Below are 72,089 nucleotides of genomic sequence, written 5' to 3'. Positions count from 1 at the left end.
GTGTATGTAATTAAATTTCTTTTTTCTCTTTGAATTTGGATAAAATGATCAGAATAACATTCTTTATGCATTCTATGGAATTTCTGGCCATTCTGTTCTTTTACTAAAAAAGGACTTGTTTCGATTTCTTAAGACGTTTCTATAGCTAGATTGCGTGAAGAATTACCATGAGACATTTTAAGCTCTTTCTTTCATATTCTCTGCTTTTGGCCAATTTTTAAATGTGATTGTTTAGAACTTAGCCATCTTGAATAGTTTCTCTTAAAAGACAAGCAACTAAAAACAACGCCATGTTGACACTTGTTACCTCTTCATTAAGATGCACCCCCAGGCCAAAACACCTTTTCCGAAATATCCATCAATTGCTTCACAATAAGAAAAACGCGGGCTTTTTTATGTTTTTTAAGACGGTTCCCCTTTTGCAAGGTTCGTCTGAAATTCTGGCAACTTATTAGATGTCTGTACTTTTAGCAGTTTATACATACTGCTGGCACGGAAGTCTACAGAAGGGAAAGTTTGATTTTTCTATAGTTTCATTGTTTTCATTGTCATATATTTTCTCTTCTTTTTATGCAAGCGTCGCTCCATAAATTACAATTTTATTTTTTCCTTTGCCAGAATGTTTTTATTTCGCAAAAAAGTTTCTAAAAAAAGTTTCTCTTTTTCTTCACTTAAATGAGGCAGCCCTATTATTAGGATATGTATACTATGACTTTAAAAAAATTTTCAATTTTGAAATCAAGTTGATTCTTAAATTCTGTAAACAGAATTTATTTTTATATTGTATTTGGCTCATCTTTAGCCTTTCTTAGATATTTTTGTTTACAATTTTATATAATTGTTTGTACTATATGAATGAGAAGACATGTAGGGTAAAGAACTGAATTTTATGAGACTTTTAAAATAAATTCTGTAGCTGTTTAAAGTCTCAGGGAATTCAGTGGAACGAAACATGTTTTTCGTCACTCATTAATCAACTTGGTTTAAGGCTTCCTGTTTGAAGCGTTAAACAAAGTAGATTAAAAATTGTTATTTTTTATTTCTTGGTTTTAATATGTACACATTTCCCATTTTTTATATTTTTCCCTTCTTGAAATGAGCATTTTTTATTACAATTTTCTAATTTTCTTTAATTTTCGTTTGACCAATTTATAATGTAACACGAGAAAATAGGATTAACCTTCAAATATTTAATATGGTATTTTATTCATTTCCGTTCCGATTTTTTAGAATTTGATTTATATATGCACTCTTTTGGAGAACCTCGACGCACCAAAAATAACTTTTGCATTCGTGATGAAATTTGGTATGAAAAAACATCTTGATCGAACATACAAATGATCAAACTTTCAAGGCAAATGAACAGGAATTGCGATCATAGAGCGCATTTCGCAAAGTATGAAACAGTAACAGAGGCGGAACATTTTTTTTTTTGTTGCTGCCATTGTAATTCCGTAAAGAAGCAATAAAGATGCCATTACGACGATATCGAAGACCTTACAGACAGGTGAGGTGAGAGCAGGGTCCGGACACTCGGGCGGCTTTCACTGACTATTCGGGTATCGTCCGAATCCCGCAGACCCTTACAGACAACTAAACGACTTCGAACGTGGTCGCATTGTAGGGTTGCGTGAAGCTGGGTGGTCATACCGAGCAATAGGCCGCCACCTACCTGCAGCGTACAGACACTGCTGTGCAAAGATGTTGGCAGCTACAAGGAAATTGCCGACGAAATGAAAGCTCTGGAAGCACAAATGCGAGGCAAGATAGGATGATTGTTCGCCAGGCCCAAAAGGCTCCAACGGTATCATTGTCGACTATTCAACGCAGTACAGCCACGTCTATACATTCTGTGGTACCATCCACCATCTCACGGCGCTTGTCTGAGGCGGGGTTACGCTCATAGAGGCCTTTAAGACGTTTGCCTTTGACCCCACAATATTGGTGGAGTCGTCTGGAAAGATTTCGCAGCCGATCATCATGGCTGCCTTCGTATAATGTTCAGCGATGAATCCCGCTTCACTCTTTGAAGCAGCAGATGACTACTGTGTTCGCGTCTGGAGAGGACGGGACCAGTGGTCCCAATCAGCCTTTGGTTTACAAAGGCATACAGCCATAACCCCTGGTGTGATGGTGTGGGGCGCTATTTCTTATCACAGCAGGTCATCTTTAGTCATCCTCCATACATCTTTAATAGCTCAACGATATGTTGATACCATTCTGCGGCCGGTTTCATTACCCTTCATTTTCATTACCCTTCATTGCCGCCAGGGGCGGTTCGACCAACTACTAATTTGAACACTCAATGTGTGATTGTGAGCCGTGAACAGGTACTATAACCTTGATTTTTATCATTTCATTATCTGTGTATGAGCTATGCACACATTTAATTTCATCAAAAACAACCACTTCCTTCATGGTGCTTCGATTTTTTTTTTTTTTTTCAAAAGAGTGTATATATATAGAGAGAGAATTTGTATATATAGAATATATGTAGAATTTGGAAACATTTTATACTCGTTACGTTACATACTGACATATTTCAAAATTTGCAATTTTTAATATCATTTATAACTTGTTTAGAGGGATTGATTAATTTAGAATATTTCGAGGAAATAAGTGAAGTGGTGCAAAATTGTATAGAATTTAATAGACCGTATAAGGAAATCATGCCTTGTCCACTTCAGATTTTTTCTGAAAATATATATGCATTTGATCTTTCAGTGAAAAAACAGACTTACTACTTCATTTGAAATTCACTACTTCATTTGAATTGATGCTTAATGTTTCTAAAATGAAAAAAGAATCTTTTCAGTTAATCATTTTAGTAAACAAAGGACGAAACAGAATGACATACTTTAAAATATTTCGTCAGTAATAAACTTATTCTGAAGGCAACTTATAACAAACAGTAACAAAAAATTAATTTTGATAGTGGCCAATTTATAACTTTCACAAAGGCAAATACACCCTTTCACAAAGGATTATTTGGGTCATGCTATCCTGTAAACGAAATCCTCAAATTTTTTGCCTATCTAATTTTTGTAAGGGGGGGGAAAATTAATATTAAAATATTATATTTTTACCAAAGCAACTATAATAATTATATTTTTCGCATGATGTATAATTAAAACGACCAGAAAGGTTTTAAGGACAGTGGCTGAATATGTATTTTTACGTCAAACAACAAACAAGAGTTCACTTCTTACTAGATAAAAGCAAAGAAAGATAACCTCCTTCAAGCTTATTTTCTGAGCATAAGCACAGAGAACTTTCTCAAAATAAACGTAAGCATATGGGAGACGATCTTCGCTTAATACACTCGCCAAGTTATTAACTCGGATCATAATATCTAAGCCAAGATCGCCATAATACTCGGCATGGGGAAGCAACAAGAAATGCGCTTATTTCCGAGAAAGCTTCTCAGGGAAGGTTTGCGAAAAGTTTCCCCGGGTTTCTCCAAAACGAAGGAGGAATTCCCAAACAAAGAGAAATTTTGGACTTTCAGGTTTATTTCTCCAGCTTGCCCAACTGACCTTACTATCAATTGCAGCTTTAATCTTTTTATATTTATCTAACATAAAACTATCTGGACACTGGAAAAACCGAGTTGGTACTTCATTTATTGGGGATTACCGCAAGCAACAGAGAAAGATACAGAACGCCAGGAAAGAAGGAAAGGTATTAGCAATGGTATTACTGCCCTTTGGTTACTTCTATGTAGAATCATGCTATCTGAGTTCTTTAGACAAGATATTATCAAGTCGACAAGAACACAGTTCGTTGTTGTTTTCATAAAAAGTGTTTGGTATTTGATAAAAGAAGAGAAAACAAAGCATAAAGTGCGTAGCAGTAGTGCCCAATCTTTAACGTGAGGCGAGCAAATTTAGAATTTAAAAAACATTGGTAAAACATAATTATGCACTTTCAATGCTTCAGTTATAAAAGTATATAACACATAAGCTATAAAAATGTGTGGCATAATATAAAGTGTAATTATGTATTCTTTATATTACTGTATATAAAAAATTCAATAAGATGCAAATCAAATACAGAAAAAGCATATTTTAGTGGGAAACCTGCCACTGTACGTCTGCGGAGTCTAATGGATTTGGATACATGCGATATTATGGATAAATTATGCAGTCAATTGAGATGTTTGATTACTATCCTGTATCTGAACTTATATGTATTTTTACGTTTTACGAATCGATTTTAACGAATTCATTGCTGAAAACCATGTTCGCAATGGTAAGTTAAAACAGATTAAGCCTCCAAAAGTTTCTTTTAAAAGAGTGAATATTTTCTCTCATCTAAGAATATCCAAACGTTTGTAATATTCCTGTTTCTGATTGTTGATCAGACTGAAAATCAATTATTTCCATTTCTAGATCAGTAGAATTTTTATTTCATACCTTTGCAAATTCTTGGGATATTTCGGAAATATTAGTATCAACAGAAAGGAATGGAGCAATGGGATAAATTTTACGAAAACTAGAAAATATAATATCGAAATTATTTCTAAGTTCGGCGTAAAATGTTTCATTTTTTTATACTTCTCGTTATTATCCTGATGTACTTATTTTTTTTATGTATATCCTCCATATTTGCAAAGTGGGAAAAATTTAAGTTACATTCAAAAGCTATAACGGCAACAAAAGTTACATTCATTTTAAATTTAATTTTGATTTTAAATTCATTTATACTTCCTATTGACTCAGTCTTTTCTTTCCCCTGAGGTTTAATACTTAATTTATTCGTTTTGGTTGTTATATCTGTAAGAAAAGCTAAATCAAATAACCAGCTAAGATTATTAAGTTTAGAATTCTCCTTCCGAATTCTAAAAATTTTTTATCTTTGGAAGAAGCTCTAAAAGTCATTCTAGGGCTTTTCTCTTACTAAGCCATCTAGTTTTAGAATGTAACATTACAGTTCCATAGTAAGCATCAAGTTTATTATTCAGTACTTTGAACAGTGTACTCTGAAGTAGTGTCACGCAAATAGAATTTACAATTTTTAGAACAACGTTCATAACATGTTTATAATGTAAAACATTTTTACATAATGCCTACTGATATGCGATGCAGTAGTAGATAAAAGAGAAAGTTTGGAAAGTGAGCATCATTCTTACATAAAGTGATGACACTAACAGCAGAACTAATCACACTAATCATGATAGGAGCTCATGTTTTTTAAGGGAAAAATTAATGTCAGTTATATGGTTTTTAATAGCTTAGTATATGTCCATTCTGCGAGTATTGACTTTTACTGGTAAAACAGACAGTACATATTCCTTCACTGAGAAATCATTAAAGATCATCCTTATAAATGTATTTAAAATAGTAGATTCGCTTGAGTACATTGCATATTTGTCGATTCATCACATTGTAAACTTTAAAAAACCCATTTTATGTGAATCAGTTTTTTTCAGTCTTCTGACATTTTCAGACAGTGATGAAATTTCTGTATAACTAGACATCTTGTATTTTTGACATAATTTCATTCTCATTTTCAGCTCCTTGAAAGAAAATTTTCAATGCAACAAGCGTTGCTTCTTTAATTATGTTGTCTATTTCAATAGTTTCTTTTCTTGTGTGTGTGCATGTGTTTGTGTATTGAAAGTGTATGAGTAGCTTTTAATTTTCCAATCTTAGCAACCTTCATTTTATTTACAGACTTGGTAAACACTTTTTAGGTAAGGGATGTCCTTTTCAGTTCTTCAATTTACATTTTCTTAGATTGCTATTAGTATGATATTTTCTACGAAATGTTCTGAGATATCATTCTACATTAATTTTTTCCCTAACAGAATTTAACAAACAAATGCATTTGTCCTTAAAATTAATAAAAAAATATTTCGCTTCATTCATCTTTAAAATTATAATTGCAACTAATTTCTTTCTTTTCCTCTTGCTCATATGATGACATGATTACGGTAATTACAAAGTAATTAATACCTATTAAAACTAATGGTTAAGATACACAGAAGTAGCGAATATATTTTATACTTGTATGAAATCCCCAAATAAACTATTTGAAGGACAACTTCGAAAATTCGTTCTGTGTTACTGACGTGTGTTTCATGAGGGATACGGCAAAATGCTGAAGGTGGCCTTGTAAAATAATTAGATGTTGCGCGGAGAAGATACGCATAAGAACCAGCTAATGAAAACTCAGTATTCAGTTAAGTCAGAAGCAACACATGATTGGCTTAATTATCTTTCCGTGGCTCATATAAGTGTCATTGGTCATTTGTCTATTATTTACACTATCATTCTTCTGAATTATATTACTCTCTTCAGAAGTATTCATATTAAATTATAAAACTATTATTCATATTAAATTATAAAATTATTATTCATATTAAATTATAAAATTATAAAAGCGAATGGTCAAGACAGCTATAATTGTCGAACTGAATTACGAACCAATTATCACTTTAAATAACTGAAACTTGCGTAGCTGTTCATGAAGAGACACATTGAGAACTATAAGAATAGTGCTGATGCTCTCAATAAATGAGATTTAATTCAATTATTTGCAAATTAAAGTTGGTGAAAGTTAACTAAAAGATTGTTTCTTTAAAGCAGGAAGCTGAATAAGTAGATTGTAGACAGGTACTTGAATGTAACGCAGTTTGTAGAAAGAGTTTGCTTATGCAAGCTGCAGAAGTTTCAGTTCCAATTATTTTTATTTTAATGTAATATGTAGAGTCATTAGGTTATTTCGAAGCAGAAGTGAATAATGTGCAATGCCTTTGCCGGGACTTGAACCCGGACCCCTCGAATACGCGCCGAATGAGATATTGTTATATCACTAAGCCATGTTGGAAGGAAGGAGCAAATACCTTACACACAACCCTTTTTAAAGGGCGACTGAAGATTAGGGGAACCAGTCACAAATCCTTTTAGTTCGGAGGCCACTTTAGAGAAACTAGGATATTTTGATGCTGGAGACTTGAAAAGTGAGCAATGCCCTGTGCGATACTCGAACCTGGACCTCTCGAATACGTTCCGAGTGTGCTACCGTTACACCACAAAGGCATGCAGAAAGGAAGGACAAAATTCTTTATAAATAGACGTATTGGTTTATGAATAACAAATACATATTATAGCTAATTTTCATGTACTTGAGTAGTTAGTCATTAAATGCTTTAAGTTTTGTAAAGGCTATAATTCATCAGCAGTTTCCTAAGACTTGAGCAATTAAAGTTTAGGCTTGAAACTCATGAAATCGGAACTATTACAATACCAAAAATTCTTCTTCGGTCAAGCAAATAAAGAAATGAATATTAATACTTCCATGTTGCTCATAATTTCACATACATAACTGAAATGTTTAGGATCTTATTTTATGCGTAACATAAATTTGAGCTCAGCTCCTGCAATGTTTTGCTCTAAGAAATCAGCCAAGTAAAACATAAATTCTGTGAGAGTAACAATAAATTAATATCACGCCTTCTAGTATCTAATCGATTAAACGAAATATCGATCAAATTCGATTAAAGCCAAGCTCAGAGAATCCATTCTCCTCAAGTTAGGTTAGATATTTAATGATGGGAAAGCACACATGAGCTATCTAATAGCAGTAGCTACAAAGCATGCCCTAAATAACCCACAAACTTGCTGAAATAAGAAGGTTCTACAGAGTAGAGAATTTTCCAGCTCTAGTGAATTTGAAAATTCTATTTAATCCTAAAAGAAAAGAAGAAGGAAAATAACTACAGCGAAGCATAAGAGGAAAAATAAAGCCGCAAGAATCGAAGAAACGTATGCTGAAATCAAACAAGCTTTGTTATCTTTTAAATAATCAAATATCAGAAACTCTCTTAGAAATTTGCAATATTATTACAAATGCAAAATCCCTCTTTAACAGACTAAAATTGGATTTGCAGAGAAGATACTCTCGAAAATTTCGACAAACAAGATCTCAGTATTTATATATTTATTTAAAATACTTTATTTATTGATCCATAATGTATATTTATTTGTTTATATTAATGTTATTTGTAGGTAAGAGCATGAAGATTTTACACAGATAAATTTAACTTTCTTACCTAGTAGGGGATGCCTGTATTACTTGTATTTTTTACATTCGCAAAAGCAACCGCAATGAATACCGAATGTGTTATTTTTTGTCGAATCCCATCTAAGAGTATGGCAATGAATGCCAGAGCTATCTGCCTTAGAAAAATTGAAGACGTTCTGTAGGAAACTAAGTCATATTCATCTTGCATATAAGGAGAATCAGAAATAATCAAATTCATTCACGGGAATCGAACCAGGGATGAACTAACAGTGTTCAAATGGTTTTTAGCCAACGTAGCCGCTGCTGGGCGTGACTAAGGGAAAACAGCTGTGTGAAATATTTACAATACATTTAAGGAACGACACCCCCTCCAAAAAAAAAGGCAACAAGGCACATGGACAATTTGCAAAAAGGTTAAGACTTCTCAAGATTTCCAAATTAATTAAGCAAAAATTCATTTGGGTAACGTAAGTTAGAAAGGAAAACTGAGAAATGCAAGATTCTTTCAGAAGACGTTTGACATATTGGCTTTTTAAACCATACTCTAGAAATATCGTCTTATTCGGATGTGTAAGCTTCTAGAATTCAGTGGCTTTTCCTTACAGTTTTACAAAAAAATAATAGTACGAGGAGAAGAAAATCTTGAAAGATCAACGATAGCTTTTACCATAATTTAGCTGGAAACTTCCCAATGTTATTAGAATATGCTAACCACTACAGCTCAACCACTATACCCCAAAGTTGAGTGGGAAAAGTGTCCGTTCCTTATACCAGTAGTCGCGAATCGGCGGCCCTCTTGCTATCCCCGAAACAATTTTATGCTGCCTACGAATGCATCTGCCGTAAATTAATTAGAATAATTATAACACGAATTTAAAACGAAAACGTTTAAGATTTTAATCATTTGGACTTCAATATTACATTATTTTCATTGCCAAAAACAAACGAGAGTAATTCTCCTGAAAATCTAGAAACGAAGCTGATTAATTTACACTGCACTCTTTAAATCTTATTCAAAGGTTTAAAGATACAAATTCGATAAACTTTTATTAGTACTTGTCAAAAAGTAAATATCCTCAGTTAACAATAAGTCTAACCAAAAGAGCTAGATTTCCAATGAATATCTACAATTTGTGATGAAGATACTTTCTAGTAATTTTCTTACAAGATTACAAACTTCCTGAAAATCTAAATACCATGAGGTGTTGTAGCTGATAGGTGTAGTCAGAAGCAAATAAGTTTATAATTAGTTGCATACGAATATTATTTTTCTGTATGCGTCTTAAAAAGGACTAATTAAAGAAAGAGAATAGGTTCATTTACTTTCAAATTTTGTCCCTTTTAGGAAATTTCCATATGTTTCTTTTTAAAAGTAAGTTATTTAAAACAGAGTATTATTAAAAAATATTAAAAATTATTTTATTATTAAAAAGTTGTTATTAAAAGTAAGTTATTAAGTAGTTGCTCAATTTATATTATAATTCTTTGAATAAATATCAATCTGAAAACTTTAATATTTACTTGTCAGTACGTTTTAATTACAAATTGTGACCAACTGAAATTTCTTCCAGATTCCATCTCGTAGATTTCAGACAGAAAATAAGCATAAGTTAGAACATTTTTTGTGTTTTACTTTGTATGTATGTTTTGACAAATACGAGATAAAAAATTTCGGCTTAGTTAAAAAATTAAATTTAGTTAACAATCTGAGTTTGAGACCACTGACTTACATCACCCAACACCAACTTAAAACTCGACTGGGAGGATAATTGGCCAAATCAAAGTGAGTATAAATGATAGTGCATTCCGGTTTAATTCAGGGCCATAGTTCCGTCCTTAGGCACTTCTTTTTATTAGCTGGAATATTAAAAATGTCAGTTATACCCTCCCCAAGTATCGATGATTATTTGCCAATTTAAACAGCCAGTCTCATCAGTGTAATGGCCGGTCGACTGGAGTTTTAGTATCTCGGCTGTAGAGCCTTGTTGTTATATAGCTCCACCCGAGGTTTCATGGAGAAATCTTGCGGAGGAAGGGATCAGCTTATTTCCTTATCACTAACCTCCCCAGAGGGCTTTCGGCTCGACAGCGTATTAGGGGTCATTGTGCTGCAAAGATCACAAGTATCCATACTTTCTTCGAAATTTGAACGTAGGCTCGATATTATAGTAACCGGCTCACCTACCATCATGGTTTGGGTTGATATATTTGATTACGGCAAAGCACTTGAGGACTATCTGCCTAAGATGGTAGATGCTTTTGTGAAAGAATATGAAAGGGAAAGTGGTTTGTATCCATGTTACGTATGGGGAAAACCACGTAAACGCCCGTGTAGCCAGCCCGTTCACTTAGAATTGAATCCAGGTCGAACTACCAGCATTCAGCGACTCTACCACGAGAAGGCTTCTACCATTATGTCGAAAGGATTGTGAACTAGACATATTGATCACTAAACTACACACCAAATTGCACCGAAGTAATCCGTTTAGTTTAGGGATAAGCTTCGCAAGTCTAAGACCGTTAAACATTGTTCGACCTCTCGGCGAATGGGCTGGCTGCATGCCCGTTTTTGTTGTTTTCCCTTTCTGCAACATGAACCCTAAAAACGTCCTCCACGACAATATCCTTCTTATTACATAAAAAGCCCTCGAATGATTAGCATAATTGAATAAGAAAACACAAAAACTTTATAAAGTAATGAGATATATACAGCATTTGCAGGAAATGAAAGCGAAACTACACCGATAATATATATATGCTTTTATAAAAATTTGGGAAAAGTAAACATTAATCCAAATTATGAAATGTATAGCACATGAAAGTTTGATTTTTAAATGGTAACGGCGGTGTCTTATAACACGGCGTATAGACGATTAATAGTGGGAAGCAACTAATAGTGAAACCTATTTCAGTGAAAACTATCCGGATGAATAAACTTACCGAGTTCGAACAAAAGAAGTCTTAAATCCTTTTTACTCCTTGCACTTTCTTAAAAGAAATGAGGGACCTCAAGTTAAAAGATGTTAGCTCTTCCAAAGAGAGAACTATAAATTAAAGTAAGAAACACTGAACTCCCAGATGTGTAACCACTTTGTCATTTTCGGCAACATCCTCTGACTTTAACTTCTACTATTAGTTCCTTCCAATTCTACTCGTATTCACAAGTCTCTTAAGAACACTGTTAAGAGAAATACAAACTCTCACAGCCGCAGATTTTTACTGTCTCACGTCCCGTTTTCCTAATGCTCGTTTGTTTTTATTTTTCTTCTCTTGTAACCATTATGCTAAACAATCTTTTTCCCTGTTTTTTCTTTCTGTTCATTGCAACTAAACGGATTACTTTTCTGTTCGAAAACACCATATATTTTCTTCACCACAGAGCGACGACATATGTTCTCGGAAATGAAAATGCCATAAGGGAAAAGTGTATGAAATCTTAAAAGCTTTCCTTTTGGGGGGAGAGTCGGTGTCGTTGTTGTTTTTATTATTGCTTTGCCCTGACAAGTGTGGAATGTAATGGAACTTTTCTCCCGCATTTTTTTTTAACTTTTATTGGATGTATGTAAACTGTCTCAAAACTTTTCTTAATGCAGTCCTCGAAGGGGGGAGATAAAGCCTGACTGGCTTTGAAAGAAGAAAATATAATTTTCTCTTCTAAATATAAGGTTCAGAGCGGATCTTATGTGCCTTGAAGCTTTAAATTTTTATAGCGTATCATCATGAAAAACTCTGTATAGTTTTTGCTGAATGATGTACGACAAGTTAAGGATATTTAGAAATAATACCGAAGGCCATCAAAGTGCTAGTTTGCTTTTTGTTAATGGATTCGTGCCATGCTTAGGTACAAAAATGTGCTAAGTACTTTAGATAACTAACTAGTTAAAAATTAAAATTTATATAAAAGTATTTGAAAGAGAAATCTATTTCAGACAACATTAAAAACGCATAAGATTCTAGTAAATTGTAGGCAAGCTAGCAGATTTTAAACAAGTACGTTAGATATACTGTTAGATGTTAGTAGCCTAAATGTTTCTAAAAATTAGCAATTAGATTTATTACGAATGAAATTAATTAGATACATGATAACAAAAAGAAAGGATTACTAAGAAACATGAATGTTGTATCCAAATTGCTGAATTAGCAGTGTGTTTTGTATAATTTGAAAAGCAAAGCAAAGATCAGTTGCTGCATAGTCGACAGTAACTCTCGGAATAGAAAATTTGTCAGGGCGTACAGATGCTGCTGTGGCATAACGTAACGTAACGAGACGTGAAATTAGAACTCCTAGAATATAAAAATTTGAAATTTCAATATGTATGCAATAATTTCTGATGCAATTGACATAGGTAACTTCAGTTGTGAACTTCAGCTCACAACTGAAGTTTATATTATGTTCATTTCTTATTATTAGCAGAATCAAATCATCATAGATAAGTATTATCACTCCATTTTGCATATATTCATCTCAGTTTAATAGAGTAACTCGTGGGAAACAAGGAGGACTTGTTATCATGGAAGCGTAATTGTTTCTTAAGTGCGAACTCCATGGCGTCAGAAACATTTTATGAAAAATTATAATAATGCAATCATATACATTATTAATTACACCAATTACAAACATTATTTGAAAAAAAAGCAATTTTTATTAATTGCGATAATTCTACAAATGTTCACAGATATTATCAGTTAGCTACACTATGAACTAAAATAATTATTTTATTAATCAATGCAAATGTTTCGGTACCAAAGGTGCATAATATATGGCAGGAGTCTTGAGACTATGTGGACCTAACACGTCCATAAATCTACAGTTTTCTTTAACTCTTCCAATTCACAAAAAAGTAAATGTTAAGAAAACATTGAAAATATATTAAAATTTTACGCATTTTGAACGGAAACGGAAAATAAAATCTTTTTACCATTATATTTTTACTTATGAAAACGGATCTATTTCATTATATGAGATGTCTTGTTTTGCGGCTGTCAAGAAATCAACATTTCTTGAGTTATATTCAGAATTCAAAAATATGATCCTTATTGGCAAAATTCTCAGGAAAGGTCCCGATGAACAAGTCGAACGATCACTGATTTAAGGTGTTTGAAACATTCTTACATTTATATTTTTTACGAAACGATTTTCTTAAAAGTTATCGATTGGATATATTACAAATTAGAAGCATTTTAATTTATGACAATGAGATGTACTAATAAAGACTAAAATTATTGAGAAATATGTTAACCGATAAGTGCTTTCAACGGTTCAAATAAGATCATCGTTTTCGGGTGCAACTAATAGAAAGATGGTAACATATGATAGAAACATATGATCATTGCTTTTTTGACTGCTGAATCAGCTAAGCAAATTATAGTTTTAATCTGAAAGATGAAGATAATATGCTAAGTCGAACGGCAACACCTCTGCAGGCTAGTAATTCTGGATCTTAGGATTTTTGAAATGCCGGGGACTAAGCATCCTCCACTCTGTAAAATGTAAAAGTTTATGGTTTCAATTTATTCGTTACGTGCAAAGAATCGTGGATCAAGGATTACTGTAGCGGGAAAACATATTAGATCGGAATTGTATGTTAGGCTATGCAGATAGATAAATGAAGAAGTAAGAAATGCAAATGACGGGGGATGTCCTAAAACAGTGAAATGGCAAGGAACGTTAAGTAAGCTGGTGGAACAATGTCTCATTTGTTATTGTTAGTTAATCAAGTAGTTAATTGAAATGTTTTTTGCCGAGTCGGATATTTTTCTTTCGGGTAGTTTAGCAATTCGTTCGGAGGCCTGGAAAATAAATAAAAGACCTATGGTTCATAAATGGCAGCATTTGCTAGATAACATAACATATCCTGGCAGCATAAAAATACGCAACAAATGAAGAGAGAAGCAATAGACATTTACAAGGTTAAAATATGGCTATGAAAAAAGTCAGAAGTAATCTTACATACTAAGAAAGAAAGGCAAAATTTATGCTGTGTAGTTCCCTATAAAGGTTAGAATGTGTTGTGAATAATTCTTATAAATTTCCCATAGGGGTCAGAGAAGTAGGTTTGGTACGATTAAAAGATAAATACCGTATTACTTAAAATTTAAATACAGCAGGATTTTAGAAACCAGAAAATTGGATAAAATACAGCCGTCCTCGCATTTAAGTCCAGTAGAATTTTGAAACCGCAAAAATAATAAAAAATAAACTATTTTGTAATATGTACTAAAAATGAGGAGCATTGTTATTTACTGAAATAGATAATAATATTAAATATAATAAGCCACTTAATTTATTGAGAATCTTATTTGTATATAATATAATTTCCGACACTTTCAATTTCAGAACCTGAATTCTCATATTCACTATTGCACCAAAGTTTATCGTTTTCAGTGCCACATAAATCATTAGTAATGCAACATTAAAAAAACAAATCTGATGTGAACGTCAAATGAATTCCTTATACGACGTAATAAATAATACTTATTTTTTCTGCACTTCGTTTAAACTTACTGCCTTGAATTATTCTTGGTTATTGAAAAAGTTAAAAATGACATCAAAAACTGCAAATTTTGAAATTAAATATTCCAGTCAACTCTTGTGGTACGGCAGTCAAACGTATTATTTATTTTCATAACTTTTACAAAACTTTTGCAAATACAAATATAGGAACTGAGAGACTGCACTAAAAGCTAGATTTCGTTATTTGTCCAAAATCATTTTTTTAAAATTTGACATTACCCAAACATGAATATTTTCGTCATTTTAAGCACTATTGTTGTTGGAAGTACAGTGGTGGCCAAAATTGTGAACACTTTTGGAAATTTTTATGTTTTTGAAATTTGTATGCTTATAGAAAACTTTACGTTTCACAAAATGCAAACTTGTATATATCATTTTAAAGAGAATTTATTACTGAATTCAATACAGAACACAAAATTCAATTATTTGCAATACAAAAAAAAAAGTTAAACGATAACAGTTATGGATATACATTAGATAGTGATGTTTGCAGTGAGTTATCAGTACTTAGTAGGGTACCCTTTATTTTTGATTACAGCTTCATATCGACGTTTCATTGAGCTGACAAGAGTTTTAAGCTCTTCTTTCGTTATTACATGATGCCAGGAAACAATTATAGCCTCAATTAGTTCCCTTTTATTTGATGGGCGCCTCATTCGGACAAGAGTTTTCAAACGGTGCCACAAATTTTCGATAGGATTGAGGTAAGGACTGTTTCCTGGCCATGACAACAAATTAATGCTCTTTGTACGAAACCACTCTTTCGATATTTTGGCCGTGTGGCAAGGAGCAGAATCCTGCTGAAAAATAAACGAAGCATTGTTGGGAAAGAGATCTCTCATGGAAGGTAGAAGTTTTGGTTCTAGAATAGTGTCAATGTATTTTCTGGCATTCAGTGTTCCATCGATGACATGAAGGCGACCAATACCATCTGCTGACATGCATGACCAAATCATAACACTAACTGGGTTCTTCACAGTTGCTTGAATGCAGTCAGGATGTAGCTCTTTTCCTATTCTACGTCTTACAGATTTCCGCCCATCACTACCGAATTACGATATCTTAGTTTCATCACTCCATATAACTTGTAACCACTGATCATCTGTCCAATTAATGTGCTCGTTTGCCCACTGTAGTCTTTTTTTTTTTTTTTTTCGTTGCTGAATTTTAAGATAAGGCTTTTTTCGTGGAATTCTACCTCTCAGTCGAACATTTGTTAATCTTTTCCTGATTGTTCTTGAACTGACAGAAACACCAGCATCATTCAGATCACTTCTGATGGCCGCTGATGACATTTTTCTATCTTGGAGATATAGTCTTTTTATTCTTCTGTCATCAATAGATGTGGTGCACCTTTTTCCTTCTTTGTTTTTTATTGAATTTGTCTCTTGATATCGTAAACAAAACTTTCGGACTGCAGATGTAGTCACTGAACCACCCACCTGTCTTGCAATTTCAGCATGAGAAAGATCACTTTCTCGTAACACAATAATATTACATCTCTTTCTAGGTGTCCGATCTACTCTTTTATTTGATGTCATTGCTTCTTGACTAAATATTAAAAATTTTTACAAAAATTCCTACTTGTAATTGCAGTGTATAAGAAACAGGTCCTCCTTCTACAGAACAATGCAAAATAATGAATTGTTTCAAGTGTAAACATGATGTCAACTTCTACTGGCAGTTACTAACATTTGATTTTTGAAATTGGTTCTCAGAACAAGAACAGTGATTGGCCAGGAAAGCTAGACATTACAAACCACTTCATAACTGTGTTTTTTATTTATATTAAAGTACATATAAATACATATATATACTTTTTTGTATTGCAAATAATTGCATTTTGTGTTTTGTATTGAATTCAGTAATAAATTCTCTTTAAAATGATATATACAAGCTTGTATTTTGCGAAACGTAACATTTTCTATAAGCATACAAAGTTTAAAAACATAAAAATTTCCAAAAGTGTCCACAATGTTGGCCACCACTGTATATGACTGGCCAGCGATTGCGAAACTAAAGGCCGGTTAAGGGTTTCATATTATACATGCTTTATATACTGCCAATTGAAATAAAAATGGAAGTTCATAACTAGATGTTAAAGCTGTTTCATATACAAAATGTCAATATTCTACGGATAATCGTTTTTGAGTTATATGAAATACATACTTCCCTTATTTCGTACAAGGAAGTAAAAACGTTTTCGATGGGTTTTTTTTTCATGGATATGAAGGGAGGTTGGGAGAAAGAAGATGTTAAAATAGTTCCTTTGAGTTCAAGGCCCAAAAGGCTTAAATTCGATGCAATACGTTGAAAATGAGACTGAAAAGGAATTTAAAGGTGTGGTGTGGTGTATTTAATTATGGCAAAGCACACTAGGGCTATCTGCCTAAGGGGAGGGATGCCTTTCGTGGAGGACTTTCTAAGGGAAACTGGCTTGTATACACGTTACACATGGGGAAAACCACGGAAACGCCCATGCAGCCAGCCCGTTCGCGGGATTCGAACCTCGGACCGAACTACCAGTGTTCAGCGTCTTTACCGCTCGGCCGCTGGTGGGCCGAAAAGGAATTTAAAGACAGACAACATTTGGATTTTAATTCCTCCGAAATTTTTAATAGCGTCGTAAGTTTATTTTTTAATTTACTTTTACTACTTGAAAGATGTGAATGGTATCATAATCTAAAAAAATATTAGGTTTCAAATGGTTTAAAAAATTAATACGCTAGTAATGAAAAATAAAGAGTTTTTTTATTTAAAGGAGAACTAGAATAAAATGTTTTCCGATGTTTTAAAGGAAATTTATAAAATTAATTAACATAATGATTTACATTATATGTACAAACGTATAGGAAACAGTAACTATTTTACTATTTAAAATTTAGAAAACAGGAATTCTTCCGAAATCTTTCTGTAATATCTGTAGTCAAGAAGCTCGGTAAAAAATGGATTTTGCAATAAGAAGCTTCTTCTTAAACAAAATGTCTTAATTGTTAAATAAATGGTAAATTTATTAATCAGATGAAATTTTTGATTAAGGAAAAATGACGAAATTGCTGTTCAAAATAATATGTGATTTATATGACATTGCAGTAAATAATTGAAAAGGAAAAATAAAGTAATGAAAATATTATAGGAAAATTATAACATTATATGTAACAATTAGCATTTGTATGATAAAATTATTGCAAACATAGTATTGATCAAGTAAGGTTAGAAACATTGTAACCTACCAGTATTGATAATCATTGGAGATACGGTATATTGATTAATCAAATCAATGCATGTTATATATGATACTACAATAAATTATTAGAAAGGGTAAAAATAATGAAAAAATTATAGGAAAACTGATGATATTTTATGTAACAATTAATTCTCATGTCATAAAATTATTGTAAACATTGTGTCGACCAAGTTAGGTGGAGAACATAATAATATAACATTATAGATAATTGTTGGGGAAGATCGGCATATTGACCAATAAATTCAATACGCGCTGTTAAGGTATAATTGATAAATTAGTTTTCTTGAAATCTAGATCAACTGGTAATTTTTAATGGACTTTAAGCAAAGAATGTTGAGAATAAAACAAAATACTTTTAACCCCAAGTGAATTTTTTATGTCGTATATGAAATCTAGATTTTAAATTCTATATAGCCTTTACTTTGAAATTATTTCGTATAAAAAAGATAAATATGAAATTAAGAGTTTAAAAAACTTAAAAAAAAACTATAGCTTTCTTTCACAAACGAAAATCACTGATATCACGATATAGCAAATTTTGGTCTAATTGCTTTATAGGTCTTGAAAAAATACTTCACTTAAGATTTTCTATAAATATGAACACTTGCTGTTCTTATGGCCTATAGTACTGTGTATGTAGTGTATTATGATAACCCACACTGTTGAGTTCTACAAATAACTTTGCCTTTCGTAGTTCATTAGCAACTCACACGAATATTCTCCAGCAAGCCTGACAGTTTCTCAATAGTATTCTGGTCGATCTACGAAGCTGTTCTCTGAACCGAGCGTTTACTCTCACAGGAATCGACGAAGTTGTTCGCTTGACTATTCATCCTGGAAATGTAGACAAGGTTGTGGATCCATTCTCGTATCTGACAGTCCAGCCGGTTTAACGGAATAATAGTATCCAGATCAACACAGATCATTATTCAGATTGCTTAACTGATTCCGCAACCTACAGGCAGGAGTTGAGTTGATATGGAAATGGTAAAGTTGACATTGATATGTGCATGATTTTAAGGCACAATGGAGCCAACTTGAAAGATTCATTAATTCTTCGGAAAACTACTTGATTAAAAGTTCACATCTGGTAAACAAGAATAGCGCTTTCTAAAATGCGAGCATTTGAAGCCGCTTATTAATACAAGGACAAAAAAAAATGATTTTACAGTAAGGAGTAATAATGTTAATTCAGAATAAAGAAAATTGTCCTTAAAACATTTTGCACTAAACGTTATGCATGAAGAAAGGAACAGGTTAAATTCTGAAAGAAAAAGACTGAAAATTCTCAACATTTTGGGTAAGAGTATCTACAAGTAAAAGTAATATCTTTTATTAAATAACTAAACATGTATGTTATTACGTGTTTTACAAATAAATACAAGTATTAATAATAAAAATTGAAATGCAAAGTGATTTTAATTTTTATTACTTTCTACTGATTTATTTTTATATTTATTGCATTAATATAAACAGAGCAGTCATTATAAGTCACTTCATTTGCAATGTGAGGATTAGAAGTAAACAAAACTCTTAAACTGAGATAGAAAACATGGTACTGATTTTAGGTAATATCAAAAGAAAAATAGAAAAACTAAATAACATTAGTTTTGACTAGTAAGATATAGTTTTGCCATATTCAAGAACAGCTGTTCGTTTCAGTGTTAATTTATAATAACGTGTATTTTCATTTAATGCAATGACGTATGTTACGTATATACTATATTGTGTTTTACACAATATTGTTTACTTATCGAAATGTACATATTTACATATTCAGTATCAAATAATATTAAATCAATAACATTTCAAAATATATACAGTGATTGAAACAGCATAAGAATCTTAAATTAAATGAACAAAACTGTACAACAGGAAATTATGGTACTTACGTATTATCTCGTCGACTGTCCAAGTAGCGCGATTTAACGTCAGTTATGGATAAACGTATCCTTAAGAATTCCTTAGTAACGACTGGCGATTGGCAGCCGTTGTTGAAATTTCCGCCAAAGAATAATAATCAAGTACCAAAATAATTTATAGCTGAAGTAATGATCATACACTTTTAAAAAACCAAGGTTATTATTTTTCCCATTAAGTATACATTTTACACATTTAATAAGCATAAATTTTCTTAGCAAATTAACAACAATAGCCTAAATTCGTAGAAAACTAATAAGAAACATCACCTGCTATAAAAGAATAAGATAACGTTATGATGCGACCATTTGCTGAGCTTAGAATTATTATCCACTACGTATAAAATAAAATACACTCACTCTGTTTTCTCAGAGTTGCTGCTAACAACCAAAATAAACTGCTTACCTACAAAAGAGAAAAGTAATAATCAAAATCACTTTGCATGTAAAATTTACGGTTAAACAAAATGCAACTTAAAAAAAAAATATAAAAATCTGGATGTGACCACCTCATTACTTCCTTGTACGGAATATTAAATTATACGCATATTTTCTTGCATTTCATTTAAACTTATTGGATTTAATTAAATCTACTCCGGCGATAGCGCATAAACTTTTCACAGACGATTCGGTATTTCTCATTCAATTAATTCAGTTCTCACTTCGCTACAAGGTAAAAATACATAAAAATTCAAAATATCTATATTAAAAATTACGAAGTGTAAATCTTAAACACTTATTTCCTCGAAAAAATTCCAGAAAGGATTAAGCATGATTTAATTCGCAATAATAAATGAAGGCGTTATTTTTGTTGTTGCGAAGCTACGTTTCTCCAGATTGGCAACAAATCCACTACTCTGCTGTTTCAAATGTAAACAAGCAATGGCGGCCATCAAAAAAATTATTAAGCTTAGCGGCACTTAAACAACTTTAAAATTGTTGATAATTCTAAAAATATTGCATACATATTTACTAAGACATAAAAATCTTAACCGGAAGATTAAAAACAACATAATTCAGTCATTTTTAAAGCAAAAAATGTACAATTTACAAACATATAAGAGTAAAGAAACTGAGATCACTGAGCCGGGTAACAGAGTGGATATATATTTAAATATAATTATATACTACGTTTGGCGCAGCCGACTGCAACCAAAATACGAGGTGCACATGTACATGTTATAGTAGTCCTATAATGTACATGTTATAGTAGTCCTATATACAAAATTTCAACGTTCTAAGGCTACTCGTTTTTGAGTTATGCGAGATACGTACGTACATACGTTCGTACAGAATCCACGAAAAATTTTCTTCAGAATTCATTTCAAAGCAGTTTTATAATTTTTTTGGAGAAAAAGAGTCTTTTATTTTGTACTCACGTACAGATGTTACGCAGAAACATCGTTAAATTGCATTCGATAGCGATCAAAATGGATATTTTCGTTGAAATGTGCTGCCTGAAACATTTCGTGAATACAATACTTCGTACAAGGAAGTAAAATAGTATAGAATATTTAAGAATAAAAAAATTACTGAGAAACTGAATATTTAAGAATAATTACAAAACAACTGGCAAATTTATTTTGTAATTAATTAAGTAGATGTTTTACTTCCTACGAATCTAATAATCTGGACGCCAGTTTCCAATCTTTTAGACTTGAGAAAAAGATTTAAGCAATAATTTCAAAACACGTAGGCCAAAATAAATTAAAGCGCATATAAGAACAAGCAACAACTTCTAATTTTGTGCACAAAAGGAACTGGAATCATCTCATGACAAACATTAATTTGCAGTGTTTCTGCCCTAACAATAAACGGTAATTTGGAAATGTGTAGACCAAGAGTAACTTAAACCACACAAACAGCAAAAATTAGTATTCAATCTCGCAAGTTAAAATAACTTAAAATTAAGGATGGGATATTTGAATGTTCGAATCCCACTAATCTTGAAAAGATCCAGGATTCGAAAGCTCCGAACTTTTAACTAGTTTTAACCCTACGTCTTCTTCCATTGCACCAATCCCCTGGTGACGATGAGCGAAAGATGCAAATCGGTTAGTTTTTTTTTTTTTTTTTCTTCTTCTTCCATTTTTTGCCATCTCTTTCTTTGACGGTGCGCTTCTGGATTTTTGGTTTTTCTGTTTTTTTCGTATGTTTATTCCAAACTGAATATGAGATAAATTTTAAACTTACTATTTATTTTAATTTATTTTGCATTATATATATATATATATATATATATATATATATATATATATATATATATAACATTATTTTAATATTTTGTATTATATATATATATATATATATAATGCAAAATGAACTTGATTAAGCAGAACTTGTATTTTATACAAATTCTGCTTAAATTATTTACATGTTTAATATTTATCGATATTAACTTTATTCCCCCTCCCATAGTAGCCTGGATTTAAAATGATTTCGGTAAAACCAAGGAATCTGAACTCTTGTTCAAATACGTTTATCAAATTATTTAAGGTAATGAACTTCCAAATCCAAGAGTTTTATCTATATATATTCATTTGTACTTTTTAAATAAAGAAAGATGTATTTTAAAAAACCTCTTTCTTAAATTTGTTTTTTATTAAGCTTAGATTTAAAATTCTGCTTTAATTAAAAACTTCTAGTATTAAGCAAAAGTTCGTCTCCCCGCCGTCCTCTTTTCCATTGTTACTGTTTTTCTAATATAAGAAGATTCGGAATTAAAAAAGTTCGCGAGATATTCTGGAACTTTTTAGGATTGACATTCGCTCTCGAGAAAACTTAGGATTCATCTCCCTTCTGCTTAAACATGTAATAATAAGGGATACTTTGTTATATTGGATAGAGGCTCAGCACTCACCAGTAGTAGAATGGATAAGATTACTTAAGATCACCTGGACTCAGATCTCGGCAAAAGGACTTGTTGCATGGGCACTTTCGTGGGTTTTCTCCTGTATAATATTAATATGAGCCAGTTCTCTTAGAAAGTCTACTACGAAGGCATGTCTGTCTTTAGGAAGATAGCCCTATTGCATTTTGCAGCAATCTAATAAATTCAATCCATATGCTAATTTTGGACGGTAAATAACAGTTTAAAGGTAACATTGTAATGGAAACATAAGGAGTTCCTATGTAATCTGTGTATTAGTGGAAAGCAATAATAACCTAAACGCTTTAACGTCAATAAATTATGCTTTTTAAGGTACCTAATTCGCACACACACCAAATTAAATTCAACAGCGAATACAACTTTCGTTACTCTGTTGCTCAACAGAGAGAGAAATAGATTGTTACTTATTCCTTTTAAAAGTTATTCTATTCCAGTGTATTCTGCGCCTTTTCCGAGGAAAAAGAAAAATCTTAACTTGAATTCGTTTCTGCGCCGTAACTTTAAGTAGAAAGAAATTGCTTCTTATTTCTTTATTTCCGAATCTCAGTCGACTGTAGGAATGAGTACACTGGATCCTAGACTATAAGTAACGCTTCGTGCTATCGTATGCGAAGGAAACTAAATAAACTTTACTGCTGAATTCAGTCGTGTTTAGTTGTTCTATTAACTTTTAAATAAATTCGTGCTCAAAGAAGAATAAAAAAGAGACGAATGCTAAAAACGAAGGACTAAAAAAGAGAAAAAATCAAAGGTTTTGAAAATAAGGATAAGAAAATCTATTTATCATGCAACGAAAAGAGTAATTATTTTACTTTTTGTGATAACTTTTCTGTTAGCCATGTTTGCTTTTGCTTACATCATGTAACGCTAATTTAACCTGGTTAAAAACAACTGAGTTTTAACTGTACTGCTATAACTATTCTTAAACGTGTATTCATTTTATAAAAAAATAATGTGTGCAAATTTGAAACATTGAAAGATTCCTGTTTCCAATCCTGGCGATGGAACAAGTGGTTTTATGTATTTCCTTATTTGGAAAATAAAGCCTAATGTCTTTAGAATAGCGCCCAAATTAAAATATGGTGCACGATAATTTATCTAGTGTTAGATTCGGTTGGCTGATTCTCGTGCTTCTCTCCAGTCGTTTTTAAGTGAAGAGAGAATTTAAAGAATTACTGCATTCTCTACCATGTTCTTTCGTGTTTGTGGTAGCATTGGAAGATCCGTGGTTTGAATCTTGACAAAGTGTAATTGACTTTTTATATTGCCCGTTCTTTTTATATTCCCGAGGTTTAAAAAAAACACAATGATTTTATACACAATTACTTGTAAAACTTCAAGTTTCTGATCCACAATAACTTGCAACATTTCTCGCTTTGAAATTCACAATTGTCAAAATTAATTTCTATGACAAGATGCCTGGAATGAGACACCAATAGGCGTAAGTTGGAGTTAACCTCTGCTAACTTTTCAACCATCTTGAAACCTGCCGAACGATAAATGACAACATTGACCTCTCAACTTGCTTTCCCTAAAATACCGTCTGCTTACCTGTATGGCTGCTATCTACGTCTCTTACCGTCTATTAACTGCATAGAAGCTTTTATGCAACTAATCGTTTGCTTTGATCCAATGAAAACTACTGTTATGGATTCGAAAGCTCAACAAAGAATAGGAATGATGCTTTGCTGTTAAGCGGGAAAAACATCAAAATGTTTTCAAAGAAATCGTGATTGGAGATGAAATTTAATTCTTTGCATACTAACTCTGATATAAAACGCCAATCATCTTGTTGAATAGCAGAAGGCCACAGAACATCGGCCATCGAAATTTCGATTTCAGAAATCTTGAGTAAAACCAATGTTGCTGTCCTGATTTGATTGGAAAAAGATGATTCAAATGGAATTTCTCGTTGAGGGTAATGAATAGAATACTGGATAAAATTCAGGATGTCATGCCTGAAAGAGCTCATTTCAATTATTGGTTTTTGCTGCAAGACAATGCAAACAATTACAAAATTCCATTCTCGTCAAGCAATTTCTGGAAACGAAAATTGTGGCAGATTTGACCTACTCTAATTATTCAGTGCGATACCTGCAGTTTACTTTCCCTTCCCATAGTAAATTTTCCTTTTAAAGATCACTATTTTATTAACAGTGAAGACTTGATTGAGACACTGTAATCAGAAACTTAATTATTTTTAACTTAGTTATTTATCACTCTAAAAGACAAGTTCTACAAAGCAGCGAGACCTATATGAACGAGCGAAACAGTGTATATGTTACCGTGAAAGACCGAAATTGAAGAATGTCGACTTTCACCGAAGAATGTTAACATTCACCAAATACGTTGGTGAAAGATCGAATATTGCACTACATTCTTGTATATTCGGACCCTCACCGGTGTATGTCAACAATCACAGATATGCTCTGGTGTAAGTCGAAAAGAGAGGTCATAAAGTGCCATAATAGTTTAAGTTGTTGCAATAAATAAGATTTGAATCACATAATTTAGTAAGTTTTTTATTACTGTTATTTTATTTTCTCATTTATAATGTACTGTATAATTAAGTAAGTTTTTAACTTCTATTATTTTCCTTTCTCATTTTGAATGTATTGTGTGTTTTAGGTTCTCATGTTCTTAAGTTCTTATTTCAAGTTTCAAGTGCGTTTATTCACGGCTGAATTACGGAGAAGAAAATATAATATTGTTATATGTTCAACATTCACCATTAGTACATGGTGAATGTCGACATTGACCGGTGTAAGTCAGAAATAAGAGTATTTGGAAAATATTTCGGACATACACCAAGAGACTATGTGAATGTTGACATTCACCGGTGAAAGTCGACATTCTCCAGATTTCGGTCTTTCACCGTAACATATACACTTACAAATCGTATATTAAAGACTAAGAAGATGAAATAATTGTTTTCTTCTGATATGAACCAATGCGAAGATAGGACAGTGTTCAAGTTCCGCTGTGTGCTAGTAAACTTAAAATAATTATCTCAGCATCTCAAAAATACATAATTATATTATTAAATAAAATAAATAAAATATATTATTAAATAAAATAAATCGATAAAAAGAGGAAAAATATAAGTATTGTTACGGATTTGGTATTTGAATAGCTAATGTTAGTTGAATTATAAATAAAATGGTTTTATTTCCCGCGCAGTGCAGCGCGTGACGAATATTAAAAGAAAGCTAAGCCGGAAGATTAAAAATACAAGAGCGCGTCGTGCATTTAACATTTAATAAATAAATATCTCTTTTTGATTTCGAGAAAGTTCCAGAAAATCCGCGCGCGCGATTTAAAATTTTATAAAAGGAGGAAACCTCTCAATTCAGTTAGTTGTTAGTTAGTTTGTTGTTGTTTTAAGAGTTTGCTTAGAAAACTGCTCTTGTTGACTGTAGCTAATTCGCGGATTAGCTTTCTTTAGCTGTTTTGAATTAAGTTCTGTTGAACGTTTGAGTAGTTAAAAGATAAGTACTGTGATATATTGTAATACTGAACGAATATCTGAGAAAATTGAAGTATTATGTTTTATTTATTTGTTTTAAAAATAAATCTTATTCATTTTTCATCGGACTTGTGCATTCAATTCCAAACAAACCCGTACGCACGCAGCAGTATATTAGTTCTTAGGATCCTAAAATGATCGTTTTTATATATGATAAGAACCCTGATACACGACATTCCGCATTAACACTGGCTCCGCCCAGCTTATCTTTTTTCCCCTCCAATCCTTAATTTGTATCTTGCAATTGGCTAAATTAAAAAATAATAATTTTCTACATATATTTGTGTAGGAGCTTGTGGAGAATAAAAGACATTCCTTTTATGTGTTTTAATGGCATAACAGTTAGTGCACAAAACCGGCAGAGACCCTTCAGATCTGATAACTTTCTAGCTTTCACAAGCTTCCCAAAATTAAGAAATATTAAGGAAAAAATGTTTATAATTTTTACAAGATTAAAATTACTTAGCCCCGTAATATAGTCTTTTAACTCTGTCGATAAGGTGAGTCCCTAAAATTATAATTTTATGTAGAAGCCTTAAAAGTGCATTAAAACTACAGTTTTTATGAAACACCCTAAACTGTATTTTTCGGTAGAACATTTATAATTTTCAGAAAATAAATATTAAAAAGGCTTTAATAATACATCAATATTTCCAACATTTTCTGTAGGAAATCAAAAGAAAATTATTATTTCATTACAAAATTTTATTCATAAAAACAGATTTACTAGGTAATCATAACAAAATTAATTTAAATTATTATTTAATTAACAATTTTAGATTGTTATCTTTCACATAGTATGCAACAAGTCTTTCGGATTCTACTTGAAACTTAAAGGAGTTACCTGAAATCCCCAAATTCCGCGAAATATAGTTTGAAGACCACTGCTACATAGGTACTGTTAATGGTTTCCTAAAGCGAAGAATTTTAACAAAAATTAAGATAAAACTCCAGACTAATGAAGAATTTATTTATATATGAGTACCCACCGGCCATTGTTTGCAAATACACTACGATCTCCGAGAAAGAATCACCAAACCTTTTTGAGAGTAATATATTAGTAGCAAAAGAGTGCTTGGGAACAATAGTTGTTGTCCACTGCCAACTTTTTAATCTCTAAAAGCCTCCGGGGCACGAAGTACACTACCTCGTTTATCACGTACTCGGACGAGGAGCTTAACTCTTTTTTATTACCTAGTTAATGTTGGCAACACTGAGGAAAGTTGAGAAATATTTTGCCTCGAGGTAGTTAGACAGAAATCTGGACATTTTAAACAAGAAATACAATGGCTATAACAAAGAAACTGTTGGTCGTGCTCAAAACTTTGGTAGTTTGGAAAATCTATACAATTTTTAAAGTCAGAAAAGAGCCTTTTCTTTTCTCTTTTCATGTGTTTTCTGACTGAAAACTAATGCAAATCAATCGTTAAAGTTTAGCATGAAATATTTAAAATATTCAAAAAACTCTTAAGCATGTTATAAAATAACACCTGAATAATTTTAATTACCTTTTATAACACTTCACCTAATTGATCACTGTTAGTTTTCTCTTAACTCTTTTCTCTGAAATTCAAGATTGGAAGAAAATAACTTTACCACTCTTTAACCCTCTACATACATGTGCTCCACCCCTTGCCGAGTGTTAAGGTCACTGAATGCTGGTAGTTCCACCTGGTTTAGGTTCGATTCCATGTGAACGGGTGCTTACTTTTTTGGGGGGGGTTAACCTTTACCAAGAGAGTTTTCCTTAAATCATCCTCCGCCAAGGCATTTCTCATCTTAGGTAGATAACCCTCGTGGATTTTTCACGTTCAAATAACCTAATCTACATGCAGGATTTCTAACGCAATACATTTCTTAGCAACTTCATACAAATCCTATATTATTTATTAGAAATCAGCATCAACTAATAGAACATTATTTCATCCCGTGTTTAAGTTTTACTGAATTTCCAATATTTGATCTGTTTAATAATCTCTTTAATATGAGATTTAAAATTAAGGCAGATGATAGTCGGCAGATGCAAAATCTGGAAAATTGTTATTTCTTATTGTAATTATTGTTGCTGCTTACCCTCCATATCCGAATTATATTAAATCCAAGAATTCATCCTAGCCAAGAGCTAGATTTAGCACCTATCGTTGTCGAAGGCCTCAGGCATCTTTATTTATTTATTTATGTATTTATTTTAAACATATCATATTTATTATTATTGTTGTTATTATTATTATTTATTATTAGTCACATTATTATTTATAAATTATTATACTTTATTTATTATTATTATTATTTAAACTAATTGATATATTTATTACTTTATATTATCTTTGTTTATTAATATTTGTCAGGAACGACCATTCGGTCATTTAGCCGCCTGTTCGCCGTAAACGTATCAGGTTCTGCGTTCCTCCTTACTTGCTTTGGGAACATTAAATGTCCTGACTCGGAACAGGGAGCTTACTAAAGCTATGTTCAATAAATTTGGGAAGTAGACAATACGCATAGGAAGGGTATACGAAACCCTTTATTGTTCTCTCTTTACAATGATTTCCGGACTTCGGAATACAGAGATCAACCACTTGTGGTCTGAACGTAAGAATATAAAAATATTAACTAAACTCTAACTAAACTTAACTTTGGATTAATCAAACAAGTGCCTACTCCAAGATTGGCCGTATATTAGCAAAAAGCCGTATGTAGTACAGAGAATTGCTAACACTACGATACGTTTAAAATTATCAAGAGGATTAAACCTCTGGCCTTGAAGGTAACCAGCAACCGAGTAAAACTACTATGGCAAGCGGCATGCTTCTAATAGCTCCTTCCTCTCTCTTGCTTGGCAAAAAGCCACAACTTAAGTACTTAGCGTTCGCAAGACAAATTTGCATAAATAAGTTAAAGCTTTTAATTCTGGCCGGAAGTAGAAAATAAGAAGTGATAGTAAAGATTTAAAAGAAAATGAACGTTAGTAAAACAAAAGATCCTTACATACTTCCCGCCATAGTTAATTAGTTTGAAACTGAGGTCTAAAACGACCTTGTTGAAAACTTTTAGCTCTAGAATCTAACGCGAGGCCAATCTTTTACAAACATTTCTCACTAGAAACTAGAAATTTAAAAAAAAAATCGTTTTTTACATTATCAACTCCATGGACAATTACTTTTCATCTGTACTGCATCTAAACAGGAGTTCTTAGTTGAAGTCTGGTTCCTTCCAGAGATCTGGAAGGAAAACTAGTTTAATGAAATGTTACACAATTAAATGGCAAGTAACATGAATACTTATATTTATCTTAACATTCTTATTTCATTCATGACGTTATTTAATTATCTCCCCGTGCTCTCTGGCATGTGTTGTAAAGGAAAACACCAAACACGAACGTGTTTATGTACAAGTGTTCAACACTACCGCCTGCAATCAAAACACTAACGTGTTAAAATTCAACATAACAAGACCTCATAACACACCTTATATTCATCTCTAAACCCTGAGGTACTATTCTGAAAGTGGCTAACACTGAAGTGTAGCGTCAGAGAGCCTAACTACATTCATTCAACCTTTAACACATTTTACAGTCACAAGAATAAGTTAAAATTTTTGGCATTACTTTCACTTTTAACATATCACAGTATTTCAGTTCACATTGTATATAAGGACATATTAACATGCCGTTAATTTTACGCATTTTAAAACATACATTAGTAGTACATTGTTAACTTCTATTCTTTTCCAAGCAAGTGCCAATTCTTCTACATTGAAATACTACATTTCAAAAGTCTTTCAGACTAAAATTTCTTTCTTGCCAGAATCTTTTAAATAAAATTTTATACAATAACTTTTACAATATTCAAGTATTTACACATTCCTATTATACATTAACTTTAGTTTTACTCGCGAGTAATTGAAAAACATAATACCAAAATAGGTAACAACTCATTTCTCGCCTTTTTGGCGATAAAGGTAGACCTCACATGAGGTAAAACGTCTCGAATTCTGCCACTTGCAGTAAGAATGAAAGATTAACTTAAGGTTTAAAAGTAACATAAAGTTTTACTTATCTTTGTGATATTCGGACATCCTTTTTTCTGCCCAGTCCTGGAAGGTAGCGCAGATTACGGTTTGGTTTATCTTCCTTCTTGTGCGGGTTCGCCCTTCAGTTCCTTCCTCCATGAGCTTTCTTTTCCTTCCAGTTTGGTCACCCTTGAAGACCTTCTTTTTAGCCTCTGCCTGTGGTCTCGGTCGTTTGATGGCAGCTTCTCTTGGCGAAACCGGGACAACTCTCTCTCGTTCCTGCTTGGATCTCGTTGCTGGCTGTTCAAAGTTTCCTTGTTTCTTTGCCTCCTCAGCTGGTCTTCCTTCATCAATTCGTCGAAATTTGCTGCGTAGACTCCTGTCCGATGGGTAGATCTTCCGTTTTGGAGCCGGGTTATAGTTGTCGTCATTTCTCCTGGCTCTCTTTGCATTCGTCGTACTTCTCCCTTCTTCGTTCTGGGGGTGGTCGTGCTCTCTCTTTTCTGGTCGGTGGAACGGCTTCTTTTTCTTGTTACCTTCAATTTTCCAACGGGGAAACTTTCTTTTCAATTGCTCCTGCCTCCTAATGGCTTGCCCTTGTGATTGTCGTTGTTCCACCTCTTGAGCTTGTGCCTGCAGTGCCTGCCGTGCGGGATCCTGCAAAAGATCTTTAAATATTGGCATTTTATTACGATTATAGAATGGTTTTATCTGGTCAATGTTTGCGGAGCATGTTTCACCATTCCTGGCTTTTAACACCACTACAGCCTGAGTTATTTTTTCTATGACATATGGTCCTTCAAATCCTGGAAAAAATTTGGGCAGTTTTACCTTCTGGTGCTGAAGAAAGTGAATGCTTAATTTTTAACACTTCATCTCCTACTTTATAAGTTACTCCCCGTCGTTTCATATCATAATAAAGTTTCTGTTTTCTCTGTGCTACTTCAGTGTTCGTTTTTGCTTCTTTAATTAATTTTTCTATATCGCCCATTTTAAATTCTGGGACTCTTTGTTGAACATAAAATAATTTATCTAACGGCGTTATAATCTTTCTGCCTAAAAATAACTCAGCAGGAGTTTTGCCCGTTGTATCATGTTTTGCGGTCCTAAAAGCGAAAGCTAATTCATTGACATAGTTATCCTAGCTTTTATGAAAATTTTTAACATAACTACGGATAATTTTCACTGTATTTCTATTGACCCGTTCCGCTATATTTGATTGCGGCCGATATTGGACCATTTTTAAATGACGTATGCCCAGTTTTTGGCACATGTCTTCAAATATATTACTTACAAATTGAGGACCATTATCCGATATAACTTTTAGGCGCTCCCCGTATTTTAAAATATATTTATTTAAAATAGAATCAGTAACTAATTTCGCGGAGGCTCGTTTTAAGGGAACAATTTCGGTCCACTTACTAAAATGATCAACCATAACAAGGAGATACCGACATTTATTTAACTGACTTTTTGAGAAAGGGCCCAATAAATCGATGCCAATAATTTCATTTGGAAATTCGGATTTAATGCTATTTAGAAACCCGGCCGGGAGGAAATTAATATAATTAACTGCTTGACATGTTGGGCAGGACTGGACATACGCCCTTGTTAACTTTTGCAGTTCAGGAAAATAAACTGCTTCGCGTACGCGTTGGATGGTTTTTCGAATACCAGCATGAGAAGCTAAAGGGCTGTCATGGAGCTCCTGCAGGATATTTAATCTAAGACTAGCTGGGATAACAGGTCGAAATTCGTTGTTGGAATTTGTAGTTTTTGTATAAAATAATAGACCATCTATTAGTTCGTAATGGGCCGCCTTATTTCTTATCGCCACAATATCTTGGTGGCTAAAATTTTCAGGATCCTTTAAATACTCATAAATGTTTTTAAATTCAGGATCCTTACCCAGTTCGGTTATTACAGTTTCTCGGGAATTTATCGTACATGCTGTTAGCATTGCCACCTTTACAGTATTACCTTCTTCATCTATTTTTATTCTGGATAGGGCATCTGCTACGATATTTTCCTTTCCGGGGGTGTGCTTGATTACCAGATTATACTCTTGTACTTGAGTGCCCATCTTATTAACCTTGGGGATAAGTTTTTCCCTGAGTACAATCTAGTTACCGCCGCATGATCAGAATACACTGTTATTGGCGCCCTTCCAAAATAGACTCGAAACTTTTGCACTGCTAACAGAACTGCAAGTGCCTCTCTCTCAGTCGCGGAATAATTTCTTTGTGTTTGATTTAAAGTTCTAATAAAAAATGCCACGGGCTGCTGATTTTGCGAAAGTACCGCTCCTACCGCATAATCCGAAGCATCCGCTGAAATTTCTAAATTCTCATCATTTTCAGGAAATTTCAAAACAGGGGATTGCGTTAATGCTTGCTTTAATTTTTCGAAAGCACTATTGGCTTCGGCCGTCCACGAGAATCTTGCCTTTTTCCTTTTTAATTTTAGCAATGGTTCAGCAATAGCTGCAAAATCTTTTATAAAGGACCTATAATATGAACAATGTCCTAGAAAAGAAGAGAGCTTCTTCGCCGTATTTGGCAGCGGATACTTTTGCACAGCGATTATTTTTGATTCGTCTGTCACGATTCCTTTCTGAGATATTTTGTAACCTAAGTGTTTTAATTCAGGGGCTGCAAATTTGCACTTTTCGACATTAACTTTTAGACCGGCCTCATTTAATAATGAAAACACCTGTCTTAAATCCTGTACATGTTGGTCCAGATTATCACTAGTAATAATGATATCGTCTAAATAGATAAATGTGGACTTTCCAAGAACAGGCCTTAGCACAATGTCCATACATCGCTGAAACGTTGCCGGTGCCCCTGAAAGGCCAAACGGCATACGTAGGAATGCATAAGTGCCAGACGTGGTTATAAAAGCAGTCTTAGGCACATCTTCCGGTGTAACCCCTATTTGAAAATAACCAGTCGTTAAGTCTAAAGTAGTCATGTATTTGGTAGAAGTTATGTTCCTTAGAATTTCTTCGATAATAGGTAACGGATATACGGGATATTTAGTCATGGAGTTTAATTTACGATAGTCAATTGCAAAACGCCACCTTTTTGGATGTGTTACCGGATAGTCATTGTTTTTCTTACATAACACAACCGGCCTAGTATAACTACTTGAGATGGGTGTTATGATCTTTTTACGTAACATATCTCTAATGTGCCACTCTATAATTTTTTCTTTATTCTTATCATATCGGTATGGTTTGTGGCGAACTGGCAGTGAATCTCCGGTGTCGATACTATGGTTAGTAACTTGAGTAAATCCTGGAATATCACTAAATAACGAAGCAAATTCACTTACCACTTGTCGAATTTTTTGTTGCTCTTCCTTAGGCATGTGGTCAAGGTTTAACATTGGTGGTTCTGTTTTTTCTTCTCGAACTGGTTTCATCGTCAGCTTAAGAGACGCTTCGTTAAAATCCAGCGTTGCTTCTGCCTATGAAAGAGAGTCTATCCCTAAGATGATATGTGCTTGCAAATTCTTTACAATAAAAAACATAATCTTTACTTGCTCGTCCTTGATACGAACGTATAACGGCAATTTACCTATGCACTTGCATCTTTCTCCTTGCGCAGCTAACACTGTCGTATTATCCGAATTATATATGCGGTATTTACGGAAATACTTCCTAAAAAAATCTTCTGCCACACAGGAACACTGCGCGCCTGTATCCAGGAGTGCGGTGGATGGGATGTTATTCACCAACACTTCAATCTTTGGAAGAGTCAAATTTTTCACCATCACTGTATTTAACTTGAAGGAAGAGGGATTTTCTTGGCCTTCGGATTTCCGCACCCCCCCGTCAGCAGAAATCCGTTTTAGTTTAAATCTTGTTTCTTCCTTTCCATGCCTTCCTTCTTTTTCCACTGGCCTTTAGACTTTTTTTTGTGGCTTACTATTGAACTGTCGACGTTCGCCGGTTGTTTTTGGATACTCGGATTTCCTTGCCCACTGATTCGCTTTGCTTCCGTAGCCGTGTTCTTGACTTTGCTGTGGTCTTGGCGCACCAAATTGGCTTCGTTGTTCATACTGGCGTCTTCTTTCAATGTCGCCGTTCTTCTACTTTCAAACTGGATTGCTAGCTCAAATAACTTTTCCAGTGTAGTCGGATTCCTTATTTCAATAAACTCTTGTACTTGGGGAAGTAACCTCGGTAAAATCACTTGAATTATCTCAGGATCCGGACGGTTTCCATACAAGAGTTTAAAGACGTGAATTTTTCTTAAAATAAAGGTGGAAAGATTTTCGATTCGCTGCTGATATATGCTGAAAGGTTCCATTTCTAATCTTGCACGATCTCTTACGACAGGGAAGGCTTTTACTAAGGCGGTCTTAAAATTTTCGTAAGTATAGGTGGGACTTTCCGCTTGACCCAAGAGGCTTCTGCCTATACATTTGAACCCATTAAGCGCTTGGCCCCTCAAAGCGATGGTAGCTAAGGTTACTTTCTGGAACTCATGCACTGGATGCAGCATGAAGTGGTCATCCAATTTTTCCCAAAAACTGGTTACCAGTGAGTTTCCATTAAATGTTGCTTCTGGTTTCATCGATGCGCGCATGGTCTGGACGATGTAACTAAATCCTTCCAGGGCGGCAGCTGGCATTTCTGGATTCTGAGCCGCTTCTACAGGCAGCACAGGTTCTTCTTGAAACTCGGCCATGGTTATTCTTGTTCGTCGGGCGCCACTATCAGGTTCTGCGTTCCTCCTTACTTGCTTTGGGAACATTAAATGTCCTGACTCGGAACAGGGAGCTTACTAAAACTATGTTCAATAAATTTCGGAAGTAGACAATACGCACAGGAAGGGTATACGAAACCCTTTATTGTTCTCTCTTTACAATGATTTCCGGACTTCGGAATACAGAGACCAACCACTTGTGGTCTGAACGTAAGAATATAAAAATATTAACTAAACTCTAACTAAACTTAACTTTGGATTAATCAAACAAGTGCCTACTCCAAGATTGGCCGTATATTAGCAAAAAGCCGTATGTAGTACAGAGAATTGCTAACACTACGATACGTTTAAAATTATCAAGAGGATTAAACCTCTGGCCTTGAAGGCAACCAGCAACCGAGTAAAACTACTATGGCAAGCGGCCGGCTTCTAATAGCTCCTTCCTCTCTCTGGCTTGGCAAAAAGCCACAACTTAAGTACTTGGCGTTCGCAAGACAAATTTGCATAAATAAGTTAAAGCTTTTAATTCTGGCCGGAAGTAGAAAATAAGAAGTGATAGTAAAGATTTAAAATAAAATAAACGTTAGTAAAACTTAAGATCCTTACAAAAATTTGCCCAAGGTGCACTAAAGGAGCTGGCCAATATTAAACTCACAAGAAAAATAATTCACAACTTAAAAAACATCCGATTCTTTACAGGGATTCGGATCGGGGTCTAACGATATGGCAGCTGGCTCTGCTTATCACCGTACTACATATGGAGACGGCTTTAGACATCATATAGGTGACGGTACGATTTTTACCTAACTCTTCAAAATTTTATGTTAAAATATACACCGTGTCCACAAAAGCCCTTATCCGGCCTTCATATTCGCACCCGTGGTCGTGCACATTACTTTCAATTATAAAAAGGTTTTAAATGGCAAAGATTCATGTTTTGGCATTTTTTAATTCAAAGGTATAATAACTTAATCTAACTTTATAAGGATTTTTACTAATGTTTACTTTTAAAACTTTGATATCCTCTCTTCTTTTCCATTTCCGGCGAGAATAAGCGCGATTAGGTTTTGTTTATGCAAATGAGCTTGCAAACTGTTAAGTATTTAAGATATGGCTTTTCACCAAAGGAGTTAGAGAGAGACTCTTCGCTGCCTTACCGCACGCGTGCTTTTCACGCGTGCTTCCTGTCTGCCTTTGAGGCCAGCATTTAATTCTCGCTAATACTTGAAGACGTATTGTAGTTTCCTGCAATACGTCTACGTATAGTTAAAAGGCGTTACTAGTCTTTGTAAAGTATCTAAATTTAGTTCTTATTTAGTTAAGTTAGTTTCACTTCTTATTTTCTACGTTTTAAAACATAAGTGCTGGTCTTTGTATCCCGAAGTGCGAAATCGGCTGTACACCGTGAGAAGTAAAAGGTAATTTCAACCCTTCATCTCTATACTGTATCTTCTACACACACACGATCATAGTTTCAGTGAGCTCCCTGCTCCCATTCAGTATTTGCAGATGTTTCCGAAGGCAACTAGAAGAACCAAAAGTCCTGACAACTTTTTATACATTCCTTCGATCCTTATACTCATATTTAGGAAATTCTATACTCGTGAATCGAAGAGAAAACGCATTAAATTAGACTCTCGAACAACAAAAATTGATTGAGATGAATAGTTTCGAAATCTGCTAATTTTGACGTCATATTCAATTTGCATTCAGGGATTGGTTAATAAATACATGAGAATAATTCGGGGTTGCTTTTTCCTCCTTAAATGTCATTCAATGATGCTTTTTCGTGATTTATTAGCGTCTTTAATTTATAATTGCTTCACACCTGGTGCGAAACACATTTTATATAAGTAATTTATAAGTCTAAAAATGCGTAATTAATATTCCCATAAAGTTTTAGTACTTTATAATCATAGTCTAAGATTCGTGCTAAAAGGTTTTTAAACTACAGATATTTTCCTTCTTAATTAACGCAAATAATAATTGGCTCTGTGTCAATACTAAAGAGAGCAAGGTTTTTAGAACACAAATTCTATAAGATTCTGGGAATCTGTTTTGAAAAGGTTTATACTGACCAATGCTTTTCACAACAGTCTGCACAAAAGTGCTTGTCACTTAATCTCTCAACATCAGAAACCTTTTTCTAAGTTTATATTATATTTTTAAATATGTACACTTGCAAACATTTTGTTCTTCAATTTCTGAATATGATCCGCGATTTTAATACCAAATATCTCGGTCAATTTTTGTCGTTACGGGAGTCAAAAGTTTTGTGCTTGTTTCTTTTTTTAATAATGAGTATAAAATTTACCTAAACATAAGTGGAGAATAAAACTCAGATTTCGTATTTTACACAATTTTATTTTATTTTTTGGAGTAAATACGAGTGTATTACTATATTCGTATTCACTAAAAAAATTACAAAATATTTTACTTTTTAAATTAAAAAAAAAAATATTTACTTACAAGTGATATTTTTAGTTTAAAAATACGAAAACTTAAGTCTGTTTCATTTAAAAAAAAATTTGTAATTGAATGTAGTATATATCTACGAATGATGGTTGTGAAAATAAAAGCCAGTCAAAGATTATTGTAAACACGCTGTGTATAAACTTAAAAGACGGAATCCAAGACCCTCCATGGATCTCTTTCCCTGTCACCAGCCTCTCGAAAATTTTTAAGCAACCTTATGTTATACGTATACTATACGTTTAAGAACATCCATAGCTTTTCCAAAATTCGAAACCGGCTCAGCGATATGCAATCGGTTTGCTGAGCACCGTATCCATAAGGACGGCGGTATGGTGAGTTTAGTTTGACCGACGCAGACGCGACTATGACCCAAACACTCGCGTTCAATTTGGACCGAATCATTCATGAAATGGAAGACATGAATCATATAGTAGGGATTTTTTCCATTTCCCCGTTTATTTTCGTAGGGTTCAAAGAGCACAGAATAAAAGGCAAAACTTAATTTTAAGGAATCTAGCCTGAAATACGATCATCATTTGAAATTTGAAATTAACTGTTTCATTATATTGAGTTTAGTTTTGTGCTTTTATTTATGTATTGATAAAACGAGCAGGGTTTTCAAAATTTAATTTTGCTATATATATAGAATTTAATGATAAATCGTAATAAATATTTGTGAATGTTGTAGAGACATTATGACTTTTTGATACTGAGAGACGTGAAAAATGAGCAATGCCCTCACCGAGACTCGAACCTCTCGAATACGTGTCGAGTGTGCTGACCATTACACCATGAAGTCATGCTGAGAAGGCGGGAGAAATACCTTATAATGTATAGCAATTTTTATTATAATGATTTGTTATGTTTCATTGCATAGTTTTTATTATATTATTACAATTAATACAGTGAATTCTGATAATATTACTATAATTGACGACTATAATTTTGCAATAGTAAATAACTATTATAATTTTATTACTACTAATAATAATTATACATATTTTTTACCTTTGAGCATAAATGTACGTATATTATTGTACACTGAAAAAAGAACTTTATTAATAATTAGTTATAATAATTATACAATAGTAAATTATTATTATAGTTGTAGAGTAATTTAATTCTTTTGAAGCAGGAGAAGTGAAAAATGTGCCAGCCCTCACCAGAACTCGAACCCTGGACCTCTCAAATGCGCGTCGAGTATGCTTCCAATTACACCACGACGCAGAAAGGAGAGAGAAAATAACATTATATACTCTTCCTTTTACAGGGCGACTGGTGATTAGGGGAGTCAGTCGCTAATTCCTGGTGAGGACGAATTATCGCCTACCACTTTTTTAGTTCGGGCGCCACTAGTAGAGTTATTAGGCTCTTTTTTGAAGCAGGAGCTGTAAAAAATGTGCAATGACCTCGTTGGAACTCGAACCTGGAGCTCTCGATGACGCCACGACTTTGCCTCCAATTACAACACGCAGGCACTCGGAAAGGAGGAAGAAAACACCTTATGTTGTTATTTAATTAATTATAATGATTATCATATAAAAATAAGCATGGCACTTCTTTTTGATTTTTTATACTAAAATCTGTATGTATTACTATTCACACTGGCTAGGAAAAAAATTTATAAAAAAAAGAAAAGTATTCTTGTAATACCGAGAAATGCCACGTTACAGTACTGATAAATGTTACGATTACAATACTGGCAAGTGTCACGTTAAATTAACTACGATCTGAACATATCAAGCTCAAATAAGATGAAAATTTGACCATTTATATCTATACAAATAGAGGCTAAATAGATTTTCGCTAAAACGTTTACCATTTTTTTATATATAAAAAAACATACTTCAGCTAAAAACCGTACTTCCATGATTTTTAGTGATTTTTTAAGTAAAAATGGAACATGCACTGTTCATATAAAATTCCTAAATTATTAAAAAAAATTCAACAGGCTTGGTTCCTGGCTTTCAGATCAATACGAATCTTAATTTCTGCTGATATGACCCAAAATTGCGAAAAGCATGTGATAACAGGATTCCATGATGACAGTTAGGCCAGAAATAATGTGTGCAAGCCCGGCCTGGACCACATAAGACCAAACAAGAAAACAGGGATGATTTTAAAATAGGACACTTCGAAAAGTATTTAATGCGCCTCGGTTTGTGCGTAGTAAACAAATTCATTAAAGTATTAAAAAGCATGAGTATTTATGATTATCTACTCACAGGCTCTCATAATTTCTTTCACAAAATGATGAGCTCTGAATTAAACATCTATCAAAAGTCACTGACTACAACCCAACTCAAACTTCCGAACACACAACTTAGTGACTCAGCTTAGCTAAGTAGACTTTTATTTTAAGACTAGAATAATAGTTGGTTTACTCATCATCACAGCACAGTTTTTAATACATCTTAATTATTTTTAAAGAAATGTGTTCCAGTTAAGTAGCAAGTGCTTCTCAGATGAAGCCACAAGTACCCGACTACCCGCAGTTTTACTTTCGCCATATCGGCAACACTAATTAGTGTACGTCTTAGAGTTAAGTTCCCAACAGTGTGTTTAAATAATTAACCAGTAATAAGCTCATAATACCATGCTTCAATTTCAATGTCAAATAACAGGGACTTTCGCTCCTTCGGTAGTAAATTCCCTCTTTCACGCGAAGAGAAGACCCTCACGTGACCCTTCGTCACGCAGCATGTAATTTACATCCTTTCTGGACGATTCTCAGTGTTTTTGCAAAATGCCAACGAAACCATTCATTCAAACCACTTTCTGTAATAGGATGATATTATAAAGGGAATAATGTGTGATGCATTATAGCATCTATGATGCAAGATTACACCGAGCTTTCAGTCTAACGCTAATCACAGATATCACCCTTATAGGTATTTAATTGACAATACAACGCAAGCTAAGTTAAAAGTTAAATTAGGACTGAAAGGCAAGCGAAGTTAAAATGAATCTACTCCTCGTGATTTGCATCTTAAATAATTGACTTATAGTGCGAAGATTCATATTATCGCAGCAAAATTCTAAGTTCTAACCCAACAACTGGTCGACTACAATAACTCTAAATTCGTTAAAAAAATTAACACATCACAGTTGTTAACAAACTTAACCGTTCCCAACCACAGCAGGAGCCGCCTCGACCTAGTGGTTAGAAGACTAAAGGTAAGTTTAATTGAGAAGTCCAAATCTCCTTTAGGCTCTGGTAACCATTCTTCCATGAAATATGGACTCGACAACAAACATACCACAGCAAGAAATAATGCTCGATAAAGTGGCGACGCAGCAAGAGCTACAATAGCCTCGATTAAAATATGCTGCTTGTCATTAAACTTGCAAAATCATTTTGATTTGAGTGAATATTCTGACATAAGTCAAGAAATATAGGTTATATTTCAAGACAAATCTAATAATTAGTAAAACTTAAGAATAATTATTATAGTATTAATTACTATTAATGACCATTTAATAGTTCCAATAGACGGCTGAAAAAAATTCAGATATTAAATTTTACAGATGTTTTGAAGATTTTCATTCAGGGCTATACTTTCTCATTAAACTTGCTTTCAGTTTGCATTTACTTGCATTCGATAACGATAAGCAAGAGTAACGCTAAATAGTTTCTCATCTGAGAAACTTTTACTGAGGAATATTTATTGCAAAAATGCAATAATGGGAACCTTCGTCGTCAAAGAGAATTATCGATTATCCACCAGATATGTTTTATCAAAAAAAGGAGCAGAAAGAGCCATCGGGTAAAAATGCTGTGCAACAACACCTTCCTTCCTTTTCAGAATTTTGGAAAACTCGGTACTGCTGAGTTTATTTTTAGAGCGAAGGGAATAGCTGAAAGGAAAATTTATTTTCTTCCAATACCCATCACTGCAAAGGACTACATTGCATACAGTTCTTTTTTTTTTCGTCTTATTTCCGGAAAATTCGCTTTCAGGTCTTTAAATGAAGGAGACGGGGTGATAATGATAGCATATTGTGAGAACAGTCATCAATTTTAATCGGCTTGCATAATCGCTACGTTGATCCTCTTTGAAAATAAAACTTTCAATCAAGAAGAAGATGAAGTTTTTATTACTTCTTTTGAATTTTAAGCAGAACCTTTAAACGTTATCGAGAAATTCTTTTAAGTAAAGATTCCTAAATATTTCGTACGTGCACAACGTAATGAAAAACATTGTTATTGAACACCTTGCCAAAGTTTGCGCTTGGGATAATAAACTTGTTCAAATTCATTATTTTCTGGTTTTCGGCAGAAACTCTATGATTTTAATAGCCATTTAAGTAGTTGTGGTGATTTATTATTTTTACAATATTTATTTCAATCACAAAAAATTCATACAAGATAGCTTAAAATAATTGTCATATTTTCAATTTATAGTAGAACTTTGTACAAATTTATTAGCAGGAAATATCATTCGAAACTGGGAACTTCAAAACCAATTATACTCTAATTGAAATTTATATCATGGATCTTCCACTTGCTAACTGGACATACTAACCGCTTACAGCACAAGAATACGCATGGGTGAAAATTTATTCATCCCTTACATTCTGCAGTTTAAAGGGATGCAGTTGCATGAGGAAAGATGTGTTTACATCCACGCCTCTCGTAATTAAATTGAATCTATTCATTGCTCCACCACGCTTTCGCGTTATAGTCGTCCATGGAATTGGTCGCTAGAATGTAGCTGACCTATAAATGTTTTAATACTTATTTTTAGTTGAACATTGAGGTAAATAAGTTTGCTGATTCTTTGCCTAAAGAAGCCAGAGACCTTGAGCAATCCAATATCTCCAGCATATTCATTGACGCAAATGCAGTAGCCAGATATAGACTTCTGACTCATACTTTTAAGAAGCAGTTTGTCGTAGACTTCACTGCCCTTGAAACATCCATAATAGCTATATTAAGAACAAATCACAACAAGGGCATAACAATTCATCAGAACAAAATCAAGATTATACATGAACTGCAAAAACTGACAAAATCAAGATCATGCATTAACTTCAAAAACTGCTCCGAGGTCCAGCTCACACCAAGATATATCTTTTGAGTACCGGCTTTCGCCGGAAATATATTTCTCGAAATGGTGTCACTCATCAACCCACTGCAGGTAATCCTGTATGGACTTGAGGCACCAGAGCTAGCGGCCGCAGTCGCCCGGACCTTTGGGGAAGGTCTGATCTTGGAACTATATTTTAAATCATATGATATTTTGACTGCTAATCCATGGACACGAAAACAACAACAACCTATCATTCAAGTCCGTTTACACATTTCAATTCATAAATTTGATTATTCTTTCTTTTTCTCCTTGTTTTCTTTTCACTCTTTTCCTTATTTTGCTCAACGGAAATATCCACATTTTTGTAGTATTATAGTAATTTGCACTTTTTTGTAACTCTTCTTTGTAGCATTTAAAAGTATTCAATAATACTTAAGTGCTTAAACTGAGCTGCTTTGGTGATGGACTACTGTTCTGGGTCTTAAAATGCATTATTACACTAATACTTCATAATTTCAATACATATTTGGCACGCAGTTCGGTAATAAAGTTTAACACTAAAAGACATTTATGAAAAAGCTGTAGGCAAATAATTTTAGTTCTGCTTTTTTAATCAGTTATGAGACATATTAGTATCAAATATTGGTAAGCTAACCATGATCTTTATTTTTTAACATTGTATTGGATATTCATTTCAGATGTAGTCTCATTATCTTATCAATTTGCAATCAGCTCATAGCTGAAATTCAGTTACTAGTTAATTTCTAGTCTCATTTCTATTTCGTTGGAAACAACAAAACAGAACCTTTGAAATTCTGATATAAAAAAGATACTTTCAGCAAAATATATCCAGTTATAAAAAGCTGTATATTTCACAGCAACAAAATTATCGAATTTTAATTTAACTAAAAAATAAAATAAATTTAAAATGAAGTCTATTCGTAATTTTCGTAGCAGCATTAGCAGACATGCTTGAAAAGAAAAAGAAAACTTATCCCTTTTTTTAAATAAATACCGGTCATTATTTTTTTAATTCTGTCGCAAGAACAACAACGATAAGAGCTGAACATAATAAGCAAAAAAGAAACAGCAAATGTGAAAAAGCAATTTCGAGCTTTTAGGACATTTTCAATTAAACCTTGTCTATGCACACTTTTTTAAAAAGTTTGTAACGATCTATCTGCACTTTTTTACTAAAGTTTTTAATTGCATTTCCATTCTTTTTTAAGAACAGCAACGGCTCTTTTATTGAACCATATGTCTAAGAAGAAAAAGCATGCATGAAAAATTCTATTTTGGAAAAATGAATAATTTCGCTTTTTAGATCTCCACCTATTAAATCCAGAAGAGAAATAAAAACAATTTTTTATTCAAATTATTAACCTTAGGGAGTAATAAAGCATGACAAATGAACGAAAGTAAATTAAACAAAAACGAAGCACGCGGTTCGCAGTTTAACATGCCGACCCGCAGATAAAGGGGAAAAAAATGTCGAAAATAATAAAAAGTGGGCAAATACTGTTTGAAAAGGTATAAGCATACCGCCACAAAAAGAAAACAAAACTTGAACCATAAATTACACTTTTCAAAAATAATATCGAGAAAAATCGAAGAAAAGATAAAAAAAAGTGAAAATTCATTTTTCATGAGCGGCATTATTCCATTATTTAAATAAAAACAGGGAGAAAAATGGGTGGATAATTTGATAGGATTTGACTCGAAGAATAAATTAGAGGTTACATTTTTAAGCCTCATCGACGACTCGGCGCATGCGCTGTCAGGCTGGGCTTAAAAATTTGTGATTAAACTGTCAAGAAAAAGTCTTAGGGCAATTTGTCATGTTTCGTATTGAAAAATTATTTACGGATACACAACCCTCCCCCACGTCTAAGTTAACTCGTGCAGATGTTCTCTTTCCTTATTATCTACCAACTTACAACCGTAAACTTTCTGCGTAGAACAGCAGCTGTCTGCTTTCTTGTTCGTTAACATCATCCGCTAAAATTATTAATGGCTCATCAGTAGTTTTTAATTTAACCGCAATGAATATTTTTCATTTAATATATCAACTTGTTGGACATTTAATACATAAGTTTGATAATTATTCAAAAATTGAAATGTCATAAAGTGTATTTTAAATTTTAATTTTAATAATATTAATTTTAATTTTTAATTCTGTATCAACCATCATTTTTAAGAAAAAAAGGTTCATTTGATGAAAAAAGAAAGCATTTTTAAACAAAAGAAAATATTATTGTCGGAAATAAAAAATATTATGGCCAGTTTCAATGGGGCAAAATATGGAACAGTTAGTTATGTTTTGTAAACCTAACAGTTAGATTTTGCAATAAAAGTGTTCAAAGAGTTGACCACTTTGCCACCTATCAAACGCTAAGTGCTCCAAAATATTATTTTCAGAGAACCAAAAACAAATCGAAGTCCCAAGCTAAAGAAATGTCTTATGTGATAGCAGTGGAGCTAAATTTAAAATAATGGACAACAGACCAAAACATTCATTCTCTTTAACGTAGAATATTAATCAGAGCAAGAAAGAGCAGTACTAACTTTAATACTAAAGGACGAGACTTTGAATACTCATTAAAACATTAAACAACATCAACAGACACCACTTTACTGATGGTCATGAAAGAATCGTATGTCTGAGGTTGTAAATGCATACAGTCATCCCAAGTGGATTCGTGCATTTCGTGTATTTAAGTTAAGAAATTTGAAAACTCTGTAGTTGTTAGGTAAAAACACACTGAGATAGAATGTTACAAATTCTTTAACTAATTGCTGATCTGTAAAGTATAATTTTTAAGGATTGAGCTAGAAATGTTTATATATAATTAAATAAATAAATAAAAACCACTTGAAAATTACGGACAACCCACGCAAATTTATAGCTAACAGTAGAGAAATATGAATCAGCAATAAGATTATCGTAATTATTTTAGTAGGCAAATTGCCTTTATAATGATAAAAAGTGTATTTTTTATCTTCTTTCTCGTATATTGCTATATTATTCTCATGCCTTACACAATATTTAAAAAAAATTGCAAGAATTAAGTCTTCAGCAATTTACATATACCATGATTCCGGGAAATTAACCTAATGCAATAGGCTGTCAGATTACGACAAATAACGCGACACCTTTAGTGAAAATATATGAAATTAAAATTTTTATTGAACCCTCTATAAATTTCTTATTAATAAATTTTCATTCTAATAAAAATCTCCCACAAAAATATGTATCAATAATATGGAAAATTGAACATGAAAATCTTTACACTTATTATATAATGCAAAACACATCTCTCGAAGAAAAAGAAAAGCAGTTTTGAGGAAGTACAAGATTAAATAAATTTCGATAAATACAAATTTTTCCAACTTTTCAAACATTTATAAATAAAGTAATTTAAAATCAGGGTTTCTAAATTTTAGACTAAATGCCTGTTTAGCGAAGGCAAGGAATACCTAAAAGATAAACAGAGAAGAGAAAACGCCAAAACTAAATGTAATATTATGCAAAGCAACAACATTCTGTTTGATGTAGCACTAATCCTGCTCATTCCACATCCCTGAAGGAGTTCTGACATATGTAAAAGTCCAAAAATGAAGCTTCCCCAGTTGAGATAGCCTTGTAAATGCAATGAAGGGAAAGGCATGGTTGTATTTATACTCAAAAGCAGTAAAACGGTCGAAAACGTAGTACCATCTGTTCGCAAAAATAGTAAAGAAAACTGAAACATTGCATGCAGATTACCTCAAGGCATAAAACCCTTAATCGGAAGATGAGAACAACATAATTCAATCATTTTTAAAGCAAAAAAATTCACAATTTACCAAAATATATGAATAACAAAAACTGAGCTCATTGAGCCGAGTAACAGAGTGACTTACATGTATATATATATATATTACATATATTCACTCTGTTACTCGGTAAAGAGGGATATATATATATACTTTTGGTGCGGCCGATTGGAACCAAAACTGAAAGTGCACAAATAGATGTTATAGCAATCCTATATACAAAATTTCAACGTTCTGAGATTACTCGTTTTTACTTTATGCGAGATACATATGTATACAAACGCCACGAAAAAATCTTTCACGAATCCATTTTAAATAAGTTTTATAATTCATTTTGGGAAAAAGAGTCCTTTATTCTGTCCTTACGTGCAGATGTCACGCAAAAAAAAAAAAAAAAAAAAAAAAAAACATTGTTAAATTGCATTCGATAGCGTTCAAAATGGATATTTTCTTTGAAATACGGTATATGGAATTTTTCGTAATTACAATACTTCTTTTACTTCGTACAAGGAAGTAAAAAAGCGTAATGGAGCTCAAATGAGAACTTAACTGAGCTCTGACTTTTAATTCTCTGAGAATTTATAGCATATCTTGTCAGTGTGGTTTGAAATATATAGGCAAACCGAAAGAGCGTTAAAGTTTCACATCGAGGAACACGAATGTTATGTCCGAAATTGTAAAATTAACAAGTCTTCGTTAGCTAATCATAGTTGGAAATTTGATCACGGTTTTAACTTTGGGTCTAAAAATTGATTCTAAACGTTTCTTCATTTGGTGAACGGAATTTTCTTGTAGCGTTTTACATTCACAAAGATTTATCTCTTATGTTAATGACTTTAATTCCGATCCATTCCTTCTTTATGCCTTTAAAATTCCATTATTTTTTTTCAAATTTCATTGCTCTTCCTGCTGAAAGATGTTGCTACTTTTTCGACACCTTTACTGCTTTCGGGTATCAGTGCAACCGCGGCTTTCCACAGCTTTCTTTATTCCTGGTAAAGAGCGACTTGTTTGAGACTTTTGTTTGCTCTCGAATTCGATAGTCTCGAATAAAATCTACGCCAAACACAAGGTTGTTCTTCTGCCTAATTTTACCTAAAAGATACCCTTTACAAATGCGCATTCGATACCTGAAAAGCGTAGTTAATTGTAACAATAACTGTATAGGGTCTCTAAATTTTAATAAAGTATTTAAAACATTTAGTTATTGATATTTTGAGCAATTTTTAGAATGTGTGGACTTTTTCCTTTCGTAATGCTAATTAGCTCTGTAAAAATTTGTATTCAAAATTGACACACATCCTACTAGAACCATAGGAAACTTACGTTACGTATAATTTTACTTAACGTTATCGTGTGATTAAAATTATCGTAGATTGAGTACCTACTTATTGTGCAATACTTCTTAACTTTCTTGGCAGCATGGGTCTTTGGATCTGCTGATGAAGAACTGTATATATGTAGGGCATATATTAACTAAATTTGTAAATTACATACTGTACCTGGAAAGAAATGCATTCTTTTCTCTGAATTCATAAAAGTCTAGCAAAACTAGAAGCCTAAGAAGGAAAACAAGTTAGAAACACTTCTTGGCAAACACTGTCATTGTTGAGAACATAAGATAATTTACTTTTCTCACGCTCTTGCGCATAATGAATTATAAGGATATTGCCATTCAGAAAAGAATAAGACATTTTATTTATCTTTCAAACTTAACCAGTTCCTTATTCATTAACAGACTTGGAGAACTCAAAGCAATTTTTGATGTTCTTAATAGTTTAAATATGTATTTTATATTTTTCTTATATTGTATTTGTTAATGGTATTCGAGATTTTGAATAATGAAGCTTAATACGGCATTCTGAAAAGGAGTATAAAACTAACATTTCCAGCTGCTATATCTCAAGCTTAATGCTTTTTCTAGCTTTCTCTCTAGAATTCCGAACATAGTAAGTCTGCCTTAACTTTCACAGCAGTTTTCTCAAACTGGCGTCCCCCGAAACAAACGCTGCCCGCGGATAATTTTCTCGTAAATTAATTAGCATTGTTATGACATTACTTATTACTACAAGAATTTGAAAAATATTTAGGAATTTAATGATTTGGAGTCCAAATTTACATTTATTTTATTATCATTTGATACGAACGTGGAGTTACGCAGCTACAAATAAAGCTAATTAATTTATACTGTTCATCCTGGTCTGTCAGAACAGCCTGTAAAGTTTGCAAACGACATTTATGACACCTTGTATATGTTACCCTGTATATATATATATATATATATACCCTCTGCTACGAATTTTACAGTAAGAATAGTAAACATTAATAAGTCTAAAAAAAAAAACTAAATTGACCGATAGACATATACAGTTCGTAATATAGTTTTTAACAATTTTATCCAAGGTTACGCATTGTATTTAATAGACACGCAATGGCTCTGTAGCCAGAAATAAAGAAATTTATATTTGCTTACAAATATATGTATTTTTTCTTGTATGTGTCAAAGAAAATTGAATAAATAAAAGAAACAAAATATGTTATTATTATTTATTCTTAAATTTTGCAATTTGTTTATTTTAAGTAAATTATTTAGGTTTAATTCAACACACTGTAATTTTTTTAAATAAATGATAGTATGAAAAATTTAATATTTAGCTAGCAATACGCTTGTATAACAAAGCGTAAACAATAAATATTTTTTTAAAGTACCAAACCTATAGATTTCAGACAGAAAATAAATCTACATTGTAAATTGTCAAATTGTTTTTTCTTAAAATATTCTTATGATTTTTGTTGAAAAAATCGGCCTGTAAGGTTCTTTTATATAGCACTCGGTCAGTATGCAATTTGAGTTTGAGAGCACTGATTTTCAGTATGCAGGTATTTAAAAGATTGTTTTAATAATCTAACGCTATGTCAGGCTTATGTGGTTAACTTTAAATGTTTTGAATATTTGTAATAATGATTTACGTTATTGTTTTTAAAATTAACGAATTTTGTTTCTGGCGCTCAATATAAACGGATTTACTTTATGTGAAAAAATAATTTGTTGTTTGTACAATTCGTGACATTTTTAACTACTCTAAAGGATTCTGTCCTCACGCATTAGTAACTTGTTTAAATGCACTTGTTTTACTATCTTATTGATATAAATTTAATTTATTATATTTACAGCTGCAAAATTTTATAAAAATCTGCAGTTTCCTTCCCTCCAATCAATAAAAGATGTTCTTAATGTATTATGTTACGGAACTGGTACAGAAATAATTGCATTTGTAATCTTTACAACATTTTATACTTTTAATTTTTTAATATTTTTTAAACTTATACTCTAAGCATATCTTGGAGATGTTATATTTTAGTATGAATTCCTGAAAATTGTACTTTTCTTGTTTTATACGTTGTTTTCATAGCGTTTTACTGATTAACATGATAGTCGACTAGAGGCCGAGCGGCACATTCGCTAAACACTGGTAGTTCGGTCCAAGGTTCGAATCTCGCGAATGGGCTGACTGCATGGGAGGTTCGTGGTTTTTCCTATGTTTAACGTGTATACATGCCAGTTTCCCTTTGAAAAATCTTCCGCGAAGGCATACCTCGTCTTAGACAGATAACTTTCGAGGTTTTGCCGTAAACCAAGAAACCATTAACATGGTATTTACATCACAAAAAAAAAAAAAAAATATGGTAATAAAATACTTCAAACAGAGTAATATACCAAGTGACAACAGCTTTCGTAACCATATAAAAACAGTATTGTCACTCAGAAAGTTAAAACACCTGGTTATATGATATACAACTAAAACCTTCTTTTACATTAGGTATTAAACAGTATTTGGAAAAAGTGTGTAAACTGCAAAAATCTCTAATTGTTTATTGATATCTTTCTCTATCTGCAGCAGAAAGCCAAACATGGGATAACAATCCACTAACTGGAATAATCTTAAACCACAAAAACGTACAGTTTCCTTTACGTTTAATAAGTTTTGCCAATTATAACATATCATCACCACTTCAGCGCACATTTCCCAATCAAAGTCACTATCGATTAATCGAGTAAGAGCGAAGCTTACTGTCATCTAAAACTCTAAATTCGCCTTGGGAACGCCTTAATCTCAGTTAATTCTAACCCGTTCCAGGTACCTAAGCCGGTCGTCGGCGTATAGGATTAGGGAAAGGCCTGGTTCGAGCAAACATGCTGGTAAATTGTCAGCAAGATCTCTGAGATAGCTGCCGGGTGACTTGAGTTGACGTTGCTAAGTTCAGAAGCTTTATTGAAGTTGTTTAATTATGAAGAATTATCGACGAGGCATTGAAATCCTAAATTATTTCCATTCTGTTAATAAACAGTATGTAAGCCAAAGCAATCTGAGATACATTTACGTCATCTTTCTCGAATGAAATTTATGTCAGGAAATTAATTCTATTTAATTTCTCCGCATTAATTTGGGGATATTACAGTTAGAATAAGAATAGAATGGAAAGAGACTGATAGAAGCAAGAGGAATATTTGATCAAGAAATTCTATTGATTGAAAATAAAATAATTTAATAAATAAATAAAAATCTCTGCTTTGGCTTTAGTAAGGTCCCATTTTGCAAGTTTTAAGGAAAGGCTATTTTATTTTCGGTAAAATTTTTAACCGTACATGAACATTCAAAGAAAATTTGTTCCAAGCGCCAATTTTTCCTTAAATTTGAAAAGATATTTAATTATTTCTTATTTTATCAAGTATACTGTTACAGTATTATTAAAGTAGCCCTTTTTATTTCAGTCCAAATATTGTTCCGTGTTCTCTAGATTCGTAATAGACTGAATGCACACAGAACCGATGATACTTTGATAACGTTTATTTTTCCAAAAGAAATAATTTTCATTCCAGGAAATTTCACAGAACAGTACTCGTATAGCTCTTCTCAATATGACAGAGCACAATCAGTTATTACAACTTCAATTAAGAACTTTAAAAACTGGACAAAGCAAGCCGTATGTAAAAAGCGAGGCTCGCAAGAATATCTTAATACTCCGAAGTCAGCTCTAAACAAAAAACTGAGAACCGATACTCTCTCCGGGTTTATATAGTTTTCCCCCGACCGCCAAGAAATCTCTAGTACCTTCCATTTCGCGAAATTACTGGAAGGCATATACGGTTAAAAATACATATAACTGTCTAATACGGTTACGGTTACATACAGAAATCGATTACAGTTATATACGGACCGAGCCAAAATGTTGCCACGGTTGGAGATTTTTGGCGATTTTTCGTCAGATTTAAAGACAAAAAATAGTCGCCAAAACTACCGTCAGGCGGGCGATATCTTGTCAATTTAGCGAGCTAGCCATTTACCTCAATGTTAAATAGACTTGCCCCTGTAACCTTATTTTTCCGGCACAGCTTTACTAATTTCAGACTTTTCACGCTACATTATACAATATTCCTAACAAAATGACAATTTTCTTCCTCAAAATAGATCTAAATTATTAGAATATAGTAGCGAAAGGTTATTGGACGTTTCTGTCGTATTGAAATTCATGATTTTCTTCATGTGACGGGTGCAGAAGTTTTTAAGTCTCAAACCTGAATATTTCGGACATTAGTCCATTTTCTACCAGAGTACGAAACACATATGATTAACCAAGTAATTGACTTTGTTGACATGCATGTCCTTCAGAGGGTTATTCAGTTATTTTCTTACGCCTTTGCAGACATTTAACATCTTCAAACGGAATTATACTAAGATTAGTGAAAAATATTCTGAGACCAGCCTTAAGCTCGTCAATGTTCAGAAGATTTCGAGATAGATGAAAATTCAGATTATTTTCAGAGTTTTACATCAGCTAGAACACGTTAATACAATGGCATTCAATGAGGGTACTAACTAATGTATAATCAATTTTAAATGCGAGTATCCCAAGAAAAGCTGAAAAGATGTGTTAAATTTTGTAAGATTTTCTTGAAAATATATTTGTCAGCAACTGCTAGCTTGTTTTTCCTGCACAATAGAAAATAAATTATTTGTAGGTAACGGAACGTTTTTATTTACAACAGTAGTTCCTGCGATAAATCTAAAAAAACCGCTTAAGTAATAGATCAACAAACGCAAGAGGAGGTCAAGATAATCTCATGTCGATGCTATACAGCTTAATTTGAAAAAAAAAAAAAAAAAAAAAAAAAAAAAAAAAACTGAAAAGCACACTCTCTTCTCGAGCATTCAAAGGACATAGATATGCACCAGTTTCAACCACACCAAATAGTTATGATAAATAATTAGAATTAATTTGTGAAATAGTTCGGAAACATGCATATGAATTTAATGAAAAAGATGGGAAATAATTGAAACGAATAACCGCAATATGAAGTTATAAATAAAAGAGAAATGTGAGAGATGTAAATTTAGTTGAAAATGGTGGCTTGCTAATTGTAATCTAGATTATTTCTTTCCAGCAGAGCAAAATTTACAGATCTGAGAACTTTTGGGAAAATAAACGTTATCAAAGTATCATCGGTTCTGTGTGCATTCAGTCTATTAGGCTGCGTTCAGACGTCCGCGTAAAGGGCATAGAGGCGTAGTCATAAGGGCATAAAATACGGGAATTCCGTTCACTCTTGCGAGAACGGGGTGTAAGCCGTAGCCAATCAGAGAAGCTAAATTTGCGCATGCGTGGATGTATCTACAACTAACCCGCGCTGTTCTCCTGCTCGATTGATTTCCCGCGTTCGCTCTGCTTGTTTTGTCACAGCGACATCTTCTGTAGAACGCCGCTTCGCTCTGATTGGTCGACGCTTATCCCAAACTCGGCGTAAAGTTGAAAACTTTGAACCCTATGCCACGAGCCCTAAACCAGATTTTGTGACGTAGCACAGACTGGTTGCCTTGGCAACGGAGCTCGGCTTTAACCACTTATATGAATACATATAGTTATCATTTCCCACTGCATGAGAAAAAATGAATAGTCAATAAGAGTGATTCCAGTAGCAAATTGAACTGTGAGCCAAGGAAATCATATTAGACCTTAAAAAGTCCCTTTGGGCAACGTTAAAATCAGAACTTTTTCTAATTTATTTATTTATTATTAGATTTTAGTCTTACATTTTAATTAGTCCCTCATTTGCTTTTGCTCTTTTAAAAGAATGATTATTGCATCTAAAACTATTACAAACAGGCATTTTTTAAACTGTGAAACCACGCTTGAAACGAAGGTTATATTTTTCGAATGTGATTATTTGCATCTGGCCGAAGTCTGAATATATAACGGAACCAATCGCAGGGTGGCACAATTTGACTAACCTATCTGTCACATTCTTATTACAGTAATTCCATATTTTCCCAAGAAAATCTGTTAATAGTTAGTTCCTTATCATATGTAATTAAAATCTAATATATTATTTTCAATCATACTCGAGTTTTAAATACAAATTTGGGAAGATTTGGATTATACCATAATATATTTTTCAGGAAAGTCTCATGAGAACTTCAAGTAAAATATCATTTCCAGTTTATTAATTTTAGGCAAAATCTAATCTGCTGCTCCCAATGATATAAAAATCTTAAATACTAAAACTGGAAAGTTTTGGATTGCAATTTAATACAAATTTTCATTAGAAACTTCTATGGGCTTCAAGTAAAAAATCTAATCAACTCTTTATATGAACTCAGAAACCTTAAACATGAAAAACAGAAATATTTCGAAATTTGCTATAAGATTTATCACAGACGAAAAAAATCACCTTATACAAGTACACAGACATCATTGCAAAAATATTTTGTACTACCTCAGTTCGAATAATTTTCCTTCTTTAAGTTCAAACTACAGCTGACGAAAATTCCAAAAATCTTGTATAATGAACCAATAGCCTCATGATTCGTTGAATAAATTAATTCCAGCAGCTTAGAAATTCATCTTAGAAATCAATATTTGATAACGCTAACTCATATTAGTATACAACTTTTAATCTTGAAAGTTTACGCAAACGGAAGAGCGAAATGCTTACATTTCTACATTATTAAAAATAAAATGTCTGATAAGAAAAGGATTTCTGATGTTAACAGATCCAAGTGATAAACATTGCTCTATAGACTGTAGTGAAAAGTATTGATCAATAAAATTTGTCCAAAGCAGGAACTTTATTTTTAGAATTTAATAGAATTCATGTTCTAGAAAACAGTCGTAGGCTTCACTGCCGGCACATAGCCAATTCGTAACATTATTTGCATAAATTACTGATGAAGCATATTTCCAGTTTAATGAATATTTTTGTATGATTTTTATTCTACAGTTAGAAAACTGCGTGAGAATATTAATAATATATTTTAAGTATCTGAAAATTTTTGCGTGAAAATTATTAGAAATGTGAAAATTCTTTTGGCTTATAACAAAACTATAAATTACATCGTAGTTAATTCCAAAAGTACTAACATGAATGCCGTGAAAGAGAAAAAATTCAAGTTAGAATTATTTCAATTTATTTTTTTCCCCTAACCCTTCGAGAAAGTGGAAAAATATTTAAAAAAATCATACATTTTGAAATTAAATATCTCGGACAACTTATGTTGCATGAGAGCAAACACTTTGTGTTTTATTTTTCAGAATGAGTAAAACCTTTTACCAAATATGACTATGAAGACTGGGGAACTATAAAAAGTTAGATTTCATAATTTTCCTTTTTTAATTTAAAAAGGCAAAAACATTAACATATGCGCCATTTTTTAATTTCAAGGCATATGTTTACGATCAACCGATGCAAAAAATAAAGCTCGCGTAAGGACATTTATGGACACAGTGTATATATTGAATTTATTCTAGCTCGAATCTAAACTTTCTGAAACAGTTTGCTTTTAAATCTTTCATTCTAAAAGTAAATTTTATCAACTACTAATTTAATTTAGTTATGTAAATTTTATTTAAATTTATTTTCTGATTCAGCTGTCAAACACACATTCCATCTGTTCTACCATTTTCTCTTTCTCTAAAAGCTTCAAACCCACCATTATGTTACTGCTAAACATCAAATAATCCATGGTCTTAATCTATTCTTTAAATGAGAAATGCATGTCTTACAAATATCGAATAACTAATCACGTTTTTAAATAAATATACGCGTACAGCAGTCTCCAGTAAACATGAGACATGATATCTGTTGCAACTAAAATTTATTCACTGCATGTTAACTTACAGATTCAAGTGACTTATGGCGCCGTAAAGCAGAATCGTGTTAAGGTAGCTTGTAGAATTATTAGTATTCGTGCAAGAAAGGATGCCATCTGCTCGCTCAAAATTTAGAAGTTTGCATATCATTCCTTAGCCTTACGTCAAGAAGGACCGTTTGGAACTCCTGTAAATATTCGAGTCATCTGCAGCAGTCGATAGGAAGACGTTAAGTTCTAGCAGCAGAAACTCGCTTAAAGTTCTCATAATTTTGTTAGCAGAGAAACAGTCGCAGCCTTTCGAAAGTTTTCAATAATTTATTAGGTACACATATGTAGTTTATCAGAAAACTTCGTTTGGGAGAGTTGAATTTCTCATGATTTGATTTTTATGAGACGTTTATATGAAGTTATAATGAGTGAGGCTATAGCACGAAAAACTGGCTTCTTATATTCAGCGAAAATATGCTGTGTTAATGCTTGTTAAATGATTTCAAAGCTCGGTGAATAATCTTTACTAGTTTATTTTCATCAACATTTTGGGTTTAATAAAATACGTCGACAGGAAATAAACAGTTTCTGTTTTGAACAGCAGTTGATTACCTGAAATTTCATGAATTTACTCCAATTAGCGCTGAATCAGTATGCTTGAGTTTCTACTGTATTTTTTGTTCACTAAGTGATAATAGGGATTTTGGAGAGAGGGATACCTGCCTAAGGAAAGGTATGCTTTCGTGGAAGAATTTCTAAAGGTTAAGAATTGTTTAGATTAAGGCAAAACATTCCAGTGTAATCTGCTTTTAAGAGGTTGCCTTCGTAAAAGACTTTTTGAGAGATTTGGTTTTGTTTATTTGAATATAGCAATGCACACGAGGGTAATTTGTCTTAGGGAAGGGCTGCCTTCCCGGAGGACTTTCTAGAAGAAATTGGCTTGTGTGTATGTTACACATCGAACAAACCGTGAAAATGTTCATGCAAACAGCCTATTCTCTGAGATTTGAACAAGGGTAGCAACGTTACTGCTCGGCCTTTGGTCAGCTAACTTGAGAGAAATTGACTCGCATTCACTCGTTGCACTAAAGGAAAACTCGCATGCAGCCAGCACATTCTCTGGGATATGAAACCAGGTCAAACTATCGGCGTTCAGCGCTCGGCCGCTCATGAGCGAGGGAAATACAGGCGATTCACTTCTGCATCAGTCTTTCTGTTATTCGTCAGTCTTTAAGAGAGAATGAATCCACTAAGTACAACATAAGTTTAATAGTATAGTACATTAGTTATAAGTGCAGCTAAATAAACTTTAAAAACTCTATTTTTAGCGAACTCTAATAATTTTAGATGCTAAGAAAGGAAAGCCAAAAGTTTTTAATGCGCTAGAGTTCCTGGGAAATATATTTACATTTTTACAGGCTATTGGAAAACGTTATCTTAAACCACCGAAGAAAGGAAATGTTATTCTGGACTGATACCATTTGCAGCTCCAGTAAATTTATCAATAACCAATCACTAGACGAGTTTGTACTCAATAGAATTCCACTATTTTGTGAGATGAGCGAGAAAATAATCTGATCAAAACTTCGCAGCGTTACATTCCATTAACCAAAACTTAGATAAGAATTCTTTTAATGCCAACCAATGCCATTAATATAATAACTGTGAACCGACACAGTCGCTTTATCCTCTAATAATGGAGATTAAGACGCAGCTGAAGTAATTTATCCAAAAAGCTCAAGAAAATCCTCATTGCTTGACAGGCAATCCCGTCTAAAATCCTCATAATCTTTAGACTTCGGTCTAAATATTTTTCCTTTCAGAAGCTTTTCGGTAGTAGATATAACGCAAATTATTTAGGATTGAGAATAGAAATGCTTTACCGATATCATATTTTCTGGAACAAATGAAACCTTAAAACGTATAATTTTAGAATCTTTTCTCTCACAGGACAAGATGCGCCAAGCACGTTTCTACAGAAAGGTTTCTTATAGGGTATCCCTAAATTAAATGTATTGTTCTCGTTCCGGAAAATATTGTTATTGCTTTCAAAGTATTGTCGATGCTATACAGTACTCTATAACTATTTAAAAGTAATTATTGTCAATATATTAAGCTTAATGACATGCAATATTTGAACTGTTTCATTCTGTTTTATTTTGGTATTATTATTATTACAGCGGCCGAGCGGTAAAGACGCTGAACACTGGTAGTTCGGTCTGAGGTTCGAATCCCGCGAACGGGCTGGCTGCATGGGCGTTTTCGTGGTTTTCTTCATGTGTAACGTGTATACGAGCCAGTTTCCCTTATAAAGTCCTCCACGAAGGCATTCCTCCCCTTTAGGAAGATAGCCCTCGTGTGCTTTGCCATAACTTAATAATCCACTAATCCACTATTTTGGTATTATTACTGATACGTGTGCCAAACAATTCTCAGAGACAGGTAGATATTCCAGCCTTTCTAAGTGGCGATTTAGTAATCTCTATAATAATAATAAGAACAGTATATTAAATATACTGTTCTTATCTCTTATACCATTCTTGTGAAATAAATATTTTCAATAAAAGTTTTTCAAAGCGTATCAGTCTATTTCGACCTTTATTTCTTGAAATGACTAGCCTAAATTTTTTGTATTTAGAAATGTCAGCTTATGAAGAAAGTACATTTTTCTAGCTGAAAATGTTCTTTCTTGCCAAAAAGGTTGGCTGTACTGCATTTGGCACCCCATAATATCAAAAACAGCAAGACTATGATATAATTTTTCGCAAAATGTATGCTTTCATTAAGTATAAAATAAAACTTTAATTCCTTTAACTTGAAAAAAGAGCTACTAAAACGTTTTTAAATAAGTTTTAATTAATAACTAAAACTTAATTTTGCAGGTCTATTTCTTTTGAAAATCTGTTATTAAAAATTAATATTATCCGTAACAACACCCTTTGTATTGATGAATTCGATAATCCTCTTAATCTTGCTTAGAACCATTTTTAAAAGCTATTGTCGTGACTTATCTCACTTCTCTGAGAGTAACATCTGAACAAGCTCACGAAAGTAATAAGGTCTGCACGATTACATCTGCCGTTGGCAAGAGCCTTGTGCATCGTACAGGTGACACTACGACTTTTCTCAGTTCCAAGCACAATTTTTGATGGAGAGCACCCCGCGGTTCGGGTCCAGAGGTCTCCCACCCTTCTTCCCTACTATCAACCTTTCTAGAAGACTTCGGCTCGCCGCCTATTTAAAATTCCCCCACGCCGCACATACACTATGCATTTACAAACACCCATGCCTTCTCTGGGATTGGAACCCGGGCACTTCGGTACGGAAGTCAGCGTCGCTAACCACTATCCGGTTGGGCGGCGATCTTTAAAAGCTTTTATTATTTTTAAGTTCAGAGGAACTATTTTCTCTAATAAGCACTGTTAGCCATACATTGGGGTAAAATACTTCAGCATTGTGCTCTAAAATAAAATAAATAATAATAATAATAAAAAACACCTGCATATGTGGTGGTCTTCTCAATGAAAGAAACCATGTAAACCAAAAGTTAGCCAAATAATAAATTATAATCAATATCTGATTTAGAACCTGAATAAAAATCAAAAGTGGCAAATTTCAATATTCAGCAAGCAAATTTCCCAGTAAATTTAATTTTTTTTAAGGCTGGTTGAGGTTCAAGATTGGCTTTTACTACAGTAAAAGAATACGGTTCAATATCTTACCAAAATAAACATAAATCTTTCAATGTTTTAATGATTTTGTAGCAGAAGCAGTCTTTATCTTAAACCTATGATGGTTGCACAGATAACATTTCACAGAAGACGAAAATTTCCTTTCTTGTGCCATAAAGTTGAAAAGTAAAAGCTTTGAGCCAAATGGCGCATGTTGTATCCGATTGGCACGAGAACTCTTCGCCTAGTAATAAAATTCTGTTTTCTTAAAACTCTAATGATCAATAGCCTATATCTGGCAAGCTCTTTGTATTTTATAATTTATTTTTTCTCTTCGGTTTCTCTTATAATTCAATTTTTCTCTTCCGCGGCAAGAGAATATGTATTAATAATGACAGAATCAACAGGATAATTCAACAAAAGTTTAACTAGTCGTAAAAATTGAAATAAAATCTTACAGCATTAAGGTATCGACTTAGTTTCAGACCTTTAAGATACGCGTTTTTAAACTTTTATATGCTGAGTGTGCTATGTCCCATAGAAAATCCTCCACATCTTCAGTAACGTTATTTTTATTATAAAACATTTAGCTGTAAATACATTATTACATTATTTCTTAGTAAGTGAAATAAACATAACAAATACAACAGTGTAATGATAATAAAAATAATGCAATAATTAATGTTTGGGAGACAGTTATTAGTGTTTTAATTCCTTGTACTAAGTAAAGAAAGTATTGTAATTGCGAAAAATTTCGGTTATCATCAGGTTTCAACGGAAATCAGGTCTCAACGGATCCAATTTGATGATTTTGGGGGGGGGGAGAACCTTTGCACTTACGGACAGAATAACGTACTCTTTATTCCAAAACGGATTGCAAAATGGATTTGTTCATGACGTCTATACCGTATGTACGTATTACGTAAGCATGTATTCCTCATAACTCAATACCAATTAGTAGTAGAACGTTGAAATTTTGCGTATGAAGCTGCTATAATATAAAGTTGCGCCCCTCGCCTTTTATGGCAATGTGTTTTAAATGACGAAAATTTTCATGTTTTGACAATATGAATTTTTTAAAAAAAGTTAATTTTGGACATATAACGAAATCCAACTTTTAATCCGGTCTCTCTGTTCCTATACTTACATTTGGAAAAGTTTCAATACACGTTATGAAAAAATAAAAAGACAAGAAGTTTGATTCCCGTACGACAAATTTTACCGGATTAATTTAATTTTAAAATTATTTATTTATTATATTTAATTTTAAAATTTGCAATTTTTTATGCCCTTTCCAACTTGCCTTGAGGGATCGATTCATTAAGTTAGTTTAAATTAAGTAAGTAAAATTAAGTTAGTTTAATTAAGTAAGTTTAAATGAAGTGCAAAAATGTGTATCATTTAATAGGGCGTCCAAGGTAGGAATGTTATGCCCACATCAGATATTTTTTAACGGGAAACATGAAAAATCAACTGAATCCTCAACAGAATCCAAGCCTTGCATCTTCGAATAGGCGGTAGGTGACAATTTCTTGTATTAGTACATACTAATAAATTGCGTAATAAATTCATAACTATATTCATAATGTATTTACTAAACATAATTTCGCATAACCTCCATGTTTCCTTTATAAGACAATAATAAATCATAAAGTATGTTTTATGCAATGTAATATATTACTATAGGTGACTGATATTAAGTTTTAATGGAATAATCGTTTGCGTAATCTCTACTATTACATGGAAAATGCATACACTATTTAAAGATAATGGTAGAAACACTCCCTGTGTCAAGTGCAAGGTGAATTATAAATAAGTTTTGTTTTAAAGTAAACTCGTATCCAAAATTATTTTTATACCCGTAAAAGTAATTCATGGCGTAACTACTTTATGTTGTCATGGAATGAAAAAGGACACACCTAACTATAACTATTCAATTCGATTTGGTAAATATTTTTTTTAATACGAATAATGACTAGATATCATATAAAGACGTGAAAGCAGTTTGTGCCAAGTACATTTTTTTTTATTGGATTCTGCATTTTAGAATTTGATTCCAGTAATTATTAAGTCAAGTCCACCATCCCATGACAAATAACACCAAAATATCATTTGGAATAATCTTTGAAATGCAATGTTGCCACCATTTATAATCAGGAACACCATTTTAAGAAGTGACAGGATAGCTCATATTTTAAAATAGATAGTCTCTACCCTTTGTAAACAATTTAAATGGTCAAAACCTCTTACTAGCAAGGTAAAATGACTGTTTCTCAAAACGAATTTCTATCCGCAACTGTTAGCCCTAAATAGCAGGAAGCTGTTTGTTTGGCTTTTGAATTTAGAGCTTGCATCTTCCAATGACTTCTCTAGTGGCAAATTGTAGACAGAAACTAAAGAACTCCCTACAGAAGAAAGCGTTCTGAATTAGTGTAAAGTGTTTCAAAGCTTAAGTGTGCAGAAGAGCCTCTATTCTTTTTAATGTGACGAGTTGTGGTGTCGCTTTATATCTAGTTCTAAATAGAGATGAACAAAACCGCTCCTTTAAGGGATTAGATCGGAAACGTTCACTCATTGAAGTGAATCAGTTCTTTTTAACGATTTATCGCTCACTAACAATGATCTTGATGAAACCATTTGGAACAGGCATTGATCAAGAGCGGTGTGCAAAGATGGGGAAAAAGCAGAAAAAAAAATTGAACAAGGAGTGGGATCGCTGAAATCAGCTCAACCAAACCGCTCACTCCCTGGACTGATTTCCTTCAACTGTACTTTTGAGATTCTTTAAAAAAACCTTTCTACATAGAACAAAATAAAATTCTGGAATTTAAAAAATGCTCAGAGTTCAAAAGGTTACGATAATTACTATAAAGTTACTATAATTGATATTTTGTTGCTACTACAAAGCACAGAGTAAAAATAAAATTTTAGACTGAAAGTAGATCCCAAAGAACAGGAAACTGTCTGCTCACAATACCGGCATTTTCCTTTTTTTTTAAATATCTAATTTGACAAAATAATACCAAATATCGCTCGAGATTCTTCTATTCGGTAGGATCCACATTTTGTTCTGCAATCTTGAAAAAATACATTACATGGAAAATTTTTGTTTATAAATGTATAGTGATTCTAAAGAAGATTAAAGAGAAAGTCACAGATCTTGATTACAAGACGTTAGTAAAATAAGTAAATAAATAAAAATATATTTTTACATAAATATTACAGTAATATTTTATAAAAAAGGTAATACCTAATATACATAGCTATACTATGATACAGATTCAAAGAATCGAAGTGAAACTCAAAGGAACACGACTCGAAAAGAGCATATAATCAAGACTCCGCAGGAGCCAGATGTGAAAGAGAGAATAGACTCCGTCAGATCCAATCACGACACCGAAAGAACCAAATCTCTGACTAGTGTCAGAGCACTGGTAGCTGGGAATCGGATATAGTCCAAGTACTTTAATCCTCGGACTCTCAGATGGGGGGGGGGAATCCATCCATTTGCAAACAGGGGTGATCAGTTTCGCTGAGATGAATAAAATTTTTCGCACGTTTCCCAACAGCTATAGGTGAACTGTTAAATAACTGCATTTTCCGTTTTTGAAGGATCGCTAATCATTCGTTTAGTCTAGTGAATCGATTCCGGAGCAGATTGTCCATATCTAGCTCTAAACGTGTTTACGCTTATAGAGAGCCGGAAAGATTAATTGTTCTCACAAGTATTAGCAAATATAACTGCTATAACTAGAGCTTTCGACATGAAATCTTAACCTCCAGTAAAGTTTTTGAAGTGCTTGCGAGCCTGACACCTTTTATTTATTTATTTTATGAATAAATGTACATACAAATTGAACAAACCTAGTTGGAGAGTTTTCTAAATCGTAGACACTGAACTAATCTGAACTAACTAGCCAGTCATATCTTCTGATTTGATTCCCATACAAGTTTCTGCTTCTTATTTGTCCCATATGGACAGGATCTTAGATGAGCTAGGTACGGCTAAGTTCTTCTATACTGGCAACAGAGACCTTGATCTCTCTCTTATGTGTCCGCCCCCCCCCCAAAAAAAGTTTTAATTAATTCCTTTGTAAAGGCTTAAATCTTACTGTGATATGGATGCACTAGTTCAAGGAGGCTCCATTTTCTTTTAATGACAAAAATCTGTATTTGTTTCCAGGGTACTGATTTTTGATTAAAATTTTGTTGTCATTTATACTTTTAGTTTTATTTGTCTCAAAACAAAATTTTGTCTCGTATGCTTTCAGATTCGATTTTTTACCTTTTATTTACAAGTTATGGTAATATGTATCAAACCAATAATTTCAACTCTTTTCATTTAGCAGTTTTTCAGATACGAGCGTTTTTGCATATGAACATAATTTGGGAAGCCAATGTAAATGAAAAAAGTAATGCAGCTTCAGAAGCAAATGACAAGAAGCAATTGCAACAAAAATCATCCTGTAGCAAAAGTATTAATTTAATAATGTATTCTGCATGGTAATGTCTGTTAGTAATGTTTTAAGAAAAGATTTAAAAGAATAACAAATAAGAAAGTGCTTTTATATTTTAAAAGCACTTTTTTATGTATACATTAGCAGCAAAAAAATTGCTTTCTTTTTTTACTTTGAGCTTTATCGTGTATGTTTACTGCTACAAGCTATTATCTTAAAAAATCTGGGGTAAAAAAAGAAAGAAAAGGAAAAAGAATAAAAATAAGTAAAGCTATAATGGGCACTTCATTTTTTTACATTTAAATATAAGCCTGTAAACGATTACTGGCATATTCTTACGACTCATTTATAGAAACATAAACAGTTCAATTACGAAATTGAGACAGGCCTGTCCTTTATGTCTTACAACATGAACATTTTTCATAAATAAATAACCATAAAAAATAGCTTTTAATTTTAACATATTCCGTAAAGAATACTTACAGACACCTGTTTAAAAAAAGCTCTCTAAATCTATTTTATGGGCTTGTGATTTATGTTGAAAAGAAACAAGCTAAAGGTAAGATTCTTAAGCACATTAGAAAGACCTTTCTTTCTTTCTTTTTTTTTTTTTCAGATGAAATTGCACGAAAGGTTCTGTAAATAATTTATTTCCTTCCATTTAATATTTGAAATCGTGCTTTTTAATCAATGTGAAAAAAAAAGAAGAATTGCGGAAAATACTTTCTTTTCTTTTCCTTTGCACCTGCAATAAAAGCCAAAATGGCTCAAATGCACTGACGACGACAAAAAAAAGGGGGAAGGCAATTTTAAATTTGTATTATTATGAATGAAAATACCAGCGTTTTCTTCCAGACATTTGCATGTCGAATACTGTGGATTACCAAGCCATTCATCAAGGTCTTAAAAAATAATAGTAATCTGATCTGACACCATTAATCTTCCTTTGAAAATTTTACGGTTTTGGAAAGAAAAGTCAACTTGCATTCATTATTTGATCATGCGAAGAGTTGGAGAACAAACAGAGGACGATAAATCTTAAGTTCTGCTGTCAACAATATCTTTCGTTGTCATCAACAGAGGGCACTGCTGGATACTCACATTAGCGAACGATTAAACAGCTATTAAGAAAATTCTTGCTTCGGTGGAAGTTTAAAAACTGATTACAGCGCTAGTATAGCACCTCGTGTTAACCTGAGATATGACTTTTTTTCCCCCGTAGTGTTTTCGTTTTATCAGGGTTTTGCTATTATTCTGCGACAATTTCAAAACTTTTAAACAGCTTATTATAATCTCTTCAAACAGCTTATTATATTCTCTTCAAAGAGCTTATTATAATTGCTCAAACATAACGTAAGATTTTGTAAATTAGCCCTAGTTTAAAGAACTTTAAGCAAATACGAAATATTTAACATTAATCATTACAATCGTGTCTCGTCAGATAATGCAGGGGTTATCTAAATATTAAATCTTTAACAAATGGAACAAATCTGCGCCAAATTTATGAGTTAGACAAAATTTAATTTTTTCTCTTAAAATTGGCGCTACAACTGCTATTTTTACAATAAAATTCACCTAATTAACGCAATATCAGAAAACTGCTCTTTGCTTCTTATAAAAAAAGGCATATCTTTGAAATGTTTGCAGTTTTTCTACAAAATTAGTGCCAATTAAAGTGGGAATTTTGCCTGCTTTTAAAAATAAATGCTAAGTTGAAATAAATATTCATTTCAATCTATACTATTAAAAAATGTACTCGTCTGTCTGTCTGTTTGTTTGTTTATGGTATCATCTTCTCCGGAACGGCGGGAAGTTGAATTTCGAGATAAGTACCACCGGATTCAAAAAATTCGTGGGAAGCCATTTCAACCATTCTCATCTTGGTATGACTTTAATTAGCCGAGATATTAATTACAAACTCTTAAAACGCTAATTTGCGCCCTCATTTTTCCGAGCGGCAACAGTATAAAAATCTGCAAATCTGCTTTATTTCGAAAAGTGTTGCCGCTACTCGCTTTCAAGTCGTAGATTTTGTTAATAAAAATGTGTAAGTTTTACAAAATATGAAATACAAATTGCATTTCCAAACACTATAGCCACAAATTATTATTACATAAAGTCATATTCTGACATTGAAGAAAGCACGCGATTGCATGTGACGTCATTGTATATCGAAAATTGTTCGTTAATATCAGCATTTTAAATAAATATATGCTGTTGGTTATTTTTTTGTTTCAGGTCAGGATAATTGATACGCTATGTTATTGCCATGTTAATTCTTTTATTGCTATTGAGAAAAAGTTGTTATATTACATTTAATTAAAATCATGACGCCATACGTATGCGTATTAACCTATAGTTTTTGCTTCCTGGTTTGACAGCAAAATATTTATTTACGAATTGGTTGTTTCTTGGAATGAATAAACTGATTTTATTCATAATGAAATGATTTTATACATTTCTTTTCAGGTGTACATAGAAATTACAAATTTTGCTTTGGCCTCAGCCCGCTAGTAGTCTTATAAACTTTGAAATGTAGAGTCAAATGTTGAACCTGACAAAAGAAAAATTGATAGTTAGCGATTGTAAAATTAGTTTAAAATATTTTTAAAACTTCAAATTTGTTATCAGATAACAAATTTTGAAATCTCATGATGAAGAATACGCGGATTTCAGAATGCGAAATAAATTCAAAATGTAAAATTAAATGAGGAAATAAATAACTAAGCTAGAAGAACTCAGTATACAAAATAATGGGGAAAAATATTTTCTTGTGTCCGTATTTTTACTTTAAAAACCTTTTGCTGGCATATAAGTTTTCATTCTTATTTTTATTTCTGAGAATTTCTTCGAAAATTTTGATTCAGTTTAATTTAATTCGTTGCTATATGCTTAAATTTTGAACGAACAGCTAATCATATTGTGCTAGATAATAGAATTTAGCTCCTTTTTACTTTACGTGTTTGAAAATCACGGGAATAACATTACAGCCAACCGATAAAGAAATGAATCCCAAGCCAAATGATTTGGTGTATAGTAGCTTTAACTTCTTAGTCACTAATGGCCAAAGCGCACAACTGTTGCTAGATTTGATTTTTCTAAAGCAATTTCTAGAAGTATTTCCCTCCTCCGTCCATTCAATCGCAGAATTCCTTTAGTCCTTTGGCTTTAGAATGTATTGAAATTACAGTTACGAAATATTATGAAAACTACAAGAAATTATTGTATAATCTTCTCTCAAGTAACTCACTTCGATCAGTTAGAGAAACATTTTGTAAAAGTAATGCACTTGCAAAATTCGAACTCTTCAGTCTAAAATATTATTTTGCCTTTGTAACAGAACGACAATTAACTTAAACTCGGACATTTTAAAGGAAACTGACTCGCATCCACGTTACGCATGAGGAAAACCATGAAAATATCCCATGCATTCAAACTGTTCTCGCCAAGACTTGAATCCCGGGCTGAGCAACCAGTGTTTAGCAGCTTTTACCTCTCGGACATTGGTGGGCTCGAAAAGTAATCATGGAATATAAATTTAGTCATTAGTAGATTTTAGTTGCAGAATGACTCCAATTAATAATTCCGTAATTGAAAAGGTATTTCCTTGTTTTTTCAATTAAACCAAAGTAGAAAAGGCAGTTTGCACCTGAAACGTTCGGTCGACGTTGTGAGAACGTCCGAATAATTGCTGCGCTCAATCAGATGTTGTGCATGGTCTTCACATTTCCAGAAATAAGAGAAAATCTGATGTCTAACAAGATTCGTGTCCCACAATCCGCTCAGTTTAATGGTAATGATAGTGCAGACCAATGAGCTTTAATGAAATATGCGAATGAAGACACATGCATAAATTTCCTAGGTCTTTTTAAGACATTGTTTTCCATTTTTTGGTCTTTAAATTTGTAATATTTACATCTGATGGGAAGAATCTAGAGTTCGAAGCAGTTTCTAAACCACAATGAATACATGTGCGTTAACACGAATTAGAATGTTTCATTATTGCTGAATGAGACTAAATAGAAAGTGGGCTATTCGTCTAAGTAAAAGGGTACCATTTTTTAGGACGTTCTTCAAGGAACTAAACAGTTCGTTCTCTGGTTGCACATGCAAAATGTCTTAAAAACAGCGTGTAGCCAGACCATTTGCCGGAATTCGAAACCAGAATAACTACCCGGGTTTAGAGTTCTCAGCTATTACTGAACTCCAGAGAATGCAGTAAACGCAAATGCAGCAGAAGTAAATTGCATTTAATCCCCGTGTACGAATGCAATTATAGACTTTTCTTGTATAGTATGTATACATATTGAAAGCAAGTATAGACTTCTTTACGACGCAAGTATCAACTTTTATTCAAATGAATATGAAGCTCATTAAAATATTAAAATCAGACAATAAAGATAAATAATACATTTCTTAATGTTAGAAAGAGAATGATTATTAATTTTTATATTTGTGCATTAAACTCTTATTTTTAGAAAAGTCTTTTAGATATATACGCATGACTTATGTTTAAAATATGCATAAATATTTAGTGTTGCCTAATACAGAAAGAGAATTAAATCGATGTATTTAAAACACAAAATTATATCGATAAATGTAGCTTTGTAATTTAATTCTTTTAATTTTAAAATCTTCTACGTTTATATTAGTGAATCAGAAGCGTATAAACAATGTCAAGTGCATTCATGTAATTTAAAATAGTATTTATGCTATTAAAACATATTTAAAAATTCATCTAAGGGTTGAAAGATTTCCATTTGGGGGATTTTTTTTCTCCACATGCATTTCCTCTGCTAGTTTCTACAATTTTTACGTTTCCATCAGTTCATTATATACCCACACAAATCTTTACCTTTATGTCATAAGCCGTAAATGTAATGCACTTTTTGTTGGTTATCACAATTCTGTGAAATAAATGGCTTTCTAAGTCGCATGTAATGCCACCTGTTACTAAATGGGATATAAAACGGCAAGAAAAATCCATTATGAAAAAGGATTTGACAGATACTGCACAGCTTCAAAACAGCTATTCTCTCCCTAATAATAAAAATTCTTTCCCAAATTCCCATTTGCACAAAAGCATAACTCAACGTAGTGCTCGAAAAAATTTTAAACGCTGACAAGTCATGCTTATGCCAGCTATCCAAATAAACGACTCACTTCAGATTTACATACGTGGAAAACCAAAAGACGAAAAGTTTATGACATCATCCACTGTCAGTTCTCGAAGCAGTTAAGAGGTGTGGAGTGTGGGCAATCAAGTAAGGATCTTCTCTTTTTGCAAATGGTTTTACCGAAGATTCAAAAAGTGCCGCAGGAAGTGTTTAAAATCCCATTCAGAGCATTAAATGTCTTATGTTGAATTATGAAGAACTATTAAATTTAAAACCATTATTTTTTGTGGTATTACGTTTACGAAAAAAGCTTCGTGTATTTAAAATTTAGCTTCGTGTATTTAGAAGGTATTTATATGGAAAGAATTAAGTTTGACAATGAGGCTTTACATGTGTTAGAATGTTGCATGATTACTTTAGGTAATGTTAGAAAAATATCTGTAATATATTTTTATTAGGACTTAAAAATGTCCTGATATTTGTTATGAATAAATGAAATTTACGAAATTATATCTTCAGATTCAAACCGCAAATTTTTAAAACTAGGGCTAAAAAGAATACATTTTATCGTGGAATTTTTTCTTTTAGGAAGCAAAGTTATAATTTCGGAGGTAAAGCTCTGGAAGGCAGTCTTGTATAGACCCATCGGAATTCCGGGCTGGCCGAGGTCTTCCAAGGTTCGAATTGCTGTCATTAAAGTACATTAGTCCAAGATTATCGTATGAATGAAATGCAGTGAAAAACGAAATGAAATGAAAATGAAATGCAGTACCAATTCTTCATTATATACTACGTTTATAACAAGAATTTTTGACACATCTCTTGCTTCGTTGCATATCTGCCCGGCTACACATTTCAAAAGACTGTTTGTAGCGATCCCTAACGCTAATCAGACCCTCGCACCATGAAACAGTTTAAATATCCAAAACTACCACACGGATGCACTTTTACAATAGCAGTAAGATATTTAACTCCACAAAACAGACCCATGATCGAACTCTTAGGTCATTTACCTTCTCCAAGTACGTGGGGACTAGTAGTGTCTACTTCCCATCTGTGTTAATAGATGTATAGACCAATGTCCCAGTGGAGGGTGCATTAAGATGTCTAGAAACCAGACTTCGCGAATTTCATTTCTCTTGCATCGAAATTGATGAACTAATTTCTCTCACTCAACTCTGTTTGAAACAAACACATTTTGTTTTCCAAAATAAATATTACGAGCAAACTGAGGGATTAGCCATTGGAAGCCCCCTCACTCCCATCCTGGCTGATATCTACATGCATTATTATGAATCAAAATTGTTTGAAACTTTAAACTTCCCGGCATGGTTCCGCTCCGCAGACGATACTTTTACCCTGTTTGAAGGTAATAAAGATGATTTAAATAAAGATCTTTCAACAATGAATTATATTGATCCTGCTATTCAGTTCACTTCTGAACTTGAGACTTGCGATTCTCTTCCGTTTCTCGACATTCTGGTCACACGTAACACATCCAACTTACTTCAGTACTACGGTTTACCGTAAACCTTCATCGGTTTGCCTTCCACCACACTTTAAATCATGTCATCCGACTAAACAAAAGTTAGCTTCATTTTATTCCTATGTTTTCCGTGCTCTTCAAGTTTGCTCCTCCAAACTAGCCCTTGATGAAGAACTAAATTATTTAAAAGCAATAGCTATTGACAGGGGCTTTTCACCCAACTTTATTAATCAAGCACTTAAAAAATTCTCATCTCAACACACCAAAAGGCACACTCTTGTTTCAGGAGATTATAAAAATTCTGCTGTCATTCCCTTCTTTCCATCAATTAGCTATAAAGTTGCACATATTTTGCATAAATTTAACTTTCGGGTTGTTTATTCTCCCATCAATAAAATTCCGAGTTCCATACTCAAGGACCCCATTCCGGATATGAATTCTTGGGGTATTTATAGGATTAATTGCCAGTGTGGTTTAATTTACATTGGCCAAACTAAGAGAGCCTTAAAATGTCGCGTCAAGGAACATGAGGCATATGTTAGAAAAAAGGAAACACAGAAGTCTTCTGTTGCTCAACATTGTTGGTCCGAAAATCACACTTTCAATTTTTCTGCTGCAAAAATTATTCAAACAGCATCTTCCATTGGAGAGCTGGATTTTATAGAGGCATTTCACATTCAAAAAAAATCTTTCTGTTCTTGTTAACGATCCTAATTCCAATCCATCTTTGCCTTTGGCCTTTAAAGAAATTATGTTTTAGTTCTGGTTTCACCAACAGATGGCGCCACTTGCTTATTCTTGTCCAGGCTTTCTTATCTTATCTAATCATTATTTCCTATCTTGTTCATTTGCGGTTTTGCAGCTGAGGATGGTGGTTCGGTAAAACCATCGAAACTAGTCCTGTGAAAATTTTGTAAATATAACGCTGATTTTTGTTGTTTGACTTCTAAATTACTACTTATTCGGCGTGTTATTGTGTCTTAAACAACCTGATATTGTAAAATTCCTCAAATTACAGAGCCTTAAGTGGGCTGGCCATCTCGCTAGAATGACTGAAGATCGTTGCTGCAAGAAAATCTTTCTGGCAAAACCCATGGAAAATAGCCCTCGGGGCGGAACCCCGCTAAGATGGATTGATTGTGTCGAAAAAGATCTTAATATTTTAAAGGTTAAAACTGGAAAACAGTTGCCAAAAGTAAAGATGCCTGAAGAAGGCCAGGGACCACCCTGGCCTTCTTCAGGCATCTCTACTTTTACTACATCATAACTCAGCTGTCGAGCCATTAAAAACGAAGAAGAAAGAAAAAAAAAAATTTTTTTTTAAATATTTCCTTAAAAAATTTCGCAACTAAAAAAAAAAAAAAAAAAAAAAAAAAAGAGTAAACAGTTGTTTCTCTTGAAAATATGTATGCACACACTTTGTATATTATATATATATATATATATATATATATATCAGAAATTTTAGTGTGAAAAGTGTTAATGCCTAAATTAAGAATGTCGCCTGAAATTTAATGAATTCTAATTTCAGTGTCAGGAAGTCATAAAAGAACTTTCATACAAGATATCTTTTCAATGGGTACCTTCACACTGCGATATTTGTGGGAATGGGATGGCTGATATGCTTGCGAAAAAGGGGGCTACATTCTCTAAAAGCCAAAAACGAGTGCAAACCTCCATTCTATTAAGCTTCAGACATCGCTATCATATCAAAAGAATTTTACAGATTTTGCCACTCCGGCTTGTGAGGGCAAGCCTTGGAGCTCTCAACAAACTCAGCTTTTGTTTCTGACCACCCGCGAACAATTGCGGTTGCATTTTTTAGGACAACCGCAACGGGACACAACTGTCTACACAATCGTGTTTTATGTAATAGTGGACGGCCTATGACGGCGGAACATTTGAACAGTATGAAGCACTGACAAATTTTTCTTGTAGATTTCAGCGCTATTGGCAAGCAAGGAATTGAATGGTCTAACGGCCAATGTAACTGGCATTTGACAAATAAAAAAATTAATTTCAGCATCTGATAAATAGGTTCGCAAAA

Source organism: Stegodyphus dumicola, chromosome 8 (genome assembly GCF_044657685.1).
Source record: "Stegodyphus dumicola isolate Sdum_Otavi_A_Nest chromosome 8, ASM4465768v1".
NCBI lineage: Eukaryota > Metazoa > Arthropoda > Arachnida > Araneae > Eresidae > Stegodyphus > Stegodyphus dumicola.
This window is presented reverse-complemented; position numbering follows the sequence as displayed.